This window comes from Quercus suber, unplaced genomic scaffold (assembly GCF_002906115.3).
Source record: "Quercus suber isolate HL8 unplaced genomic scaffold, Cork oak 2.0 scaffold_365, whole genome shotgun sequence".
Taxonomy (NCBI): domain Eukaryota; kingdom Viridiplantae; phylum Streptophyta; class Magnoliopsida; order Fagales; family Fagaceae; genus Quercus; species Quercus suber.
The window spans coordinates 540,632-612,720 of NW_027069817.1; the positions used below are offsets into that span (position 1 = coordinate 540,632).

The 72,089-nt window shown below is 34.3% G+C and overlaps 3 protein-coding genes and 1 long non-coding RNA gene across 4 annotated transcripts; 3 read left to right on the forward strand and 1 right to left on the reverse strand.

The window, feature by feature from the left end:
* Positions 1-16,626: 16,626 nt before the first annotated feature.
* Positions 16,627-20,337, forward strand: LOC136061943 (uncharacterized). The gene is made up of 3 exons (XR_010623788.1): positions 16,627-16,840; positions 19,781-19,815; positions 20,030-20,337. It is a non-coding gene; the product is annotated as an uncharacterized LOC136061943 (long non-coding RNA).
* Positions 20,338-27,495: 7,158 nt separating this feature from the next.
* LOC112000213 (probable O-methyltransferase 3) lies at positions 27,496-30,333 on the forward strand. The gene is made up of 2 exons (XM_065760411.1): positions 27,496-28,302; positions 29,904-30,333. Exons 1-2 carry the CDS (start codon positions 27,508-27,510, stop codon positions 30,204-30,206), a joined length of 1,098 nt encoding a protein of 365 aa, XP_065616483.1. The 5' UTR covers positions 27,496-27,507; the 3' UTR covers positions 30,207-30,333.
* A 17,868-nt stretch (positions 30,334-48,201) lies between these two features.
* On the forward strand, positions 48,202-51,079 carry LOC112015373 (trans-resveratrol di-O-methyltransferase). The gene is made up of 2 exons (XM_024047776.2): positions 48,202-49,037; positions 50,554-51,079. Exons 1-2 carry the CDS (start codon positions 48,267-48,269, stop codon positions 50,854-50,856), a joined length of 1,074 nt encoding a protein of 357 aa, XP_023903544.1. The 5' UTR covers positions 48,202-48,266; the 3' UTR covers positions 50,857-51,079.
* Positions 51,080-53,125: 2,046 nt separating this feature from the next.
* LOC112015377 (proline-rich receptor-like protein kinase PERK8) lies at positions 53,126-57,680 on the reverse strand. Its single transcript, XM_024047781.2, has 2 exons — positions 56,786-57,680; positions 53,126-53,635 (listed from the first exon to the last, which is right to left on the reverse strand). Coding segments are annotated over exons 1-2 (684 nt in total). The 5' UTR covers positions 57,469-57,680; the 3' UTR covers positions 53,126-53,634.
* Between the last annotated feature and the right edge of the window lie 14,409 nt (positions 57,681-72,089).

Genomic DNA, 72,089 nt, shown 5'->3' on the forward strand with positions numbered 1-72,089 from the left:
AAAATTATTTAACTTACCTTCACCATAGTTGATGATTTGTGGTTGTGCTCCTCTTAAATAGGTCAGCAGGTGGTGAGATCTAGGCTGTGTAGCCTGTAGATGGCGAGAGATAGAGAACTAAGAGAAGTGAGAAAGCAGAGCAGTGAAGAAGGGCAGAGGCGCAAGCTTTGAATGCTTTGTGTGAAACTAAAAAAGTGTGGAATGTGTGAAGAAGGGCAAAGGCCGGAGGTGCAAGAAAAGAGTAGAAGAACTGAACTGAGGAAGCTTTAGGGCCCTTTGTGGTTTGGTTTGTCACGTTTCAACTTTCAAGTTTGTGCGTTGTTTGTGCCTTTGGCTTTAGACAATGGACTATAGCTAGTATTGATTTTTTTTTTTTTTTTTTTAATGGTTGTCTTGATAGCCTTGTGTAACGTGTTGTCTTGTCTTATGTCAAGCACTAAAACTGAGCTCTTATTGGTTGTGACGAAGCTCAAATAGTCATTCTCTCATGTCATGTCTTGACAACAGTTTTAATTGTTTATAACTTTATATCTATAATATATTCACTACAAAAAACTGGACCTATAGTGGCGTTTGTGAAACGCCACTATAGGTACTAAAAACGCCACTATAGGCCCATTTTGGCTATAGTGGCGTTTTCGATAGTGGCGTTTACAAACGCCACTATTGTATCGCCATTATAGACCTATAATGGCGTTTTTGTAAAACGCCACTATAGGTCGGCCTATAGTGGCGTTTGCAAACGCCACTATAGACCCTAGTTTAAACGCCACTATAGCATTTTTAAAAAAAAAATAAAAAATTGGTCTATAGTGGCGTTTGCAAACGCCACTATAGGTCTGTAGTGACGGTACAATAGTGGCATTTGTAAAACGCCACTATAGACTCTACAAACGCCACTATAGCCAAAAAACCACCAAAAAAAAATTTTGATTACCAAAAATTAATTTTTGGTTATCAAAAGATTTTTTTTTTTTTTAACGTGAAAAAGTTTTTTTTGGTTGAATTAAGATTGTAATTAAATTAATATTACAATTTTAATTAAATAAAAGATACAAAACAAAATACATAAAACAAAATACAAATCCTATAGCAATCCTAGCAAATTCAAAATGAGACACAAACCCACCTAAAAAAAATTCAAAATCAAACCCAACGTGCTCACATCCAAAATTTTTTTTAAAAAAAAATAGCAACTCCAAATACAAACACTAAACCTATCCCAGCAAATTCAAAATGAGACACAAACCCACCTAAAAAAATTCAAAATCAAACACAACATGCTCACATCCAAACAAAAAAAAAAAATAGCAAATCCACCCCACGAAGCAAAGTTGACAGCAAACAAAGAATAGACCAAAACTATTACCAGAAAATAAATAGACCAAAATAATCATAAATTTTTTTTTAATAAAAAAAGCTTACCTGCAACTATACAACCAATGGCTTCAAACACCATCTACAAATTTGAACAAAATCAGTAAGCTACAACACCATCTGCAAATCCAAAACCACAAACATTAACACCACCACAAATAAAACAAAAGAAATAAAATAAAAATGGAGAGAAACAAAAAAGAATCAATTCAAGTGTGAATTGAAAGAAGAGTGAAAGAAAAAGTAAAGAAGAAAGATGGAGGAGTGGAGATAAGGGAGAAGAAGAAGGAAAAAAAAAAAAAAAAACAAAAAAACAAAAGAGAAAGGAAGTCTGCTGAGACTTGGCGTGGAGAGTTAAGGGAGAAAAAGAGAGAAATGAAAAAAACAAAAAAAGCAAAAGAGAAAGGAATTAGTCTGAGGCTTGGCGTAGAGATAAGGGAGGGATATGTGAGAGTGGGGGTTGGTGGGGTAGTTGAGGGGCTTTAATGTTTTTTTAAAATTTTATATATATATATATATAGTGTATAAAAAGAGAAATGATAAGTATGTATGTGTGTATATATATATAAATGATATATTCATAATATTTTCACAATATTTTTATAACAAATTTTAAGTGGTAGGTTGTTACTGATTGTTATTGTTGGGGCAAAAAAATAATCTTAGTGTTAGGTTCAAATTTAAACCAATAACAATTAACTACCTATAATTTGTTGTGAAAATATTGTAAAAATGTTGTGGATGTAACATCTCTCATACATAAAAAAATAAAATATGTATATATATATAAAGAGAAATGATATATCAATAATATTTTTACAAGAAATTTTAAGTGGTAGTTGTTACTGATTGTTATTATTGGGGCAAAAAAGTAATCTTAGTGTTAGGTTCAAATTTAAACCAATAACAACTAACTACCTATGATTTGTTGTGAAAATATTGTGAAAATGTTGTGTATGTAGCATTTTTCATACATAAAAAAAATAAAATATGTATATATATAAAGAGAAATGATATGTCAACAACATTTTCACAACATTTTTATAACAAATTTTAAGTGGTAGGCTGTTACTGATTGTTATTGCTGGAGTAAAAAAGTAATCTTAGTGTTAAATTCAAATTTAAACAAATAACAACTAACCACTTATGATTTTTTGTCAAAATGCTGTAAAATTATTGTGAATCTAACATCTCTCACTTAAATATAAATATATAATAATATATACATTTAAATATAATATATAATATATAATAATATATAAATATAATAATATATACATTTAAATAAATATATATATATAATATATTCAAATATTTTGAAATATGCCATAGAATATTCTAGGCATATTCCATTTCTTTATGTACGCTGGAATTCATTCAGTGTTTTTGTTTTTTGTTTTTTTTTTTTTTTAATATTGTAGATATATATGCATTTTTTGACCTATTGTGGCGTTTAGTAAACGCCACTAGAGGTCCACTCTTTTAAATTTTTTTTTTTTTTTGGGTGCTGGATTCTTTTTCTTAATTTTTTTTTTTATTCTAGGCTATAGTGGCATTTGACAAACGCTACTNCTATAGTGGCGTTTGACAAACGCCACTATAAGCATTTGTGAGACCAGAACCTATAGTGGCGTTTGACAAACGCCACTATAGGTTTTGGTCTCACAAATGCCTATAGTGGCGTTTGACAAACGCCACTATAGGCATTTGTAAGACCAAAATCTATAGTGGCGTTTTGAAAACGCCACTATAGGTCGTGAAAAACGTTGCTATAGACCTATTTTTCCAAACGCCGCTATAGGACCCTCCAAACGCCACTATAGATATGGCTATAGCAGCATTTATAGAAAACGCCACTATAGGTCAAGTTTTTTGTAGTGATTGATTATTAGTTTTAGTACTTTGTGCTTTATGCACCTAGTATCATGACGTAATTTAAATATTTTTTTAACGAATATTTTTTAACGGGTCGGGTCACGGGTCAACCTGTTTTTGCTTCGGGTCAAAAAAATTAGGTTTGGGTCAGGTATTTTTTGGGTTGAGTAGGATCGGGTCAGAAATTTCTGACCCGTATTTCCATGTCTACTCCTTTGTCTCTTGCCCCAGCCTTCTTATCTATCTTGCCCAGCCATATTCTTAAGCATGAAACTGTGAAACCACCAAACCAAAGTCTTTCTCTTCTGACATCTCTCACATAATTCCTACCCATTTCTCTAGTCTCTTCTCTCTCTCACTCCCTCCATCTTTTGCTCTTTCTCTTCTCTAATCTCATCTCAAAACTAAAATTTCAAGGGAGGGGATTTATTAGCTTACTTTTGGGTCAAATTGAAACTCCATGGATGCTTGAAATTTTCATGGTTTTGTTTGATCATTTGTGGAATTGATGGCTGATTTGTGTGTGATTTGGGCGTATTTTTCCTGGGTTTTGGTTGGATTTTTCTAAGATTAGTTTTGGATTATTGGGTTTTATTTTTCAGTTGGATGACTTTGCTTCTTGGTTTTCACTTTAAAGAGGTAATGAGAGAGGGGAAATGTTAAGGGTATGTTTGGTTGGGGTAAAAACAGGGAGGATGGAAAATAGGAAGAGGAAAATAAGGTAGAAAATGACATTTTCTCTTATTTGGTTCAGGAGTGAAAACAAAAGAGACAAAAAATGGGGAGGAAAATAATCCCTCTAGGCCCACATTTTTTTTGTCCTCCCAATTTATGAGGAAAACTAAAGAGAAAAGATGCTGAATGATATAATTTACACAAATACCCTTACAAACTAAGGAGACAAGATGTTGAATGGTGTTTTGCTGCTAGGTGAAGGATGTGTTAAAAAGTAGTTGAATTGCTGCCAAGTGAATTGTTTTGCTGCCAGGTGAAGGATGTTTTGCCAAGTTTGCCCAGTTGCCCAATTTGCCTAGTCGCTCGCCCATGTGAATAAAGTTTTGTTTTTTTTTGTTTTTTGGCAAATATCTTCCCAATCTACGAATGGTCATGTGGATAATTTTTTTTTTTTTATTATACAAATGTTGATTATAAATCTGTGTATTCATATGAAAAGCAATATATTCGAAACCAAAATTTTAACAGCCAAGTCTATGTGTCAAGTAAAGGAAAGGGTTTGAGGGTTGAGAAGAAGCAGCCTATTTCTAAAGAAAATTTTGAAGTGGTTAAAAAAGATCAAGATTTGCTACCAGTTATTGAATTGAAGATTGAAAATACCACTTGTCAAAAATTTGAAGAAGAGGTCAAAGAAACGAAGGTTGAGTTGATTGTGAATAATGACAGGAATGAAGAGATGGTAATTATTGAGAACGTTGTGGAAGATTCAATTGAGTTCAAAGGTGAGGACGAGTCCATTACCCACAACCCCCAGGTTCCGATTGATTTATTGAAGACAACTACACAATATGTTGATTTTCTTGGGGTAGAAAATTTTAATTTCTTTATCAACCCATTTTTGATTGATGTTGCAAATAAATTGAAAGTAGATGAGAAGAAATTTTATGCAACATTTTATGAAGAATTCAAGTTTCAGAGCCTAATCAAGTTATTAAAGCATTCGAAGTATTTGTTTATTTGGAGCGGAAGATTTCAGATTTCAAAGATGAACTCGAGGACGAGTTTGTTTCAAGTGGAGGGTCTGATGTAGGACAAAATATTCTAATTAATTTCTGTAATCTTTTATATTTTGTATTTTTATGTAATTTTCGTTATTTTAGGTTTATGGCATTTATTTCCTTATTTTTATGTGCATTTAATGCTTTTTAGGTCAAATTTGATTCCTATTATGGTTAGGTATCAATTAGGAGTTAATTTAGATTATATTTTCTTGTCAATCAAGTTTTAAGGAGCCCTTAAATAGGCCCAAAGTCTGTAAACGTTTTTTGATAGACTATTATCAATAAATACAGACTTTTGTCAAATTTTCTTCTGGTGGATTCCAGTTTTATCTCCTTGTGGATTCAGGGAAACCCTCGTGGATTCGAGGTTTACTACCAGAAACTAACAGTTTAGTTTCTGTCCATCAAAGAGAGCATCGTGTGTGCTTCTCTTCAGGCTTCCGCGACATCATTCTCCTCCATTTCCAAATTCAGAATCTCCTTTAACACAAGTCACCCTCTAGATAAGATAAAAATCATCGTAGAAATCGGATTAAGATTTAGTGCAATAGTCCCAAACAATAGAAAATCAAAGGTTGAGATTAAAATTTCAAAGTTACTTGTAATCTCATCCATGGATATATAAAAATATGTTTAACTTTCTACTTTTTACTATTTTACTTTTATACTTTATTTTTTAACTTCTCTATTTTGCATTAGATCTCAATTCTTAGAAATCTAAAGCTTAGAAAAACATTTAAAAAAAATTATCTTTGTGATATTATAAGATTGGGTATTACCACAGCTTTAATAAATAAAAAAATAAAGAAAATTTTCCCGAAAATATTCTAAGAACTTTAAAAAAAATTTCTCTAATAAAAACAGAGTGCAAATGAATGTCTACCTTACACCCATTCCAATCACTCTCTATCTTCAAGGAATTTTTTTTTTTTTGTTAGAAAAAAAAAAATGTCAATAAGGCGTTTGGAAAAGTGTTAGTGCAGCCACAAATTTAAAAAAAAAAAATAATATATATATATATATTAAAAATGTAAGTACTTGCCCAAAATCACATTAGCCTAATATGGAGGAGGTCAATTATTAAACTATACTGTAGGTGTAAATAAAACATCACATTACATCTATATCTATCTATATTTATATATATATATATATATATAAGTTGAAGAGTAATATTTATTGATATTACATTTCTGTTGAGCCACATTAACGGCCATATCATTCACTTATTTTCTACCTTTTATTTTTTATTTCTAAACTTTTATTCTCCCTATTCTAAAAAAAGAAAAGAAAAATTCTTATTCACCCTATTAGTCCACATTTACTATTATACTTCCTTTAGAGTCTATTTAGTTGGAGGAGTGGAAAAGTGGGAGGATGAAAAATTAGTGGGAGGATGGAAAAGTGAGAAAAAAGAAAAGATTTGGTTTTCTCTCATGTGTGTTTGGTTGGAGGGGTGAAAAAGTGGGAGGGTGAAAAACTTTTTTGTTTGGTTGAAAAAAAAAGCGGAGGATGAAAAATGTAGTTTAATTTACACTCATTAAATAATATAAAAATCAACACAAATACATATACATTTATATTACTTTTCTTTATTATTATTCATAATTTTAAATTTATGGGCAACAAAAATTGATTATGCGTTAACTGGAAATACATTTTCAAAAAAAAAAAAAAAATTATCCACATGACCNGATGTAGGACAAAATATTCTAATTAATTTCTGTAATCTTTTATATTTTGTATTTTTATGTAATTTTCGTTATTTTAGGTTTATGGCATTTATTTCCTTATTTTTATGTGCATTTAATGCTTTTTAGGTCAAATTTGATTCCTATTATGGTTAGGTATCAATTAGGAGTTAATTTAGATTATATTTTCTTGTCAATCAAGTTTTAAGGAGCCCTTAAATAGGCCCCAAAGTCTGTAAACGTTTTTTGATAGACTATTATCAATAAATACAGACTTTTGTCAAATTTTTCTTCTGGTGGATTCCAGTTTTATCTCCTTGTGGATTCAGGGAAACCCCTCGTGGATTCGAGGTTTACTACCAGAAACTAACAGTTTAGTTTCTGTCCATCAAAGAGAGCATCGTGTGTGCTTCTCTTCAGGCTTCCGCGACATCAGTTGGTATCAGAGCCTTGACTTACCCTGGCCTGATGGCTAACCGGCGAGACGGTGACCACCACAACAATGACGGCGGTGACGACGTCAACAACTCAGTCCTCACTAGGGTTGAGTTTCTCAAGTTTCGTGAAGAGGCTCGTGATGAGCAACGATTTCATGAAAAGAGTCAGAAAATTATGGGTGAAATCCAGTAAAAGATTGCTATTCTTCTTGCTAGGAAATCATCTCACAACAACAATGTTCAATATATTCAAAGACGCACTCCTAACTACAAGAAAATTTCATTCTTTGACGGAGATATGTGTAAGATGGATTTTATTGACTGGCTTCTTGATTTAGAAGAATATTTTAATTTTTGGAAGATTTGTGATGAAGAAAAGGGCGGCTTGCATCTAATAAATTAGACAATGAAGCAGAAGAATGGTGGGAAGACATTCAAATTGATAGAAAGCGACGAGGTAAGCATCCAATCTGCTCTTGGCAAAGAATGAAAAAGGTATTAATTGATTTATGGTTTCCTAATGACTATTATGATATACTAGATTATACAAATGTTGATTATAAATCTGTGTATTCATATGAAAAGCAATATATTCGAAACCAAAATTTAACAGCCAAGTCTATGTGTCAAGTAAAGGAAAGGGTTTGAGGGTTGAGAAGAAGCAGCCTATTTCTAAAGAAAATTTTGAAGTGGTTAAAAAAGATCAAGATTTGCTACCAGTTATTGAATTGAAGATTGAAAATACCACTTGTCAAAAATTTGAAGAAGAGGTCAAAGAAACGAAGGTTGAGTTGATTGTGAATAATGACAGGAATGAAGAGATGGTAATTATTGAGAACGTTGTGGAAGATTCAATTGAGTTCAAAGGTGAGGACGAGTCCATTACCCACAACCCCCAGGTTCCGATTGATTTATTGAAGACAACTACACAATATGTTGATTTTCTTGGGGTAGAAAATTTTAATTTCTTTATCAACCCATTTTTGATTGATGTTGCAAATAAATTGAAAGTAGATGAGAAGAAATTTTATGCAACATTTTATGAAGAATTCAAGTTTCAGAGCCTAATCAAGTTATTAAAGCATTCGAAGTATTTGTTTATTTGGAGCGGAAGATTTCAGATTTCAAAGATGAACTCGAGGACGAGTTTGTTTCAAGTGGAGGGTCTGATGTAGGACAAAATATTCTAATTAATTTCTGTAATCTTTTATATTTTGTATTTTATTTAATTTTCGTTATTTTAGGTTTATGGCATTTATTTCCTTATTTTTATGTGCATTTAATGCTTTTTAGGTCAAATTTGATTCCTATTATGGTTAGGTATCAATTAGGAGAGAAAGACTGGGTTTGAGTTAAGTGATTCGAAAAAAGAAGAAGAAGAACCAGATTCAAATGTGTTGAAGACAGAGGAAGAAGAGACAGCTGTAGCAACGGCGTCTAGTAACCAACAGTTATCTATATCAAAACGATGACGTTTGGTTTAGTGGCAAATGGTGTCATTTTGCACAAGCTTAATTCAGAATTATTACACTAGCCAGAAACGGTGTGGTTTTAAGCATAGTGTTTGAAATGGATTCGTCTCTCTTCGAAATGCCTTATTCTAAATTCACTCTGCTCTGGCAGTTCCACGAAGCTCAGGTCCTTCAACAGTTTCTTGAATACGGTTATTGAGTAGTGCTTAGCTAGATAGAATTTTATGAGTTTGTTATGATTCTGTCAGAGTAGGAGTTTCTAGAACTTTTCCTAATGTATGCTCTATAAATAGAGCTTAATCTATTTATAACGATTCAGAGTTTGGAAATATAGTTTTTCAGTATTACTCAGAAATATCTTTCTCTCTCTCTCTCTAGCTTTCCGCCATTGTTATACACATTCCAAGCTCAAATTCTCACAACTTGGGTAGTGAGTGTGAGGATCCATGATTGCCTTGTAAATAAAAAGTTTGCAACCACACTTTTTTATTAGCCTTTTATTTTAAAGAATTGTGACAAAACTTAAGCTTTTTTTTTTCCCCCTATAGAAGTAAATTTTGTAATAAATCTTTTAGTATTAGGAGAATGATTTTTTTCTTTTGAAAATTGCAGCAACATTTGGACTTTTTTTTTGGGCGGGGGGGGTGGTGTGGGGGTTATTCAACGTATATTTATTTTAAAGAATTGTGACTCCACCGTAACTTCTTTTAATTTTTTTAGAAGTCTTTTTGTAGTAGGGCAATGAGTATTTTTAAATGATTGAGACAAACATTTGGACATTTATGTTATTCAACATGGATATAAATATTTTTCAAAGAATTGTGACAGCACCTGATTTTCTTTTAATTTTTTTTAGATAAGAAAATTCCTTTATTTTTAAAAGTATTTTTAGTATTAGGAAAATGATTTTTTCAAAAATTTCCTGTCACTTGGCAAATTTATATCATTTTAGATATATCACTTGTCATTAAGAAGTTTACGAATTGTATAATTAGGGCTGTAAATGAACCAAACCGTTCATAAACAACCTGCGCTTGGCTCAATAAAAAGCTCGTTCATTTTTGTTTGTTTATGAATAAGCCAAGTTTAAACTTTAGTTTTAGACTTGTTTAATAAACGAGTCGAGCCCAAGTAATTAAAAAATATTGTTCATGAACAAGCTCATGAACACCAAGGCTCAATACAAAAGTAACAAAACAAGTTCAACCTAGGCTTATTTATGAGTCTGGTAATAAAGTTGATATGAGCTTGACAAGTAAACTCATATCTTTCTAAAACTTTAATTAATTATAAGTTGAGACCACTTATCCAAACCAAATAAGCTAGATAATAAACTTGATATAGGCTTGATATTATACTTATGTTGGATCTCAAGTTTAAAAGCATGATATCGAGCTTGAGTTTGGGCTTAATATTGAGCTCAAGCTTGGCTTGACTAATGAATCAAGCCAAGCTAAGCTGATCTCAAGTTTTTATACTTTATAACGAGCTCAAGCTTGAACATTATTTGTAGGCTTGTATCAAGCTCAAACCAAGTTTGAACATTCTATTTTTGCTATCAAGCCGAGCTTGAACATTCACTACTCGACAAAACTCGGCTCGTTTACAGCCATAATTGTATTACTATTATGAATAAACCTTTTTTTTTTCAATGTTCGATTAAATTTTGTGCAAAATTAGTTATGCTACTTTGGGGTAACCTAAGGTATTATAGGGTTTCAAAATTAATTGAACTTTCTCTTGATTTCGGTTTTAATATATTTTGTACGTAGATGATGACAAGTTAATTTAGTTTTTTAGTTTAACAAAATTATCTGGACTGTAAAAACATTAGAGGAAAATGTAATAGTTCTCTGTAGAAATAGTCATTTGATAGTTTTTTGGTTGATAGAATACATATAATGAGAGCTCGTAAGAGAAGTTGAGCGTTATAATCCGTATTGAGTATAATGGATTCAATCTCTTTCCCTGGAGGTACGTACATTGTATATTGAACCCCATAAATTCGTGTATCCTCTATGTGGTGCTTCTTGATTTATGTTCCTTTACTATTGTTCAAATCCATGAGTGATATTGCACAAGTGGTCTCATATTTTCCACTAGTGCACAACAAATTTCAAATGCAAATCAAAGCTTCAACAATCTTTGGTAGAATACAAGATTGATACTAATTTTACCTCCAATGCTAAAAGTTGATGTAACAACAGTTATAGGGATACTTGAGATCACATGCCATTTGAAGATAGCTCAAAAAGAGATTGTAATGCTATTTTCGCCATAAGAACATTCAACTTTGCAAAATTTAGTCTAGGATTTCCAAACCAATTCTAATTTTGTGTGTGTGCGGACTTTCTTAAAAGTTAAATTCCTAATATTTAAAAAATATAAATAAAATAACAGTTCCATAGAGTCAAATTAAAAAATTATTAGAAAAAATAGGGTCCATCCATGTGACTCACAAGTCAACCTAACTCAATTGTTCTTTTTCAAGTTGACCCTTTTTTGTTTATGAGTCCAAAAAACCCTAGGCATACATTTCTTTTGGGTTCAGGAAAATTAATGGTTTTGGGTCTAATCTTGCAATTTCTAATCCTAAAAGAAGACATAATGTGTTAGAAGGAATACCTTTGTTATGGTGGAATCACCCATCTCATGAATGCTTACCCATGGTTCTCGGTCAGCTCATCAAGGATGAGCTAGATTGAACAAAACCATGGCATTAATCATGTTAAATTTGCGCCTGGTCCCAAATAGTCATGCAGGCCGGGAGCCAATGCATAACCATTCCAAGAGCAAGAGTTTGTTTGCGGAGTTAAGGATATTGATTGCTGTTCAGGAGGCAAACATATTGTAGCCTTACCAATGCCAATGTGTTCCCCATGAATTACTTCACTACATTTGATCCAGAAATGATACGTAACAATGGATAAGTACTCCCACTCTCTTGTATGGCGAACATATTTCTTGCAGTTCCTGCAAATGAAATCTCTCTTAAGGTGTATTCTAGTGACTTTTGAATTAGTCAAAATAATTTTGGGTTGATTGATTTCAAACTTAGAAGAAAGAAAGGTTAAGGGAGAGCATTTCGTTAAGTTCCAAATTGAAAAGAAATAGATGGATCATGGATACTTGATACCAAAAATAGGAGAACAATTAAATATCTTTTCAATTATTAAACAAAGGGCGAAAATTAGAAAGATATTCTCTTTTATGCATGGCGAACCAAAAACCTCTCGGTTTTTCTTCTTTTTTTTTTTTTCTTTTTTTTTTTTTTAATCAAAATTAGAAAGTCTGACTATTTACACCATCACCAAGACTTTGTCTTTCTCATTCTGTTCACTCCACTTTCTCTATATTATTAAAAAATTAACGAAGCCAAATGAAATATGAACCACATCGCCGTCGGTAAAGATTACCTTTAAAGTATTGTGACGAAGATGAATGGTTCATGAGAAAAAACTAATGTTAATTTTTTGGTCTAAGATTTCAGAATCTTTTGCTTTATATCTACTTTTAGCGACAAATTATAATGATCAATAAATTATGAAAAGAATCCTACTAATGATTTTTCCGTGCAAGAGTTAAAAGCTCTTTTATATATTGTTCCCATGCGCACGCCTTCAAGAGAACAGTAATGAGTAAACTACCAAACCATGCAAATTCATTGGTCTAGTTATGAAGAATTCCTATCCATAGATGAACTAATATATGCACAATGTGAATGAAAGAACACTGCCATAAGGAAACATGGTGCACTTCTCAATAGGCGTTTACTTGGAATAACACCAATGTGAATAAAATACGTTTTCTAACGTATTGTTCTTGACAATCATGCTTCTCAGCACACCAAGGATAATCCCTCAGTGTAACTCAACACTCCTCTTTATAATGCTATATTGAATTTTAACGAAGTCATGGCATTAATCCTGTCAACAACGGGTTCCGATTGCTCTTGCAGGCCGGGAGCCAATGCATAAACATTTCATGACCAACTCAGCAAGGGTGTGTTTGTGGAGCTAAGGACATTAATTGATGTTTCAAGAGGCACACGTATTGTAGCCAAGGTTATTACCAATGCCAATGTGCTCCCCCCTCTCAGTTACTTTACTATATTTGATCCTAAAATGACAGGTAACAAGGTATAAGTGCTGCCACACTCTCTTATATAGCGGACATATTTCATGCAAATGCAGTTCCTTTAGATGCAATCTCCCTTAATTAAGGTGTATACCGGTGACTTTTGAATGAGTCAAAATAATTAGGGGTTGATTATTGATTTCAAACTTAGAAGAAAGAACAGTTAAGAGAGAGCATTTAGTTAAGTTCCATATTCAAAAAGAAATAGTTGGATACTTGATACCAAGAATAGGCCTAAGACAATTAAATAGTTTTTCAACGAGTAATGTTTATTACACAAATTGTTTTAGAAATTTTTTACGTGCATCTCCAAAAACAACTTCTAAGTGAGGAAGAGAAGGTGATTTTGAGGTGACTAAAACAGTATAAAATAATTTGTGCAATAAATATAACCCCTTTTGAATTACCATACACGTAAACATCAAAAGGATATTGATAGAAAAAGACACAATGAAATTCTACACTTTGAAAGAAAGATTTACATAAGAAAATTAAAAGGTGGATTTTGATAGAGCTTCTCTAGTTCCTAGCCTTTTCTTCACCTCTTTCCAAAGGTTAAGCTTGAGGATCTTTATAAATTTTAGAATGGAAAATTTTTGCCGATGCTAATAATTGTACAAGAAATGGCATTAATTTTAACTAATGTGAAGTTGTGAACTGCCAATCTGAAATAGATTGGGGTTTTTATGAGACAATATATGATTACCTAGATGATATCGAGGGCAGTGGTAGAGTTCCGGATAACTGAAGGGAAACCATGCACTGCACTAGTATTAAAAGATTGATATCTAATATAATATAAAATGAGTTCTTTTTTATGTTGAATAAAATACATTTAAAATCAGTTCTATTATAGTATTTTCTCATTAACTATCACGTGATCGAATTCCATAATCTATCTGGCTTCAATTATCCTGATGAGGAAAGCAAATCTACCAAATCTTTTTTTTTTCTTTATTATTATTATTATTATTATTATTTGTTTTTTTGAGAATCACAGACCTAGCAAATCTAATTGACAAAATTGAAATAAGCATTTAAAACGTGCGGTGGGTCCGGGGGGGGAGGTGGGGGGGTGTGAACGCGATGTGAATCATGTGATTTGGGGCAAATAAGAAATAAATATATTCAAAAACATCAATATTTAACATAATTCGCCTAATTCCAAACCTACATCTACGTGAAATTATAGACAAAATCCTCTATCAACAATATAGGTATATTACAACAACATTTAACCCAACTTTACATACTCATAAACACAATCTCATAAACCTTACGCACATGAAACAAACAAACTCTTAACACACAATTATGGATATCCTTCAATCTCAAAAAAATCAAAAAAACAAAAACAAATCTACTAAATTATTCTTCAAAATATCCCACTCGCTTGAGTTCTTTTGAGAGTTTTCTCATCTCCCTATGTGGGAGGACTCTTTCTTAAGCAAAAGCCATCAAAATGTTTACAATAATACCTATTTATAAGATTTCAATTATCTTCTTTGATGGACAAAAAATATTCAATTAATTCTTAAACGATGAAAACTAAAACTCCTTTACTTCCCCCTTGAAGAAAACCCATTAATGAAACTTAATCCAAATAAGAATTTGAGAACAATTCTAACAAGACGACATTACCTATAATTCTTTCAACAAAATAAATCATATGACATATTATGCAAAGATGAAATGGTTTAATTATTTCCTATATCTTTTGCTAAATGGAACTTTATCTCTCATTAAACAAAATCAATCATGCAAGAATCATGCGCCACAGAATTTTACTTTTTTTTTTTTTTTATGAATATAATGCGCCACAGAATTACAAACCACCACATGCCAGAATGAAACAAAATAGCGTAGGGTCCATTTTCCTAAAGTGCATGCTGCCATTTCACAATCCCTCTTGATTAATTCCTATTGGGGATGCATATCTTTTTCACTCTTTGTCTTTTCTGTATCAATCTATAACGAAACCTTTTTCTGTTGTCCAAATACTATTGGCTGTGGATAGGATATGAGATAATCAATCAATTCTCGATGTAATATATATAAGCTCAATGTTCTAAAGAGTTGGTATGTAAAAAAACAAAATGAGTGGCACTAAACAGCTTAGTTTCAAATTGGTTCCAGGTGAAAATGCTACCGAGCAACTTGATGCTCAAGCCCACATATGGAACCACATTTTCAACTTCGTAAACTCTATGTCCCTTAAATGTGAAATTGAACTAGGTACCAGATATCATCCACAACCATGGCAAACCCATTACTCTCTCTGAGCTCATCACTGCACTACCAATCCATCCTACAAAAGTTCCCCATGAGCATTGTGGTTGACAAGTAATTCAAAAATAATTCAACAGTTAGATTTTTAAACTATGTAGTAATGTTTGAAAATCAATAATTCAACAGTTAGATTTTTAAACTATATAGTAATATTTATTTTTATTTAGTAAGGTTATGGAAAAACCCGACCCAAACCCGACCTGTTGTCATTCCTATATTTGATCCTAAAATGATAGGTATCATGGTATAAGTGGTGCCACACTCTCTTATAAAGCGGACATATTTCATGCAGATGCAGTTCCTTTAGATATGCAATCTCCCTTGAGATGTATACCGGTGACTTTTGTATGAGTCAAAATAATTTAGGGGTTGATTATAGATTTCAAACTTAGAAGAAAGAACAGTTAAGAGAGAGCATTTAGTTAAGTTCCATATTCAAAAAGAAATAGATGGATACTTGATACCAAGAATAGGCCTAAGACATTTAAATATTTTTTTTCAATGAGTAATGTTTATTACACAAACTGTTTTAGAAATTTTTTACGTTCATCTCCAAAAACAACTTCTAAGTGAGGAAGGGAAGGTGATTTTGAGGTGTGTCTAAAACAGTATAAAATAATTTGTGCAATAAATTTAACCCCTTTTGAATTATCATACACGTAAACATCAAAAGGATATTTATAGAACAAGACACAATGAAATTCTACACTTTGAAAGAAAGATTTACATAAGAAAATTAAAAGGTGGATTTTGATAAAGCTTCTCTAGTTCCTAGCCTTTTCTTCACCTCTTTCCAAAGGTTATAGGTGATTCGTGGGCGTTCTAGTCTTCTAGAGCCTTATAGCAATCCATTTTTATTTTTGAAGCTTGAGGATCTTTATAAATTTTAGAATGGAAAATTTTCGCCGATGCTAATAATTGTACAAGAAATGGCATTAATTTTAACTAATGTGAAGTTGTTAACTGCCAATCTGAAATAGATTGGAGTTTTTATGAGACAATATATGATTACCTAGATGATATCGAGGGCAGTGGCACTGTGGTAGAGTTCCGGATAACTGAAGGGAATAACTGAAGGGAAACCATGCACTGCACTAGTATTAAAAGATTGATATCTAATCTATATATATATATATATCTATATATTACTAAAAGCTGAAGCGTAGCAATTAATGTTGCTATGCTCACATTGAGCCACGTCAGCAGCCATGTCATCCCCAACCACTTTTCTGAATTTTTCATTCAATTTTAAAATAGTTTTTACCAATTTTAAAATACTAATAAAACTAAAATTATTTCCAGCCTTATCTCCACTTTAAAAAACACTTCTTATACATTTAATTCCATTATAAAGCCCAAGCTCAAGCGCAAAGCCTTTTCAACTAAATCCCTTTGTCAGACCTAATTTTTTTCACGGTTACAACATAAACCCAAGCCTGACTTTTGTGTTTCACGGTTTCAAATTTAATCGGCAAAGATTTCTGTCTCCACACGTTTTGGTCTACCGTGTTCCATGGTTTGAGAAAAACAACCCTTCATCAGCCTGTAATGGCAGTCTCTCTGTCTTCCCTCCCTCTTTTCCTCTCCTAAGAGTATATTAATACTGGGATGATTTAGTTTAGTTATCTCTAAATCCCAGATTCTCTTGTAGCAACTAAGTTGTTAATTGAGCATTTATGATGTAGTTGGAGCATGAAAAAGAAGAAGCTGAGTCTGAATACGAAGAAAGAGAAAGTGAATGAGGAGAGGGAGATGAAGCTGAAGCTAACAATGGAGATGAGGAGATGGAACTATTAGAAGAAGAGTATAAGCATCTTCAGCACTAGGTATGACTCTTTTATTGTTTACCACATTGGTTATGCACTTGTGTAAAAACATAGAAACATTGATTTTAGTTGCTGGTTGTGTTTTATATGATTTTGATATCTTGGTGAATGTGTCCCCAGTAAATTTTGTTAGCAATGGGAAGCAGTGTATCCCTTGATTATGGTTGAGCATGTACGAAATTTTGTTTATACAAACCTGTGTGTTTGTACAAAGACATAAAAATATTGCATTGAACACATTCATGACAATTGCAAAAGAACTGTTGGCTGAGTTCATCAGGTACAAAGCCAGCTGCATATTACACGAACTAACTCTATTGTTTTCATTGTTGCATGTGTGAGGGTAGAGTCCCTGTAATACTTGCTGCATCTCTCTATAATCTTGATTTGATTTGATTGAGTTTTGGATAGATTTTTCATTCTTTGATGATGGACTTTTATTTGTTTAAGTCTATCTACTTCTCTAATTAAAGGATGAACTGATGATGGACTTTTATTTGTAAGCATATTCTCATAGAGTATCATTGACATTGGAAAAAACTTATGGCCGAATAGTTTATGTAACCAAAAGAATATTTGGCTCAATAGTTTTGAAAAGCTAAATTTAACCAAAAGAATATAGGCGTATAATCCCTTTATATGGAAAGCTAAATTTAATAAACTCTTGATTATAAATTTCTGCTTCAGCATACTCTAACAATCTCGGCTTCCAAAGAATGGCCAAGTGCTACCTGTCAAGTATAAATTTTAAAATATTGTTTAATGATGAAATGATATATTTTCTAGCTTAAGATTATTGGGAGAATTTATGTGAAACAATCTTGGACAATATTAAGGTTCTACTTAGATCCATAGGAAATTTTAGGAAACATATGCATAATTTTTCAGATTTGTAAAATTTTCATTTGCCCAAACTCAAACACCAAAAAGACCTCATACAAGCTAAGTTTCATAGACTACAAAAATTATTTTTTTACAAATTCTTGATGCAATGAGCTATTCTTGGTATAAAGTATACATAATAAAAGAACACCAAAATCTGCTTAAAATTCTGCAAGTCGAGGATTCTGTTAATATAAAGAAAACAAAATTTTCCCTATCCTAGCTGCCTTGACTAAGTTAGTAGGAAGTATCATATTCTTTTTTCTTTTCCTGTCTTGGATTTGTTCATTTTGGATTAGAGTGTCTATTTTTTAATATAAAATTTTACTGAATTACATCCCCACGATACAAATTATATAGAACCCAGAAAAGCTTCTCAAAATTTGAACCCTAAGTGAAGAATAGTCCATTCAAGCCTTCACAAGATGAGGGAAATTGTATACCAAAAAAAAAAAAAAAAAGGAGGTTGGTCTAAAGCCAATCTTCTAGCACTGGGACACTCTTGCTCCTTCCATATCCCTTCCAAAGTGAACAGTAAAAAAATCGCGCTTTGAGTCTATTTGATTGTTTTCTTAGCCATCTCATGGATATAAATTGAAACAAATGGTCAACCACTCTAGAAAACTTCAACTTAGCTTTCCATATAAAGGGATTACACGCCTATTGCTTTGCTAGGAAATTCCATTGTTGGCCGAACAGTTTATATAACTGAAATAATATTTGGCTCCAAAGTGGATGATATGTAGGGTATCCTTGACATTGGAAAAGAATTGTTTGCTGAAGCAAAAACTACAAGTGGCTAGCTCACAAGAATGGCCAAGTGCTACCTGTCGATTATAAATTTGAAGATATTGTCTAATGATGAAATGATATAACCACTTATAAATTACATATATCAGAGTGTGAAGATTAAAAAGGTGCAATGATATGTAAGCTTAAAAAATCTACTTAAAATTTTACAAGTCAAGGATCCTGTTATTATAAAGAAACAAACTTATCCCTATCCTAACTGCCTTGACTAAGTTCAGCAAGAAGTATCATATTCTTTATTTCTTTTCCCATCTTGGATTTGATCAAGGAGGATGAACATGTTGTGGCCATTTTGGATGTAGAGTGTCTAATTTTCAATATGAAATGTTAGTAAATTACATCCCACGGTACGAGAGAATATAGAACCAAAACGATTTTCTCAGAATTGAAACCCTAAGTGAAGAACAGTCCATTCAAGCCTTCACAAGATGGAAAAAAAATGGGGAAACACATGGTCAATTGTAAATAGTAAAAACAGAGGGAGATAAAAAAAAAAAAAATGAGGTTGGTGATGACTTGGCAAGTTAGATTGTTAATTTTTTTTTAATTAGTAGACAAGGTTTTTATTTTTTTTAGGGAGTTTCAATCTATGGCATCTGCTCCTGATGATAGCTCTTTATCATCAGTTTCGGATGCCAATTGGTTTTTCATGTAATTAGTTGGCAAGTTAGATTTTTAAATGAATTGCATTATATAAAAAAGTGACATTTACTTCAAGTTTTATATATATATATTTTTTTAAGATTTGTACAAGCATTAATCTTTATCTTTTTTCTCTGCAAATATATTATACTATTATTTTTTGTATGTTTGATTAATATTTTTTTAATCACGGTTAGTTAGGCTAAGATACTTATATGTGGGGTGGAATTAGCTAGGTTGTGGGGTTTACTTAAAAGGCAACCTGCTAGAGTGAGAGTAAACTGTGAAGAATACCAAGCGTTGATAGTTAAAGGGTTCAAATTGTTTATGGGTTTTTTATTTTATGTATGGTTTTCAATGCAACTAACATCAATTTAATACACAAACATGAAGGTGGAAATGAGAGTTCTCAATGCATTTTTTTAAAGCTTTCTTTGATTTATTAATTTTTAGTGCTTACTATTTCAATGTTAAGGACTCAGTGACAAACTTATTTTGTATTTGTACTGTTGTTTTAGTTTTGGGAAAATTTGATGAGTTTTCTATGTTTGTTTTTTGCAATTCGTATTGATTTGCTGGATGTGAATGGTGATGTGGGGGACTTAGACGAAGATGATGAGCTACCTGTCTTCTATCTCAAGGTTTTTTTTTCCTTTATATATATTAAGCTATAAATGCATAATAGTTTCTTTGAAATCTTATATAGATTCTATTTATAGTCATAGTGTCAACATAATATATTCAATTAGACTCCTATTAATTATTATTTTTCCTAAGTTATTGAATCAAACATGCATCTAAATTCTGTTTTAAATGGAAATAATTCAATTGAAGCTTATTTACCTTTTTTCATAGACAAGAGATGAATGTTTACATTGAATTGTGTACCTGATGGTGCAATCCCCCACATAGATAGTGTGGAAGAAAACCATAAACTGGAGTTCTATGGAGTTCTTGAAATCTTGCCTCAAGTTATGGTTAGGAGTTCTATGATGATTGTATGTACGTAACTTATTATAGAACATGGTGGAAATATTGAATCTAAAGGAAAGAGGAAACATTTTGGTCGAGAGCAAATGTCACAAATGTCTCAAAGGCTATTAGCGCATGTTGACAAGTTTGGGGTTTGATGGTGCCATAGAAGTTTCAGCGGAAGCATTCTCTCAATTGCTAAGCTGTAATATATGTAAATTAGGCTACCTATTGAAAAAAATTAGGCTAGATATTGAAAGTTCTTGCTAATGCTAATACAATTTTTATTCAACTTTGATGTTGGTTTTTATTCCCTTTTAGTTTTTACATAGAAGTAAGAACATAGAATTTGTATTTTAATTTTTTGTGTTTTGTGTATGCATATCCACATTCTTGCATACGATATATACATGATCAACTTATATAGTTGCATGGCTAGATAGTTTAGCAAATACCTGTTAGTAACATTCAACATTTTTTTTATGAATTAGTTTATGTAACATGCCTCATTAAATAGATCAATCATCAAATATTTAGAAAGAAATTATAAGTAGCATGTAACTTTGCAATATGAACGTTAGACTTGCATATCTCTTTTCCAACTACAAAATGTACCAATAATGAGAAACACTATTTGAAAGGCAATTTAATTGGAAAATAATTGTGCTTGCTGAAGGAGGAATAAAGATTCATAAATTTGCTTTTGCAAGTTTGGAATGGAGTATTTTTAAAGGCTATGATTATGGATTCATCAAACTTGCAACATTTAACCATTTAAACTTGCTGTTTAAGTACATGAATATTAGGAATTAATCTTACAGTTTTCATCAATCTAGAGGAAGATGAATTTAAAAAAATGAAGTTCTTGAACATTTTTCTGAATTTTCCCGTGCATCGCACGGGTTAGCAACTAATATATATATAAAACTGAAGCTTTTGAAGCTTCCACAATTTTCCATGTCAGCAATATTAAGATAAATAAATATAAATATTATAATTTATAAATATTATATAACCAATATCATCCTTTTAAAAATAATAATAATAATAATAATAATAATAACAAATAGTTTCAGCCTTCTTAATTCCTTTGATTTGCTACCTGACTTTTTTTGTGAAATAGTTCTTCTCCTTGCTTCCCAGCTTCTCACCCAATTCATAAAATTGTCTTAGACAACCCCTTTAGAGAAGGAGAAAGATGAGAGGTATGTTACCCCCAAACTGAAAACCTAATAAAAAGCCACCGTATATGGTGAAAACATTACGAAATCTCTGCAAGCTCGATCACAAAGTAATCCACTTTGAGTGTGAAATGTGAAGCCTCTGTGAACAACAAAATCTCCTCTAGCGAGCCATGAAGCCTCCTCATATACAAAGCTTAATTCGAGACCGTAATCCCAAAAAGTTTGACCTCTTGAGCCAACAAAAATTGGTTCGAGCTCGCACCATGAAATCTCATCGCATGCAAGCTATGAAGTCTCCTCACACATGAAGCTTAATTCGAGACCGTAGACCTAGAAAGTTTGACCTCAATGATTCGAACTCAATAGCCATTCGAACTTATCAGCCGATCAAAGCAATATTAGACAAACTATTGCAATGGTGGTATGATCAGTAAAGTGTATGCCATGGTTAGTTTCAAAAGTGAGTTAATAAGGCCCGTGTAAAGGAAAGAGGAAGGGCCAGATTAAGAGATAAGGAACTAAAGAAGTGAATGGTCTTTAACCACGTGGATGGACTGAAAAAAGAGTCATGTTGATGTGGAATTCTTGCTCATCTTTCAGACCCACTACAAGTGAAGGCACTGCAATTGGCAAAGCCACATATAAAAATGTTTATTCGGATAAGATTTATGTAGGCTTCATCAAAGTGCATCAGTTTTCCTCTAATTATGCAGAAAATGTAATGCAGAACTCACACCACTATCTGCAATTATGCAGACTTAAAAAATATGGTGTTTTTCAATTAAGTAAACCTTCGGTTTGGATGTGGCGTAAATGAATTAATTTACGCCACCAATAAGACACTAAAACACTGCCACATTACTAGCACGCACAATCACATCTCAATTAAACTCAAAATCCTCCTTATATAATTTAGACCTGAAGAACAACTCCTCCAACGCCTATACCCAGGGGCCAATTCAAGTCTGAATCAAATGGGGGAGGATTTTGAGTTTAATTGAGATGTGATTGTGTGTGCTTGTGTGTATTACTCTTTCAATACAGGATTGACGTGGCAATGTTTTATTGGTGGCGTAAATGAACTCATTTACGCCATATCAAGACTGAAGGTTTATTATTTTCAATTTATTACATATTGTTCATTTAAAGTTGCAATGTCTATTGGATAGTATAGTACGTTGTTATTCATTTTATTGCTATTTTTTATGATTGAATAGTTTCTTGAATAATTGCTACATGTAGTAAACAACGTAAATATATATATATATATATAGATCAGCTATCCGCAGATGAGCAATGGCATTAGCATATGGTCTGGGATCAAAAATAGAAATCATGTTTGTACTCCCAATGAAGTGATAATCTTTCCACAAATTCTGAGCAATGTCAATAATTTGGTTATTAAAATAATTTCTCTAGCATTCTGCAAGAGCATAAGGATCATCAAAGGACAATTGAGTATTTCTTTCAAACCAGGGTCCTTGGTGAGTATGACCATTAATGAGAATGAGATGTTTTGAGGGCTGGACATTCATCCAGTTATCTCTTTCCCATTTCGGTAGAGTGCTCCAGCATCTGATGGTAACAAAAGGACTTTTTAATCCTTTAATAGCATCTTGAATGATCTGTGGAAACTGGCTAACTTGAAAATGACTTGTTAATTTTATGAACATGATAAATCCATATTCAAACATTTAGGAAAGCCAACTGGGGTCACTGTCAGCATCATCTGATTTATCAGCAATACATAAACCATCATCATAATTAATCAAGAGACTAGGAAATGAATGTTTCTTTTCATACACTCTGAGGGAACTCCCAAAGTGTTCTTCCCAATCAAGCTGGATAAATACATTATCACCTTCATCAATTTCATCAGGATCAGGAATAGTGGCAGTAACAAGTTTCTTGAAATATTTGAACCATAGGTCTAAAGACCCAAACATAGCCTTGCTATTCAGAATACTGGATTGTATATCTGATGGCAAGTTGGCAATAGCACTTCTTAACAAAGATTGGGTCTTAAGACTCAATCTAGCATAATCAGTGCCCATTATAGTCGTTTTACCCTTTGAATGGATATCCTTTTTGCCAAAGAGTTGACTAATGTAGGCTTCAAGACGAATCCTAAGAGCCTTATTATCTAAAACAAGATTATTTTCTGAAACAAGGTCATTTTTTGAATCAAGGTCATTTTCTGAATCAAGGTTATTTTTGGAAATAAGGTTGGCAATGTAGCTCATATAGGCCTTATTTTGAGCAGTAAGGTTAACAAGGTGAATTTCAAGAGCTTGGAGGGTTCTTTCAAACAGGAAACGATGGTTTCTAGTAAAGGCAGCATATAGGTTATCAAGAATAAATTTAATGGAGTCTGGCAATTCACTATAGATTCCATTATGAAATTGTAAGGACCTGGATAAAACTTCTTGTAAAGCAATCATTATATCACCACTGGAATATGTCATCGTTGCCGAGACATATTCTTGAAGGGATGTTGATCCACTGGGTTTTGGCCTAGAAGATGCACTTTCATGCATTTTAAAAGGTTGTCCCGCTGGGAGCCTTTTACTTTGAGAATAGTCCTGTACAGGAGTTTTTCCCTTGTTTTTCCTCTTGAAGGAGGAGGGAGCCATAATAATCCACTTACTAGTGGTATAAAAATCAATATTATTAATCTCCCACTTATAAGTGGTATTTATCCACACATCATTGTCGGATTCCTACAAAGAATCATTGAGAATATTAGGGCGATTAGTAATAGTTGACAATTTAGTACTACTGGTATTACCTTAAAAATTGTCTGTGGAATATAAACTCATCCATGGATCATGAACAGATACATTAGTAGGAAAATCATAAGACAGATTCAAAGCATCATTGATATCAATTTCAAGTTTGGAAGCAAATTTGAATTTTACTTTCTGTCCAAAAGGATCAGTAGTAATTCCATCATGTTCACCAAGAAAAGGATACAAAGCATTTATAAAAGGCAAACCAATAATCACTTTATCAGTCATATTTTTGACCAGAACAGGGGGAATCTTGAAACAGACATTATCATGGCAAACATGAACATTATTTAATTCATATTTAATTCTCATTTGAGAACCATTAGCAGAAACTAATCTTTCAGTTGATTTTTCAAAATATTTTGAAGGGATCAATCCTTCCTGGATACAATTCTTATCAGCACCAGAATCAATCATGGTAATAATAGTGAAATGATAATCATGGGAAACAACAATTTTAACTTTTGTGAACCATTTTGGGGAAAGTATTTTATTAATATTAACAAGACTAGGTTGAGAATCACCAACATTACCTTTATCAGAAAGAAGAGCTTGTTGACAGGATTCATCTCCATCCGTATGCTCATCTTGTTCATATCAGATTTATTTTGATCAATATTTTTATCAAGTTTTAACATTAAGATTTCTTGTTTAAGATTATGATTATCACTTTTAATATTTTTAAATTCATGTTTTAATTCTCTTATCTCTTGTTTAACAGTATTAATTTCATGTTGAAGATCATTAACAATTAAATCTTTGGATTTCTTTTATTAAATCTTTCCAAAATTTCTTCAAAACTTATTGTTGATTTAGGATTTTTCCTAGTTTCATCTTTTAACAGGTTTTTCTTGAAACAGTATAATATATGTTGAAAGTAATGTAAGCAAAGTAAATGTAAGCAATAATAAAGCGGTAGAACCAGCCAAGCAGTATATAACAAAATAATTCAAAGTAAATGAAGGCAATTTAGGACCGTTCTGTATGGCGGTAATTCGTCCAATATGGCGGTAGCAACAAGTAGTATAATGAACATAAAACTGAAAATACTTCTTATTGAAAGTAGTACAAAACACTTACAGTAGTAGTAGTGAATACAAAATCTCAACAGTAGAGGTTAATAGTTACAAAGCTTGAACTAATCCTAATTACAAGGTTTGTAGGGAAGTAGTAGTAAGAACAAGGTAGTAGTAGATAACAAGGAACTTCTCTCAAAGAAGGCTTCTAAGGAGGAAAACTCTCTCTAGAAGAAAATCCTAAGAAAAGTTCTGATTTTCACTTAAGGGACAGCCCCCCTTAAATAGGCAAAATTCGGAGTGAACAGTGTCATGAATAGTAACAGGTGAACAGTGTTGGATGAACAGTAACAGGTGAATAGTGACAGATGAATAGTGAAAAAGTGAGTCTCTCATTCTTTTTTACTCCAATTTTTGGGGAAACATGAGGGAATGCGTAGAGTCCAGAGACCTTCCACTCAAGGGTCTAGGCCTAGGCATCATCATTGTCCTTAAAGGAGACCAAACATGCACCATAATGAGAATCTTCATTAGCATGCATTAGAATAGTGGTGTAGAAGCTTTTGGCAAGGGCCAAATCTCTAACATAGCATCTTTTGAATTTTGTAACATTTTTGGCCGTTGTGCAGGCCAGACAAACAGAGAAATCACTCATCAGTCACTCAGCAAGATTAGGAGTATCTTCACCAAACAGTTCCTGATTGTAGGAGTAGTATGGGAGGGTAACTTCATCAGTGAAAACAAGAATTTCAAAACAGAATTTAATCAGTAGAAGGAGCATTAGATGAGTATCCATCAAATGGATCGAAAGGACCTTGTGGAGAGTCACAATCATGGTCATGGTAAGTAGCATATTTATTATAAAATCCACAATATAAAATTGGCTTAAACACTGGAGTTCTCCCTGAGATGAGAAAGCTTCTTGGATTACAATGATCAGCTATCCGCAGATGAGCAATGACATTATATATATATATATATACACAATGATCAGCTATCCGCAGATGAGCAATGACATTATATATATATATATATATATATATATATACGGGGATTGTAGAGTCTAGTGACAATGGTTTTGTACTAGATTTGAAACTTCTCTTCACTATAGTGGATTACTTTTCGGGAAAGTTTCCCTCCATGCTTTTTACTGTGAAACTAGTTTGTTTCATTAGTTTTCCTAAGTCATCATATCTTATCTTATTTTTTTTCCGCTGCATTATATTGACATGATATTGATGTTTGTTTGTTTTAACAAGTTTATTCATAACAAATCTAATTAACAACTTGGGTTTAAAACTTGTTAATTCTATCAACTGAGGTCTAAATTTCCCAACAATAAGCATTTAAAACGTGCAGTGGGGGGGTGTTGTGATTCGGGCAAATAAGAAATAAATATCTTTAAAAACATCAAAATTTAACATAATTCGCCTAATTCCAAACCTACATCTATGTGAAATTATAGACAAAATCCTCTATCAACAATATAGGCATATTACAACAACATTTAACCCAACTTTACGTACTCACAAACACAATCTCATAAACCTTACGCACATGAAACAAACAAATTTTAACACACAATTATGGGTATACTTCAACCTCAAAAAAAAAAAAAAATCAAAAAAAAAAAAAAAAAAAAAAAAACTACTAAATTATTCTTCAAAGTATCCCACTCGCTGAGTTCTTTTGGGAGTTTCTCATCTCCCTATGTGGCAGGACTCTTTCTTAAGCAAAAGCCATCAAATTGTTTACAATAATACCTATTTATAAGATTTCAATTATTTTCTTTGATGGACAAAAAATATTCAATTAATTCTTAAACAATGAAAACTAAAAATCCTTTACTTCCCTACGAAGAAAACCCATTAATGAAACTTAATCCAAATAAGAATTTGAGAACAATTCTAACAAGACAACATTACCTATAATTCTTTCAACAAAATAAATCATATGACATATTATGCAAAGATGAAATGGTTTAATTATTTCCTATATCTTTTGGTAAATGGAACTTTATCTCTCATTAAACAAAATCAATCATGCAAGAATCATGGGCCACAGAATTTTACCTTTTTCTTATGAATATAATGCGCCACAGAATTACAAACCACCACATGCCAGAATGAAACAAAATAGCGTAGGGTCCATTTTCCTAAAGCGCATGCTGCCATTTCACAATCCCTCTTGATTAATTCCTAATGAGGATACATATCTTTTTCATTCTTTGCCTTTTCTGTATTAATCTATAACTTTTTCTATTGTCCAAATGCTACTGGCTGTCGATAGGATATGAGATAATCAATCAATTCACGATATAATATATATATATAAGCTCAATGTTCTAAAGAGTTGGTATGTAAAAAAACAAAATGAGTGGCACTAAACAGCTTAGTTTCAAATTGGTTCCAGGTGAAAATGCTACCGAGCTACTTGATGCTCAAGCCCACATATGGAACCGCATTTTCAACTTCGTAAACTCTATGTCCCTTAAATGTGCAATTGAACTAGGTATACCAGATATCATCCACAACCATGGCAAACCCATGACTCTCTATGAGCTCATCACTGCACTACCAATCCATCCTACAAAAGCTCCCCATGTCTACCGCCTCATGCGCATTTTGATCCACTCTGGCTTCTTTGCTTCAAAAAATACTAACGAAATTGACCGAGAAGAAGCGTATGTGCTGACTGAATCTTCCAGGCTCCTCCTTAAGGACAATCCCTTGAGTGTGACACCTTTCTTACTAGCCATGGTTGATCCAATGTTGACAACGCCATGGAATTATTTGACCACTTGGTTCCGAAATGAGGATCTTACACCATTTGACACGGCTCACGGGAAGACATTTTGGGATTATGGGGGGGATGAACCAAAATTTGCTAATATTTTCAATGATGCTATGGCTAGCGATGCACGCTTAGTCATAAGCATTGTGGTTGACAAGTGTAAGGGGGTGTTTGAGGGACTGAAGTCATTTGTTGACGTTGGAGTTGGCACAGGAACGGTGACCAAGGCCATTGCCGATACATTCCCAGATATAGAGTGCACTGTATTTGATCTCCCACACGTAGTTGCTGACTTTCAAGGGAGTAAGAACTTGAAATATGTTGGAGGGGACATGTTTGAGGCAGTTCCTCCTGCTGATGCTGTTTTTATGAAGGTAAAATATATATTTTAGTGCTATTTCCACCCGGTACATGAATGGTCGTACATGTCATATGGTTTACATTAGGTGATTAGAGGCATTTTCAATGACAAAATTTAACTACAAAATTAGTTGTAACTTTAGACTACAAACTCACTCAATAAAATAAATATTACTGCATATTTTGAAAATCTAACCGTTGAATTATATTTTCTTTACACTCTTAATGCGCATGTCAATTTTTGTGTCAATCGGATATCATTTACTATATAATATATAATCTTATATTTTATGCATAATTTTAAATTATAAAAACTTCCAATTTAAAAATTTATTGATCACATAGCTATTGATCTTTAATTTTCTTGAAATTTTACAAACATTGAGAATATAAGAAGAAGATGCAATCCAATGGCGGATTTGTCAAAATTCACCTCCAATAAAAAGATATTAAGTGAGTTTGTAGTCTAATCCTACAATCGATTTTGTAACTAAACTTTGTCTTTTTCTCAATTTATTTCCAAAAATCTATATTGTGGATCAACTTTATTCATGTAGTGGCAAACCCACATGGGAGAACGGCGCTATAGCTCCTAAAGTCTTCAAAATTTTCTTTTATCCTTATAAAAATTCTATGGACAAAGTTTAATTATAAAATTTGTTGTAGTCTTAGGCTACAACCATACTCAATATCTTTTCATTAAAGATGAATTTTGACAAATCCACCATTAGATTACATCTTCATCTTATATCCTCCATGCTTGCAAATTTTCTATAAAATTAAAGATTAATAGGCATCTCATCAATAAATTGTTTAAATTATAAGTTTTTGTAGTTTAAAATTATGAATAAAATATTAACTTATAGATCATATGATAAATAACATCTAATTGATACAAAATATGTCATGTGTATTAAGAATGCAAAGAACATACAATTTAAAGGTTAGATTCTTAAAATATATAATAATATTTATTTTATTGGGCAAGATTGTTGTCTTAAATTATAACCAATTTTGTATCTAAACCTTATCCAAATTATATTCAATAAAAATTATCATGTCCCTCCAACACACACACACACACACATATATATATATATATATATAATTTGCTTCAAGTTACACCTGGTTTACAGTGTAACTTTGGATGTTTTTCTATGAAAAATCCATCATTCTAAAAATTGACTTGTTATGCGCTATATGTATTCAAAACATCAATACTATTAGAGGCTAATAATTACTCATCTATAAAATAATTTAAATTTCAAATTTTTTATTTTAAAATTTTGTATGAAACATGATTTTATTAATATGAAGTAATTAACATTCAATAGATACAAAATATGACATATATATCAAGAATATAATGAACATGTAATCCACTCTTAGAATTTTCAAAATATTAAGCTTGTTTCATGTAATTAGGTATGTTTCATTTCATGCATTTCTTTTTTCAATTTTGGTCAATTAGTTTGTTTCTTTGCCTAACCATGCTTATTTTAATAGCACGGACTAAATAAAATAATTATAAAAGAATATAAAATTTCATTATGTCTAAGGGTTTAACCTCATACAGTTCTAGTGTTTTTGATTGATCTTGCAAATGAGGAAACAGTGGATATTGCATGATTGGAATGAAGAGGACCGTGTGAAACTGCTTAAGCGATGCAAGGAGGCAATCACTACCAATGATAAGAAGGTAAAAGTGATTATCATAGAGTTGATGATGGAGAATCAAAAGGAAGATAAAAAGTCAACTGAGACACAACTCTTTTTTGACATGTTGATGATGGTATTAGTGAAAGGAAGAGAGAGAAATGAGAAAGAATGGGCTAAGCTATTTATGGATGCTGGTTTTAGTAACTATAAGATAACCCCCATACTAGGTTTAAGGGCTCTTATTGAAGTGTATCCTTAATAAGTTCTTGCAAGTTTGATGGATTTTCATGTATGCATTATATTATTAAATTTTGGTTTCTTATGTGCTCATGTGTGTTATCAGTAATATGTTGACTCTAACTACAATAATGTATTAATGTTCTATCTTGTATTGAAGGTGTGTGCAATTTTTTTTTTTTTTTTTATGGAAAATACTTAACTTTCATTCAGAATGAAGAAACACTAATACATCATGTGAACACGCACATGCCACTTGACTGGGACAGTCCTCCAGCCAAACCACCATATTCTCAACATGAAAGGCATGTTGAGCTAGCAACTGGGCAGGGGCATTCCCCTGCCTTTTAATATGTAAAAAATCGAAAGTTCTAAAACACTGGGCTTTCTGCAGTACTCCAAGAATGATATTCTGAACCGAAGCTTCAGCCTCTCCGATACCATGGATGGCGTTGATAATCAGCTGCGAGTCACTTTCGGACACCACGTCTCTGAGTCCCACTTCCTCGGCAAAAGTCACACCGATCTCCAGGGCCTTCGCCTCCGTCGCTAACGCACTAAGAGGTAGGTCCAGCTTCCTAGCCATGGCTGCTATCATCGTACCTACCTCGTCGCGCACCATGACTCCCACGCCTGCCTGCTTCGATTTCGAGAACAGGGCACCATCAACGTTAACTTTGAAAGAACCCGATAGAGGTAGTTTCCATGCAACGTCGGACTGATTTTCTAATCTCGGTCTACATGGCTTCTCCATAGCTGTTAGAAAATCATCCAACACTTTCAAAGAGTTCCTCACAATTACCGAACCTGGTCGTCTCTTTCCACCGTGTCTTACCTCATTTCTGCTTTTCCATATACCCCAACAGATCGAAACCCACCTCTCCAGCAACCCCAGCTGGGCTTCCCAGCATGCCCGAAGTAGGCTAAAGGTGTCGACGAAGTCCCATGACTCTTGGACAGTGCAAGGCAATGAAAGCTTGCTTTCTTTCCAAACCTCTGTTCCCCGGCTACAAAAACAAAGCACATGCATGATGGTTTCAACTTGCCTACCACAAGCCTCACAAGTATTAGAGTCCGTGATCTATCTACGAAAGAGGGAGTCCTTAGTGGGCAAGATACCATTACATGCTTTCCAAACAAAATGCTTGATTTTGTTTGGCAAGTTCATACTCCACACCCCTCTCCATACTCCACACATCTTTGACGGGTCCGAGCAGCCTACGCTACCTCCCTCAGCCATGATGTCGCGGGCCAGCCTATATGCGCTCCTAACAGTGAACTTACCTTTCTTGTCTTCAGCCCATACCATTCTATCTTTTGCAGCCGACTCGCTAATGGGAATACTAAGGATTGCCTCCGCATCTTGTGTTAGAAAAAGGCCCCTCACCAATTCTGTGTCCCATTCCAATCCTTCCTCTCTCAGCAATTCCCTCACCATTTTAATTTGGTTTCCAGGCCTCTCTAGAGTGACTACCCGATATGTACTTCTGGTAGAAAGCCACTGGTCCTGCCATACCTTTATACTACAACCATCACCTACTTGCCATTTTAATCCCCTTTTGATTAGATGTTGGGCAGCCATAATGCTCCTCCATGCAAAGGAAGCTTTCTTCCCTATCACAGCATTCACAAAATCCCCATTAGGGAAGTATTTAGCCTTATAAACCCGTGAGAAAAGGGAGGAGGAATTAGTTTGAAGTCGCCATCCCTGTTTAGCTAATAAGGCAAGGTTAAAAGATTTCAAATCTCTAAAACTCATGCCCCCTTTTTCTTTCAGAAGGCACATTCGGAAGGTGTGTGCAATTATTTACCACTAGTTGATGTACCGCACAATATACTGTCAGTTTATTTTTTTTAATTTTAATAAGAAATAATCTTTATGATGTATAATTAATACTCATTATGTGTTATGATAATTAGAAAATTAATTTGGTTATATTACTCCACTATATTTAGAAATTATATATTATATCTCACTAAAATAAGTTAAAAATATAAATTATTGGTTAGATATTACATTACCTCTTTATATTATCTCTATATTTGCAAAATATTGAGATGATAAGAGATTAATAACTATTTTATTTGTAAAATAATTAATCAAATAATAAATAATATCTAATTAACACAAAATTTGATATACATATTAAGGGCAATGAAAATGTGTAATCCAATTGTAAGATTTTAAATATATCAACCAATAAAAAAAATATTAAGTTGTGTAACTTTAATAAATATCTACCCAATAACCTTTGCACAACATCAAACCTTTGAATTTATGTCAAAATATTAATTTATACATCATTAACATATGATAATGGATTAGAATTTTGACAAAAATGTAAGGGCTTGATGAAGTGGAAGGCTAAATGAAGAAAATTGCTAAGGAACATGCCCCTTGACAAAACCTTAGACTACTATAGTACTAAGGCTAAGGACAAACGATTAACTTTCAGTATTATGCAAACTAGAAAATATGCAATGCGCAAATACAACTCTTTATTACTATTCAACTTTAAATACATTTTCAACAAAATATGTAAAATAAGATTTTTTATTTTTTTTATTTTTTTATTTTTTAAGAAACAAACTCACACATACAAGAAAGAGAGAAAAATGTTCGAATACAAAGACACACCATAAACACAAACTTCACTCAAATTATACCACCACAACACACTCCTCTAAGCAGAATGGGACAGTTATCCATTCTTCTTCTTTTTTTTTCTTTTTTTTTTCTTTTTATGAGATTCCTTTGGCTAATAGCTAAAATTAATCCCTTGCCGGTGACTTGTTCGGTTAGCCAGTGCATGGATCCATCATTGCCTTATATATATAAGCTCGTCAGCTTCAGTCAATGAGCACATGGTTTTTTAAAAACGACATTATATTGGGCATGGGATTGCTTAAGTTTGCAACCAAACTTTTTCATTAGCCTTTTCTTTTTAAAAAAAATTCTGGCAAAACTTAATCTTCTTATCATTTTCTTTATAGAAGTAATTTTTTAACAAATCGTAGGAGAATGGTTTTTAAATATTTTTTTAGAATTGTGGCAACATTTTTACTTTTTTTTTGTATATTTCTTTTAAAGAATGTGGCAACAATTGAACTTCTGAACTTTTATTAGAGAAGTAGTAAATTTTTTAAGAAGCCTTTTAATAATAGGATAATATTATTTTTTTAAAATTGTTATAGCACTTGCACTTTTTTTTGGGGTTATTCAACACACACACACATATATATATATATAAACACCACTTTAACTTCTTTTAATTCTTCTAGAGAAGTAAACTTTCTTAAGAAGTCTTTCAGTAGTAGGACAATGAATATTTGGAAATAATTGTGACAATCACTTGGGCTTTTTTTCTTTTTCTTTTTTCTTTTTTTCCTTTTTTCTTATTCAACATTGATATATATTGTTTAAAGAATTGTGGCAGCACTTGAATTTCTCTTAATTGTTTTTAGATAAGTAAATTTTTTTTAGAAGTCTTTTAGTTGAATTTTTTTTTTCTCTTAATTTTTTTTTAGTTTAACAAAATTATCTTGACTGCAAAAACATTAGAAGAAAAGATATTAGTTCTCTATAGAAAAAGGAAATTTAATAGTTTTTTGGGGTTGATAGAATGCATATAATGAGAGTTACATGAGAGAGGTTAAGCATTTTAATCTACATTGGGAATAGTGGATTTAGTGTCTACTTAAGAACAGCTTATTTAGCTGAAACTGAAAATTTTTTGCTGAAAGTATTATAAATAAAATGAAAAAGTAGCTAAAATAATACAGTAAAACCCATAAACAGTACCAAAAAGTGCAATGGAGTCTATGAATAGTAGCAAAAATAAACTGAATAGTTAAAAAAAAACTGGTTTTTTAAGCCAATGCCAAATGCACACTCAATCTCTCTCTATGGTGAGCTTGGTGAGAGAGTGTAATTAAAGTATGTGTGTGTGAGTTTAGCAATTAGTTTGTTTGTCAAAAAAAAAAATCTCTTTCTATGGAGATATGTTATATGACAAACCTCATAAATTATTGTATTCTCTATGTGGTGCTTGTAGACTTATTTGCCCTTATTTTAATTTGTTCAAATCAATGAGTGCTATTGAAAGTTCAAAATATGTGTAAAACACCTTTGAACGTTCAAACCCCAAATTATAAAATATCAATTCAAGCTTATTATCAAACAATTAATGTGCAGAACATGAACATAAGCTAAATACAAAATTGATAAACAATCTAAGCCAAATATAATCACATCCACAATAGAAAATAAAAGGCAAAGATAAAGGAAGAGAGATGCAAACACAAGGACAACACGCTTTGTGCTATTAAAGAGGAAACCGAAGCTCTCGACGTAAAACCTCTCCGCCGCCCTCCAAGCGGTAAATAATCCACTAAAGAATGTAGGTAGGATACATGAACAGCAGAAAACCCTCCAAATCTAATCTACTCAGTGTACATAAGCCCTCCAAGCTTCTTACTCCAACGAGGTTGCGCCAAACCTATTTCTTCTTTAGCTTACCGAATTTCGCTACTAGACCATAGCATCAACCAATAGACATTGGTTCCTTCCAAACTGCTTCCCTTAGCACCAAATGTACCTTTTCACTGACGTGGGTGTGGTGAAGTAAGGATTTGGTCAATGTCCTCTCAAGGGTTTATCAATGGAGAGGAAGAGAGTAGAGGAATTTGATGAGTTTCTTAGGTAAAGACTGTGGCTGAGGCAATCTTGTTTTCTTTAGGGTTTCTCTCTCAAAATTCTCTCTAGAACCTCTCTTGATTTCGTGGGTATAAGGGTCTATATATAGTGGTGTGTGTTTGGAATACGAAGAGTCAGTTTTTTCCAAACAGGATAACTTAGCGGCTTGGCCTTGCGGCTTGTCCAAGTCGCGAGTTCAAGTCGCGAGGTAACAGCCTGGCTAGCCTGGGACTTTTGTCCTGTAGTGCGACAGCTGGCATGACCCTTCAGCTCCCCTGTGTGCTTCTCACGTGCTTGCAGTTGGCGGCTTGCCAGTCGCAAGTCAGCCGCGAGTCCTAACCACGAAACACTACTTCTTTACACAAACTTGAGCTTTTCTTCACACTCTCTTCACACACTACCCTTACATGAATCCCACCTAAATACAGGGTTACTAAGTGCTAAATTACAAGCAAATTGGCACGGAATAAAGCCAACAAGATGGTTGATAAATTTCAACCTTACAATCTCCCCCTTTGGCTATTCCATGACAAAACCCTAAAACAAACTCTAGACTTAATGTGTGAGTTGGGAACAGTTGGAAAACTCACTCACACCTAACTCTAGAATCTGTGAAACTCTTAAACCATAAGAACAAGAACTCCTGAAACACAACAACACAATAAGTTCATTGTATGCAAAAAACTTGTAAAACATATGGAGCAAGCACAATGCAATCAAGCACAATGGAATAAAAGCAATAGACCATGGCAAAACCAAAACAAGCAATCACTACATACAAGTGATCACAATACTCATTCACACTTGGAATGAACATCCGGACATTCAAGTTGACAAACACAAGGCAAATCACTTGAATAACCAACACTCAACCAATGCACAGTACAAGAAGTATGTGCATCTAGGAAAAATCCTACAAGGGCACAAGAGTGACAGTACTTAAAAAGAAATGCATAACATTAAGTTAGAAGTACTGATTTAGCAAAACACATAGGCTGCATAAAGCATGGTACAAACCACAAAGGCCTACAAGTGTGCATACACAACCCTAAAAGCTTACAAAAGCAACATAGGGACAAACCATAAACATAAACCTTAAAACCTACAAAGGTAGCAGGTACACACACAGAAACTCATAAAGAAAATGCTAAATAAACAACATAATATATACTATGTAACTTCTGAAATAAAATTATCCAAGAGTTAAGAGTTTTAGCCAAACCAAAAACTAAAAACAATATTAAAGCTATAAACAAAACATCATAAAAATGAAAGCTCCCCCTCAAATAAGAGCTCCCCCTCAAGAACAGCCCCAAAAATTATCCCCCTTTTTGACCGGAATAGCCAAAGGTTCACTACTCCTAGTTGGTGTGAAAGTTTTCAATCTTAGTTGAAAGAACATCAAGTTGATCCTGCATTGCTGTTATCCTCTCAGTATGTTGATTTTGAACCTCTCTGAGTGTATCAAGCCTCTCCAGGATGATCTGAAATGCATCAGGAGGTACAGCTAATGAAGTTGAGGCTCTACTCCTCTTTCTTCTGCTCCTGGGTGTGACTAATTGTTCTGCAGCTTCTATTTCAGTCTCCATTTGATCCCCTTCTTCTTGGACATCCTTCTCTTCTTCACCTAGAAGAAGACTTTGTATCCTTGTGAGGGTAAACTTGTTAATGGCTGACAGAGGAGCCATGGGACTGATATCTTGAAGGATAGCAACACCCTTTGCTCTAAAAATCGTCATGAGAAGACTAGGAAATATCAGCTTGGGTCTTGAGGTGGTTCTAGTCTCATCCACTATAGTATCAAAAATGTGAAAACTGATGTCAATGAAGGTTTTCTTCTTAAGTTCCATGAGAAAGATAGCTCTGGCATTTGTCAATGTAATCATCTTCCTTATAGGATACAGTTTGTACATCATTATGGTGGTTAAACACCTCATGTCTTTAGGAAAATCAGAAGTGTTGAGACATCTCTTTTTTATAACCCCGTCAATCCTAGTCTGGACAGTGTCTAGAGAAAGCATTCTGTCCTTGTAATTTGTGAATTCGTAACCCTCCAAACCCTCAAGTCCTAGAACCTTATCAATGTCATGAGCATCTAAGGTAAATTCCTTTCTTCTCAGCCAACAACTCAACTCATCCTCCCTTATCACAGTATTTGCATAGAATTCTCTGATTAGAGGCTCACAAATAAGAGGTAGGTCACTCAGCAATTTTTCCCAACCTCTACCCTTAAAACAACTTGGAATGAAGGTGTCCTTCAATTCCCTGAAATCAACAAATCTCTCCTAAATGATGGTTCCTCTTGAGAAAGAATCCCTATATCTCTCAAAGTGTTGAATTGACCTAAATAGGTTAGGGTCCATTTTTAGTCTTTTGTCAGATTTCTTAGCAATAGTCTTCTTCTTTGTTGGAGATGCAGTCATCTGTAGACAAGCAGAAAAGGTCACAACAAGACATAGCACAGAATGGGGAAATGCACACACATTAGTAACAAGTTAGTTACACAGAGAGAAACAGCGTGACCGACAAAACACAAAATAAGCACAGTTAATAACCAACAATTGGATAGAACAAGACAAACAAGTTTAAACTGTATATATGCAAACATATTTAGATAGATTTGAGCAAATGTCAATGAGACATGACCTAATAAGAATGATATGACGAGTATGAAATGAGCATGAAAACCCTAATGTATCAGCACACACTATATATGGTGAATGAAAATCAATACAATACTAGCCACACATATCACAAACTCATGTAAGTTGATATACCCAATGACCACATTCAGAGAGAAACACTGAAAACCTAAACCCATATGTCTAAAAGAAAATCTATCAAATATCAATGTTCAAACCAAATATTAGCAACCTGATGAACACATAAAACTCTAAAACACCTCTACAACAAGAGAAAATAACTTCACACAATCAATCTCAACATTTTAGGCAAACCCATGTTTGAACACATTATATCACAGAACACAAATGCAACATTCAAATCAAGAAACTAAAGACCAAAACAGTAAGAATGAAGTAAGGGAAAGAAAACCCATACCTTTTTCTTGGTGTTTGATGAAGACATGATACAAAAATGAGAGCTTTTTCAAAGAAACACGAAGTGTTTGAAAGAGTGATTTGGGAAAGACAATGAACAGTCATAAATTTTCAAGGGAAAAAACTGAAAAACAATTTTAAAAACTTTCTTTAAAATGCAAAACACGCATTTTTCGCGACTTAATTAAGTTGCCAGTCAGTCTCCAGGGTAAGCCATGAAATACTGTAAGGCCAAGATTTTCAAAAAATCTTTTAAGTGTTTTTCACAACTAGAAGGTCTACCCGCGAGATAGTCGCCAGAGGAGCCGCGAAAATCTCTGTGTACCCCTCGCGACTGGACCTTCCACCCGCGAACAAGTCACCACACTAAGCCGCGAAAACCACAAAAACTTAAATTTTTGAAAAAATTTCTATGTTTTTTTCGCGACTGCAGCCTTAACTTGCCAGTTATCCACGAAACATCTCGGAGTAAGCTCGCAGCTTGGGCATGCGACTGGACCTACTCGCGACTGAGTCGCCAAAACAGGGCAACACTGTTTTTGAAATTTTTAACAATTTTGTGAAAACAAAATACTTTCCAAAAACAAACTAAAACACTCAAAAATCTTTTTGTGTTTGATCAACAGAAATTGAGCTTGTGAAAACACATTTAAACAAGTACAATCACACAAATGAATATAGCATTCATTGAATCATAGACTTGTGTGTTGTGTGTGAATATCAAAAGTGAGATAGTCCTTAGTCTAATGTGAAGTTTCAATGATCAATTCAATCAAGGCATACACAACTAGTACTAGATAATGCGACCTATCTCAATTATAGAAATGTGCATATATGACCTCCCACATAAACTTGAGTACAATTCTTTGAAACTTTTCATTTGGCTCCATTTTCAACAATTCATTTGATCTTTTTGAATAAATAAATCTCATTGTGAGATCGATGCCTGAAATTTATAATATTTCACTTCTGATGAGCTAGCCTTTGGCTTTTTGGGCATCATACATTTTATTTTGGTCACTTTCCCTTTTTCCTAGTCAAATACTAGTATGTGCAACAGGCTTTTGCAGCTCAATATCTCTTTTCATTTAGAGATTTACATTTGATGAACTCTTTAATTAAAAACAATAAAAATAAAAGTGGGAAGATATATAGACACAAGTCTATGCATGTCTCAAGATCAACAAAACCATTCACTAATCATTCATGATAAGGTTGAAGATCTATTTACAACAGTCACATAGATATCAGAATTTCTTCCACATTGATATGAGTGCATAAGAGACAAGCTAAGCTCGTTAAATGCACAAAGCCATTAGTACAAAGGTACAAGGCAAAACATGCTTTGAGACAATACTCAACAAAGTTGATCAAACTCTTGGATTTTCTACTTTTTATGTGTTTTTGAATTTTTTTACATAAAAGTAATAAAAGATTGATCAAAGACAATGTAAAAACATTTTAAAGTGAAACAAATAAACACGCAACAACTTAAAACACACAGAAGCATAAGGCAAACAACTAAACAAATTCACAAAGCATAGGAAGAATTGATGCATGGACATGTTATGATGCTTATGCATGAGTACCCTTTGTCACCCACACATCACGTGCGTTTAGGGTGATATCCTTTACGGATTGGGTACGAGAGTTTGGACTATCAAACCTTCATGTGAAGCTTTCCAAGCAATTTGTGAAGGCACCAATCATGTTCATCATGTCCATCATTCCGGGATCACGATTTTGACTTCTTGGTCACTCACCACCCCAAGACCTATTGTCGTTTCTTCTTCCTCGTGACCGAAGAGCACTTGCATTGTTCAATGCTCTCAGCTTATGACAGTTGGATCTTGTATGTCCTTACACTCCACAAAAGTGGCAAACATGATTCAATCTCGGACCCCATTGTGATCCCGGAAGAGATCTTCCTCTAGCTTCAAATCTGGCTTCTGATTGATTACGGGACTTATTAAACACCCGTTGATCAGCCACATTCTTCATCTTCTCAGTCTTAATTTTCTCAAGAATGGACCTGTTCACAGTCATCTCTTTAGCCTTCACAAACTTCACTTCTTTGATGACCTTGGCTGATGAACTACTCCCTCCGGTGTAACCCAACCCGAACTTATCTGAAGAAGGTTTTTGAAATGAAATAACGTCTTCTAACTTCTTTGAAGACTCTCTCTATCTTGGCATGAGTTTGCACTACCTCTTGCTCAAGAAATCTCACTTTTGTGAAAGCTTCTGATAGCTCACCATTTAGTGTTTCAATCTCACACTTTGCCTCCTTGTATTGTGCCAGAAGACTTTTGTAATCTTCCTCAACCCTCTTCATCTTCTTAATGGCTGCATTAGCCACCTTAGCATATTCACCAGTCTTCTCAAGGAGAGAGTTGTAAGTCTCTTGCAATCCCACTATTTCTCCAACTTCCTCATCTTCAGACTCCTTAACTATTCCCATAGACTCCAAATCAGAATGCTCACCAAGTTCCTTCACGAGTGTACTCAAATCATCTGAGGACTTCACATGTGCAATGGTCATGAATGCGGAGTAGTTTCCTTCTCCGTCACAACTCTCTTCAGAATCAAAACTCGAAGAGTCTGTATCACTCAGTGTTGTGGCATATGTCTTACCTTTCCCTTTCAAGAAATTGGGACACTCCTTCTTGAGATGTCCATGGCCATTGCATTCATAACACACAATGTCCGAAGGAGAATGAAAATCCTTCCCTTCTTTCCTTGTAAACTCTTTCCTATCACCTCTTGAAGATGAAAATTTTCCTTCATTGAATGGTTTCCCACTGTTCTTCATCTTCAGAAACTTGCAGAAGCTTTTTGCAAGATATGCTACTTCCTTCTCCACTCCATCTTCTTCGGAGGGATCATCCATTCTTTCGGTGATGGTTTTGAGAGCAAGTGATTTACTCGTCTTATGGGAAGGTAGTCCCAGTTCATATGTTTGGAGAGACCCAATCAGCTCCTGAATTTTGATCTCATCCAAGTCTTTACTCTCTTCTATGGCTATGACTTTTGCTCTAAAGCTTTCAGACAAGGACCTCAAGATTTTTCTCACCACCTTAGTACCTTCAATCTTCTTACCAAGATTGAGCTTAGCAATGACAATTTCATTGAGCTTTCCATAGAATGAATCAAACGATTCATCTTCACCCATCTTGAGCTCTTCAAATTTGGTGGTAAGCATTTGGAGCTTTGTGTCCTTCACCTTCTTAGTCCCCTCATAAGTTCTCTCCAAAATCTCCCAAGCTTCCTTGGCAACAGTCATGTGAGATATCCTGTGGAATTCATCTGGAGACACACCACAGAAAATAGCATTTAAAGCCTTACTGTTAGCATTGGCTGCTGCAAGGGCTACCTTATCCCAAGTAGACTTAGCAGCCTCTGGCCTAGTCCAACCTATTTCAACCGCATCCCACATGGTGTCATCAATAGATCATAGAAATGCCCTCATTCTAACTTTCCAGAAGGCATAATTGTTACCATAAAAAAATGGTGGAACATTTAAGGATTGAGACCTATCCATCTCAAAAAGGGTCAAGGATCACACTCAGGTATTCAAACCACAGCGAGTGTACCCACTCTGATACCAATTGAAAGTTCAAAATGCGTGCAAAACACCTTTGAATGTTTAAACCCCAATTACAAAATATCAATTCAAGCTAATAATCAAACAATTAATGTGCGGAACATGAACATAAGCCAATGACAAAATTGATAAACAATCTAAACCAATTTAAAATCATATTCACAGCAGATAATAAACGGTAAAGATTAAGGAAATAGAGATGCAAACACAAAGATAACACGCGATGTGTTATCGAAGAGGAAACCGAAACCCTCGGCATAAAACCTCTCTGCCGCCCTCTAAGCCTTAAATAATCAACTAAAGAATGTAGTTGGGATACATGAACAGCAAAAGACCCTCCAAGCCCAATCTACCCAGTGTACCTAAGCCCTCCAAGCTTCTTACTCCAACGAGGTTGTGATGAACATATTTCTTTTTTAACTTACCGGATTCCGCTACTAGACCATAGCATCAACCAATAGACATTGGTTCCTTCCAAACTGCTTTCCTTAGCACCAAATGTACCTTCTCACTGACGTGAGTGTGGTAAGGTAAGGATTTGGTCAATGTCCTCTCAAGGGTTTATCAATGGAGAGGAAGAGAGTAGAGGAATTTAATGAGTCTCTTAGGTAAAGATTTTGGATGAGACAATCTTATTTTCTCTAGGGTTTCTCTCTCAAAATTCTCTCTAGAACCTCTCTTGATTTCATGGGTATAAGGATCTATATATAATGGTGTGTGTTTAGAATACGAAGAGTCAGTTTTTACCAAACAAGATAACTTGGCAGCTTGGCCTCGCGGCTTGTCCAAGTCGCGAGGTAACGGCCTGGCCAGCCTGGAACTTTTGTCTTGTAGTACGATAGCTGGCGCGACCCTTCAGCTCCCCTATGTACTTCTCACATGCCTGCAGTTGGCGGTTTGCCAGTCGCGAGTCAGCCGCGAGTCCTAGCCGCGAAACTCTGCTTCTTTGCACAAACTTGAGCTTTTCTTCACACTCTCTTCACACACTACCCTTACATGAATCCCACCTAAATACAGGGTTACTAAGTGCTAAATTACAAGCAAATTGGCACGCAATAAAGCCAACAAAATAGTTGATAAATTTCAACCTTACAGCTATTATACAAGAAATGGCATCAGAGCTTCCGCTATCGCACAACAAATTCCAAGTGCAAATTAAAGCTTCAACAATCTTTGGCAAAATACAAGATTGTTAACTTTACATTCTGTGCCAAAAGTTTATGTAACCATAGTTATAGGAATACTCAAAAGATCATATGCCATTAAAGGTAGCTCAAAAAACTGATTGCAGTGCTCTTTTCGCCATGAGAACATTCATCTTTGCATATTGCTTTCAATCTAGTCTAGGATTTTCTAATCAAGTCTAATTGATGGTGTGTGTTTGTGTGTGTGTGAACTTCCATAATAGGACAATTCCTAATCATTTAAAAATAAAATTATTGTAATCAAATTTTTAACACAGTTCCATAGAGTCAAATAAATAAATAAATTCCCTTAGAAAAAAAAAATGGTCAATTTGTGTGACTCGCGACCCGACCTGACTTGACTAGTCTTTTTCAACATGTCGAGTACAAGTTCACCCATTTTGGTTTATGAATCCAAAAATCCCTACCCATACATTTCTTTTGGGTTCAAGCAGATTAACGGCTTTTAGTCTAATTTTCCAGTATTTAATCCTATAAGAAGACATCAATTAATGTGTGAGAGGGTGTACCGCATTGTCGTGGACCATGCATGGTGTGATCACCGATCACATGTCCACAATGCTTACCCATGCTTCTTGTCTCATATTCTCATCAAGAATAATCAGTCAGTGTAACACAACACTCCTCTTTGTTATGCTAGATTGATGTCTAACGAAGACGTTGACATGACATTAATCATGTCAACGTCTGGTCCCATATGGTCATGCAGGCCAAGAACCAATGCATAACCATTTCAGGAGAAAAGGTGTGTTAGCGTAATTAATAACATTGGTTGATGTTTCAGGAGGCACACATATCGTAGCCGAGGCCATTGCCAATGCCAATGCCTTCCCCCTCAATTACTTGACAATATTTGATCCAAAAATGATAGGTAATAATATGGATGCCCAAGAGACCTGTTAACCCAACCCACTTGAGGGGTCCGATTAGGCCCAAACTGAATCCAATCCAATATGGTGGCTGTAGCAGTTGGTGGTGGTTATTCACCTTCAAAACCTAAATCTAGTGGGTTGAGTCTTAGGTTCTCTCCTCCAAAATCTAAGAAACTTGGTTTGACCGATGACCTAAGGCAATTTTGGCAAAATCCACTAAATTTAGTGAAATCTTAGCTAAATTTAATGAGAACTCACTAAATTTGGTAAGATTTCCATCAAATCTAGCGAGATCTCACATTGTGAGTTTTCCACTAGATTTGGAGAGATCTCATCAAATCTTCATCATTTTTGTTGACATCTTGATCACCGCAGTCTCTCTTGGTTTCGACCAAAATTGATGCAATCTGACCCATTGGTGCTCACGTTTGGCGGCAAATCCATGTTCAACCACCTAGTGGGATTGAGTTGAATCCTAGTAAAGCCCTAACCCAGCCCAGACTGACCTTTGAACAACACTAACTAACAAGGTATAAGTACTTCCACTCTCTTATATAACAACCATATTTCATGCAACCTCTCAGCAAATGCAATCTCTATTAAGGTGTATACATGTGACTTTGAAAAAATCTACAACAACAACCTTTTGTGCCACAACTTTTTCATAACTCTAATGTGATAGGATGTAAGTGATGAAAAACAAATGGTGAGACCATGTTAAAAGGGTAGGCAATCAATTAAAGTAATAGTTGTAAAAAAAAAAAAAGTGTGATAAAGGTTGTGATCTTGGAATTACTCGATGACTTTTTTATTATTGATTTCAACTTAGAAGAAAGAAAGATTAAGAGAGAGGATTTTGTTCAGTTCCATATCTAAAAAGAAATACATGGATTATGGAATTACTTAGGTGATTTTTTTTTTTTTTTTTTTTTATGGGTGACTTTTTTTTTTTTTTTTAGATTTTTTTTTTTTTTTTTTTTTTATGGGTGACTTTTTTTTTTTTTTTTAAATGGGATACTCAGGGAATTTTTTATTATTGATTTCAACTTAGAAGAAAGAAAGGTTAAGAGGGATCATTTCATTAAGTTCCATATCTAAAAAGAAATACATGGATTATTAAATTACTTGATCGGTGACTTTTTAATTATTGATGAACAAAGTTTAGCTACAAAATTGATTGTAGCCTTAGACTACAAAATTGGTTATAGCCTCAACCTTACTCAATAAAATGAACATTACTATATATTTTGAAAACCTAACCGTTGAATTGCATATTCTTTACACTCTGAATACACATGTCAAATTTTGTGTCAATCATATATTATTTACTATATAATCTATAAGTTTATATTTTATGTATAATTTTAAATTACAAAAACTTGCAATTCAAACAATTTATTGATGACATAGCTATTTAACTTTAATTTTTTTAGAAATTTTACAAACATGAAGGATATAAGAAGAAAATGTAATCTAATGATAGATTTGTCAAAATTCACCTCTAATAAAAAGATATTAAGTAAAGTTGTAACCAAGTCTACAACTAATTTTGTAACTAAACTTTATTCATTATTGATTTCAACTTAGAAGAAAGAAAATTTAAGAGAGAATTTCGTTAAGTTCCATATCTAAAAAGAAATACATTGATCATGGATACTTGATACCAAAAATATGAAAACAATTAAATATCTTTTCAATTATCTAACAAGAGGTGGATATCAGAAGGATGTTCTCTTTTAAGCACGGCGCCAACCAGACACTGTAATGTCGGTTGCTCTCATTCGTTTTCTCTAAATCAAAATTAGAAAATCTGACCATTTACACTATCACAAAGATCTTCTCATTATTTTCACTCCACTTTCTCTAAATAATTAAAAAAAAAAAAAAATTAACGAAACCGATTGAAATATAATGTTTGTATATGAACCATATCGGCAAAGATTAGCTTGAAAGTATCGTGACGATGATGAATGGTCCATGAGAAGAAAAAAAAAAAACTAAAGTTAATTTTTCTGTCTAAGATTTCAGAATCTTTAGCTGTGTATCTACTTTTAGCGACAAATTATAATGATCAATAAATTATGAAAAGAATCCTACTAATAATTTTTCTGTGCAAGAGTTAAAAACTCTTTTGCTATTCCCATGTGAGCCTTCAAGAGAACAGTAAACCACCAAACCATGCAAATCATTGGTCTAGTTAATTAAGAAGAATTCCTATCCATAAACGAACACATGCACAACGTGAATGAAAATTGAAAGCGCACTGCTACAGGGAAAATTGGTGCACTTCTCAATTGGCGTTTACAGATGCTAAAGATATTGTTCTGTGCTGAAATTGGGTTACAGAGGTCTTCATGATAGAGAATTTGGAGTTGCTTGTGGATTTGGAAGATCTGGTATTGAAAGCAGAGGCAAGGAGGATTCAAATTAAGGTGCTCCAAATTTCCAGAGGAAGACAACTAGGGGAAAGATCACTCGTCAGACGAATAGAAAATGAGGAGTTTAATGTGATCACTGCTCTTAGTCCTCAAACTAAAAATTGACACATCACCATTCTATTAGATACGCTAAGGATTAAAGGCGTAATCATTTTAAGTTTGAAAGGGACTAAAATCAGTTACTTAAAACTTGAAAAACTAAAACCCATCATTTTTAGGATTAAAAGCAGTCATTTTAAACTTGGAGGACTAAAATTGCTAATGGTTTAAAACCAACCAAATAGTTTGACCTAGAATTAACAATTGAGGAGTAAATGACTCTAGTCTGTCTTGAATACACCGCCTGTGGACATTCTCTTAATTAAACCTGGTCGAGAATCAACCATTGTTATATCAAAATTAAAACAAGGAAAATATAAACCAGTTGTCCTCTCTTTTTCTTATTTCAATTAAGAGAGAGTTTTAAATTCATAACATTTTTTTAACAAATTTTAGGTTGTAACTTGTTGCTAATTCTAATTTGAACTCACCATTAAAATTACTTTTTTTTAACCAATAACAGCCAAGTAACAACCTATTACCTAAAATTTATTGTGAAAATATCGTGCATATATCATTTTTCTCTTAAATCGATTCGTATATAGTTGATAGATCCAAGGGAACCATCAAAAAAAAAATTAAATAAAAAAGTAAAGCAAGAAAGACTTGTATTGTCAACCCTGGTATTGAATTAAAATGTGAAAAGCATGCAAAACAGAATGTGTGAGAAACTTTTAAATCACACATATTTATGGCCTGTTTGGATGTTTAAAAAAGGAAGAGGAGTAGAGTAGAGGGAGGGAGAGTAATTCAATTACCTTGTTTGAAAGTTTTTTAAGGAATGAGGGGAAAGAGTTTGGAGGGATTACAACTACCTTTAACCCCTCATTTTTAATTCTCCCAAATTGGAAAGATTTGGAGGGAGAAGAGAGTAGATAAATTATTGATCAAATGAATTTTCCAATTTACCCTTTCTAAATTAACAAAATTACAAACCAGTTATATAAATAATCTTTGTTTGTTTCCTGAGAAAATTTAAGGTGAATGAAAAAAAAAAATTGAATCTCACTATTTCACTGACACATCCGATTTGAACCACTCCACAATCAGACAACAATGAATATCACTCCACAATTAGACATATTACAATGAAAATCACACACACACACACACACACACAAAAAAATACAAAAACATGTTAGCAGCTCAGATCTGAAAAAGACAACAAATCTAGGTTGGTCAAGTGAGAGAGAGTGAAGGGAAAAATAGGTAGAGGGGTTAGAGTGTTGGGTTGAGCAACAACGATGGCGATGGAGGCAGCATCAATTCAAACCCAAACCCCACGCAAGCAAGCAAAAACAGGCCTTCATTGAAGCATTGATCTAAACCCAAAACCCACAAGGCAAAACCCAAAAAGGATTAATCTTCAACTGCCACTGCCGTCATTGCCTTCAAACTTCAAGGATCTGCCATCGCCTTCACAATTGCCATCGCCGTCGAGAGATGGGAGAGAGGAGAGTACTGAGAGATGAAAGAAACATTGGGCAAGAGGCAGAGAGAAGAGAGAGAAAGAGTGATTTTTTTTTAATTAAAGTAGAGAGAGAAAATTACTATAGAATAAAATATATTATTTAATTTTAACAACCGAGCTACAGTAAGTTGGAATAGTGAAACTCAGAAATTCCTGTGAATGAAAATGTTTATTAAATAATTATTTAATTTAACAAATTAATCATAAACTAATGTTGCAAATCCATTTTTAAATAGGAGTAAATTTGTCAATTTAAATTATTTTCTCTTCTTTCCATCCTAATTTTTAAAACATCCAAACAAGAGGAATGGCTAATTACTCACTTCCTCCTTACTAATTTTAAAAATATCCAAATAAGGTAGAGGATAACCATTCTTTTCTACTCTCCTTCTCACTACTCTCCTCCCCTCTACTCTTCTTTGCTCTCCTCTCTCTCTAAACTTCCAAATAGACCATTAGCTTAGAAAACGTGCTAATTATGTTTGCACCGTTAACTTTCCTTATTCAGCTGAAAAGCAAAAGCATGCTTCGTCAAATTCCTTCACTCCATCTATCTCTAGTAACAATTAGCTCCACTACTATATATAGAAATCAATGTCTCGTGAAATGAAGCAGACAGAAGCTTTGGACCATTTATAATGGATTTGAGCAATGAAGTAAGTGCTAGTGAGCTACTTCAAGCTCAAGCCCATATATGGAATCATGCATTCAATTTCATAAACTCAATGTCACTGAAATGTGCAATTCAATTGGGCATACCAGATATCATCCACAACCATGGCCAACCCATGTCTCTTTCCAAGCTTGTCTCTGCACTTCATGTCCACCCTACCAAATCTCACTGCGTCTACCGCCTTATGCGTATCCTAGTTCATTCTGGCTTCTTTGCTAAACAAAAATTTGATGAAAGTGAACAAGAAGAAGAGTATTCTCTTACTCTTGCTTCCCGCCTTCTCCTAAAAGATGAGCCCTTGAGTGCAGCACCGTTTTTTCTTGTCCAAGTCGATCCCATATTGACTAGCACATGGGATTTCTTAGGTACTTGGCTCAGAAACAATGATCCCACCCCATTTGAGATGACACATGGGATGACATTTTGGGATTGTGTGGCTCAAGAACCAAGGTTCACAAACATGTTTTATAATGCCATGCTTAGTGACTCTGAGTTGATCGCGAGGGTTCTGATCAAAGAGTGTAAATGGGTGTTCAAGGGATTAAAGTCCTTGGTGGATGTAGGGGGTGGCACAGGAAATATGGCTATTGCCATTTCAAACGAGTTCCCTGACATTCAGTGTACTGTGTTTGATCTTCCACATGTTGTATCTAACATGCAGGGGACCAACAACTTGGACTTTATTGGAGGGGACATGTTTGAGGCAATACCTCCAGCAAACGCAATTTTACTCAAGGTAGATACAGATGTTTTAAATTCTATCATCGTGATTATTATTAGCTTTTACTTTAGTTTTATGAAGCTTATAGAACTTTATCTCAGGATCCTCTCAATTTTAACTGAAATTAAAAGAGTTCTGTTAAGACAGAGATGCTAACCACACAAAAGCCTCGCGTCTGTACCTGTTGTGGGTAGGCATGAGGGGTTTCGCAATGTGTTGCACCCAGTGGTAGCTCCAGGAATTTTGTTCAAAGTGTTCCTTAAATAGCATAAATTACATAATCTTACTTTTTTTTAGCTTTTAAGTAATTAGATTTGATTCAATGTTATTAACTTTATTTCGTTCTAGCCGTAATGGTCGGAAAATACTGTGCCAGTAAACAAACCGGAATAGTAACCCACCCTATTCCACTTCGAAAAAAATTTCAAGTCATTCCGGTCTATTTCGGGTGTTTCGGGATGTAGCGGTAAATACCGGCCGAAATTCAAGATTCGGCCAGCATGAAGTTTGTGCTTAAAAAAAGATGTTCTTAAAACCAAAACAAATTTGCATTCTGTAAATCAAAAAACCTCAAAACAAAAAAAAATGAAAAGAAAAAAAATGAACAAAGGTACCTGTACAGCTAAAAAAAAATTGTATTGAGAAATTTGAGACTAAAAACTAGAGAAGATGCACTGCTACACTGGTACTGGCAGAAGACACAAAAGTTACGAACAAGGAGGAAGGCAAAACGTAGATGTAAAAGTGTAGATGAAGATATGATAAAATTTAAAAGTATAAAGTGTAAAAATCAATTAGACAGAAGACGTGTGTAGTTAAGAATAAACAAAAAATAATAATTAAAAATGAGAAGTAATATGTGTCTGGTGAGAAAAAATAATACTGTAATAAAAAAATAATAAAAGGTTAAAAGTTATGTTATATTGGGCAGTGTGCTTAGTCGAAAGAATCAAGCCACTATCCAGTCTGTAGTAGTTTTATTATAATTTTTTTTTTTTTTTCAGATTTTAGTTCAAAAAATTTTTTTTTTGAGTTTTTCCTTTTTGCTTAAAAAACCCCAATATATTGTTAAGTTGCTCAAATAATGGAAGAAAATTTAATTTTATTGGTATAAAAAAAATTCAAGGTAGTCCTAAAAAATTTTTTAAAGGTAAATAAATATAAAATTTTAAATTATTATATATATATATATATATATATTTTTTTTTATTTTTTTTTTTTTTTCAAGTCAGGGTGGTCCTAAGACCACCCTGGCCATAAGGTGATGCCGCCACTAGGTGCACCAGTAAGCTAGGCTATCAAGTACTAATGCCATGCTACAAGTGAGTCAATGAATATAGGGTGTTGACACCGTTAGCACCCTATAGGGTGATTTCCAACCATTAAAAAAAAGGGTACCACCAGCTCTAATTCTTGCCATTTCAACATTATACATACTTTATAGTATACGCGATCATGTTTTTATAGATAAAATTTTCTTTTTCTAATGTTATTACAAGCGTCTAAACTGTGGCTTAAACTTCACATTTAGTGGATTCTGCATGACTGGAGCGACGAAGAGTGTATGAAGATATTGAAGCAATGTAGAGAAGCAATTTTGAGCAAAAATAAGGAAGGGAAGGTGATAATCATAGACATGGTCCTTGAAATCCAGGAAATGGACAAGGAGTCAACCGAAACACAATTATGCTTTGATCTGGTGATGATGGTCTACCTAACAGGCAAAGAACGTAACGAAAAAGAATGGAAGAAGCTCTTCTTGGCTGCTGGCTTCAGCCACTATAAGATAACTCCTATTATGGGTCTAAGGTCCCTCATTGAGGTTTACCCTTGAGCCTTGTCAGCAACAGGGTAGTGGTAATGTATTTGCAATCACAATTACTATGTATTATGAATAAATGATGATGTTTCTCCTATCTCTATTTGCAAGTGTTTCCCTAAGTAAATTGTCTTTCGCCTCTCGTTAAGAAGTGATGATTTCATTTCATTTAAATTCTATGTACAACATCTCATTGTATCTAAACAAGAAATTCTCTAATGGGTGAGTGTAGTAGGTTGGTGACTCGCAGAGAGGAGAGGAGTGAGATATTTATCTAGTAATATTTTTAACAAGATTTTTAAAAAGAAATCCCACAAGATTTTTTATTTTACTTACACTTTCTAGATTGAAACTTTTCACAATTTTTAATTATACGTAATCAGAGCACTAACAAACCAAAACACATACGCCAAATTAAGACAAGTCATCTTCTTAATTTGTCTACATATGCCAATGTCACCTTCTGTATTCAATTTCCATTTCTTGTCAACTTAAAACACTTTTTTTAAGTTTTTTATCTTTAAGCAACATCATTGTAATAATTGCAAAACATCACATCAAATCTAAACATCACATGTCAGTGATGGAAAACAAAAAAGTTAAAATTAGGCTAGGCCAATGTTAAGCCCAAATTTAAAATAAAATTTTAACTTAAGGGATAATCTCTATATTTCAACTATTTATTAAATTAAAAATAAAAATAGAACTCCCTTTGTCTTATTATTAAAATATCTTCTTCTTTTTTAATTGTATTTGTATGTAATCAGAGCACTACAAATTAAATGTGTCGTCTAAATTGAGATAGATATTAATTTTTCCACATATGTCATTATCAACTTTTATATTCAATATTTATTTCTTATCACTTCAATTGACACGTGCCAAGCAACACTTACTCTCTTTTTTTTAAAAATCTTTTAGGAAGATCATTGTAATAATTGCAACACATCACATCCAATCTAAAAATATTAGTGATGGAGAAGAATTATTGAAAAAAAAATGTTTATATTAGGCTAGGCCAATTTTTAAATAAAATTTTAACTTAGGAAGATTATTTCTCTAATTTTAACTATTCATAGAAACAAAACAAAAAACAACCCATTTTTTTCTTTGTTTTATTAAAATATTTTTTCCTTTTTTTTTTATTCTTAATTTCTCCCTTTATCCACATACACCGCAACCCACACCACCATATATGCTACCACCCACGCTGAATGCAGCCACCATATTGCAAATTAAGATTATAACCCCATTGCAAGATCATTGGTTCGACACGGGATTTGAGATTGAAAATTGAGAGATTATCATTTGTGTTCTTGTTGAACAACAATAGGTGGATGAAGACCTTGGGCTGATGGAGGTTAGCTTGGAGTTTAAGTTTGCAGTAGAAGATGCAACGCGAGTAGTAGAAAGTGAGAACTGAGACCTTAAGGTGTACAATGAGAGTGGTAGATTGGTCAAATCCAAGACCTTAAGTTGTACAATGTTAAATGGTAAACACGGTAAATGATGGATATTGCACCACCTTAACTTAGACTTATAAAGTTCCGTTAAATATTTACATAGGGGTTTAAAGTTGATTTCTAGACTTAAACCAGATAGTGAAACCCAATTTTTTTGTGGCGTACTCACGGGCCCATGTGTAAAAAAGGCTTATACTGGGTGCCAATCAATCACAAATTATGACACACACTTACCTTTCGCTTAAATTCATGCATTTGTAGATGAGAAGCTCAACAATGTGACATTTCGTCATTTAAATCTTTTCCAAGTATAATAAATTTTAATCTATATCCTTATTTTATTTTTATTTTTATTTTGCCCTTATCATTTGAATATGTAAAAAGACTCTTATTAATTAATTTAACATCAAATATACATATGTGAATCTGAAGAAATCATCAATTAATGATTTAATGTAATAAGTATCTTTTCCCTCCGATTAATAGAACATGCATGAACATTCATAAAATTAAATAAATAAATAACCAGCAACCGCCTTAGGCAGATTGGTACCTCCCAAGCACACATTAAGTGCTTTCGGGTAATCGCATTAGGATTTCTATCCAATATCAATAAATAAGTAACTGCCAATTATGGGACAGTTCCAATGCAAGGTCTATAATAAACAGATAAAAAGGTCGTAGACATCTCATCTAGCTGAACACCAAAACATGCAATTACATGGTATTACTCTTAGCATTATCTTGGCTTATTGCATTTCTTGCTAATGCATAACACAGGTCAAGCTACAATTCCGCAACATAAGCAAATAACGATAAAATTAAATGCAAAAAGTAATGAGATAGATTCTTAGATTTTTAAAAGTATATGAGATAGGTAATGCCACGAAATAAATCTTTTTACACAAGTAGGATCATCAAAGAGTACCGTGAAGGCATATAACAAAGTAATTGGAAGCATCCCAACAAGATGCAAACCTAAAAACAGATAAAAAGAACCTTAAAACTGAAAATCAAACATGTTAATTCTGCATTTCACTGGAACCTGAATAACAGAACCAATGATCAAGCATTAAAAAGACTTAGATGCCTAAGCCTATCTTTTGCGATACAGCACTTCAAAATTTGGCAAAAATCCAGTCACTTGGGGTTCAAAAGGTGCCACCTGATTGGATACTATCTTCCAAAAAATTGAAATTCCATTCATTCTGAAAATCAAGGCCAGTTCCAGAGAGAAAAATGACAGAAGTTGGTCCCTATAGAGAATCCCTTTGTGGCATCAAGTACGTCCCATCCTTGTCCGCAGGAAAGAATCAATTCACCAAAATAATCTGAGCATTGTTCACAGTGAAAAATATAGTCAGTAAATAATCCAACAGGCAGAGCAATATTAAAAAAGAGTATCCTACATTTATTTGTGGCATTGTTCATTCCAAAAATCTGATCAGCTTACTAAATTTTTATTTTCTCTTGGCACACAATCATGAATGACTGCTTTCATTGTGATGAAATTTTATTTTATGCCAATCATACATAAGACCAGCTTGGTGAATCAAAGAGCCCATTTGCCTAATAAAAGCAGAAAGACTATTAATTTGGATAAAGGGATTAGTCCTAGTTTAGAGGAACTAGATCAATACTAATTTACCTCACAAACAGCATAGATCTTTTCTTAGGTTTCTGTAGTAAAACTGACCACTATCAAAGTATTTGTATTTGCACATTTCTAGCAATTACGCAATTTAAACTTAGGTCATTCAATATGTGCGATGAGACCAAGACACATTTTTCATAATGTTTCCCCTGGTTCAACTTATTTCCTTTTTCCTAATCCACGTTTTTAAATATGTATCAATTTTCACATGGGTCCCATCATTCACTGTGAGCTGAAAAAAAAAAAAAAAAAAAACACATTCACAATGTTTCCACAGGTTCATCCTATTAACTATTACCTGATTGGGAAAACAGTAGTGCCTTCCACCATAAAAATTGGAGAGTGGGTTGGGGGGTGGGGTTGCTGTTTTGGTAAGCTAATAAACACTAGTTAAAATACATAAACATTGAGAACCCCCATATATCGTATTATAGTGTGCATTGTGGCAGGCCTTTCCTATCACAGCACTCTCATCTCTCTAACCATTCTTTCTTACCTTATAGGCATGATAAAGGTCACATGCCTCAAAATCAACCTCAAATGTGCCATTCACAGCATCTCCATATTGTCCAATGCATTGGGCACAGCAATTTTATACTCCAATACACTGCATTGCTGCCCATTAATTTCATATATATAATATATCCCAAACCAAAGCCAGATCCCAGCATTACCAAAAACCCAGATATATATTTTCAACCCATAAACAGGGCAAAACCCAAGTGGGGGATTTCCGTTGAATTTGATTCAATTTGCAATGAGAGGAATAAGATGATGACATTAGAATTTAGAAGGCTAGATACATTACAGACCAGAAGTTGACAGAGGAACTACATATCAAACTAAGATTAGAAAAACTACTAAGGAATTGGGATCCAAGACTTTAATAAGTTAGCTGAGAAAATATTGGATGAAACCCCAACCCCTTAAAAAGTCTCATCTGTACCCAAAATCAACCTCAATTCAAGACGTCAATATACAAATTTTACATATAAACCACACATAATCAAAGCCATACTTCTAACAACAAAATATTCCAAAGAAGAAAATGTTACAAAAAATTAATTTATATCTATGAAAAGAAACACACTAAACTTGATTTAAAAAAGACAGAAAGAAGCGACTAAAGCTACATTATTGTACAAGATCTCAACATCCCAAATCAAGCGGCTGTAAAACGAAAAAAAACGAACGGAATAGGAGGAAATGGAAACAAAAACTAGGAATAAAGGCCTCTGATGCTTTTAGGGAATGTTCAGAGGGGGCTGGCTTCGCTACCTTCCTATTAGTGAACTCAAACAAGTCACATAATCAGTTTGTTATTTCATTCTCTCATTTGCATCAAGAGTTGCCAACCACATCTTTTTCATCATAGACATTTTTTTTCCTATAACAAATTTATCTATATTAAAAAACAATACATAAGCCCCTTCTTATCAAGGACACAATGAGACTAAATTTACAGAAGTCCGAAGGACTACTCCCATTCAAAGTAACCCAGATTAAAAGAGTCCCAACAAACTTGGATTTCACCCCTTCCACTCCCATCTCTAGACCTTCAAATATATTTCTATTCCATTCTCTCCCTACTTCCCATCAAAAACATTATCTCTGATCTCACCCTTTTCTGGAACCCCTCTATTCTCATTCTTTTCCTTTCAATACGTTGTCCTAGCAACCTTCGTCACTCAAAAACTGCATCATTGGTCCCACTAGAGTTCATCCCACACTAATTGTTTCAAATTCCAAATTCCACCTCATCTAATTCCATTATAAACATCAACCAAACCTGATTCAATATGAACCACTGCAGCTCATAACTTGAGCACATCCACTATTCTCTAAAAGACTAACCAAATACACACCATAACAAAGTACCCTGCCACCCGAGGTTATTATAGAGTTCACTCTTATCCTTATCTTATCATATGCTTACGTTAACTAATTATCTATTATATTTCATCACATTAAATTTCCCTTTCATGTCATTCAGGTCAGAGGAACCTGTTGAACATATGAATATGTACATTCTTTAACAAGTATGCATAGAGATAGAGAATTAAATTACAGACACAATGCATGACAATTCTAACTCTCTCATGTCTCAACATCATCCATACAGCATAATGGCCACTCATGTTTTGCTACTTAAAAAATAAATAAATAAATAAATAAAAATTGCAACCTTAAGTAGCATCTAGACCTTTTCTCAATGATTCATCATAAGAAAAATGCCAACAAAGAATAACCCACTATTCTAGATCCTTATGTATTGTTGTTCAATCAAGTAGCAATACCACTCCTATAAAAAATAAATAAATAAAGAGTAGCAATACCACTTGCCAAGAGCTTTGTAGCTCAGTGGCATAGCCTGCTCTCTTTTATTAGGAGAACCAGGTTTCAAATTCCTCTCCCTGATTGTAGAAAAGTGGCAATACCAACAGGTAACACTCCAAAAAACAAATTAAGGCCACTGAAAATATTTCTAAACACAAATCTTTCTTGCCCATGCTCTCTAGTCTCCTCAACTCCTTCCACCAATTAAAATTGCACACTGATTACCCCCCTTCCAAAAAAAAAAAAAATAACAAACAATATCTCTTTTCAAACCATATTCCTGTCCTATTCAAAACCATGCTGCATAACATGTTCTACATTAAATATCCAATAAAGGATCAAGTGGTGAACCTTATTTATGCCAAAAAAGAACATTTCTTTAAAAAGTCAATGCAACAAGTACCAAAAAAAAAAATTCAATCAAAAAATTTACAGAAATAAGAAGACAAAAATTGAATAAACATCGACAAAAATGAGCAAAGAACCATACCATCCACTCGAACCAGGCCGGCTTCTACTCGATCTTGGTCGATTCGCCATTCCCAGCTCCGATTCATCACCCCTCATCATCCTCTCATACCCACCACCCGATTTGGGCCGCCCATCCTCTCCGAACCTACCCGGAGACCCGAAATTGTTCCGCCCCGATTCCCTGACCCGGACCACATCCGGTCCAATCCGCTCCTCCCTCCCTGAAAAACCAGGCCTAAGATGCGGAGGCACAAATTTGTCCGGCTTCGGAGACGTGACCACACCCACCACCTCCTTGTCCCTCTCAAAGCTCGGAACCGATGACAGAGCAGGAGAACCGGAACCGGTACTACCCAACGGACGAAGAGAAATCTGGTCCGAACCGGGTTCAGACCGGGTCCGATCAGGGATCAGCTGGCTTTGCTGGGGCTGTGGGGAAAGAGGTTGCGGTGGTGGTGGTGGTGGTGATGGAGTGGTGATGGGTTTGGGCTTGGATGTGGGTGTGGGTGTGGGTCGGGTCAGGACCAACATGCGGCCATGGGTCTTGGGAGAAGAGATTGCAGAGTAAGAGGGTGAAGAAGAAGAAGAAGAAGAAGAAGATGGGTTTTTGATGGGTTTGGAGTTCGGATTGGAATTGGAAGGAAGGGTTTTCTCGTAGATCTGATTGAAGTTAATGGAGGTATACTTGTTGGTTTTTGCCATCCACCACTACTTTTTTGCTTTTTTTTCCTTTGTTTTTGGGATCTTGAACTTGACAATGATCTGAACAGAACAGAATGGAATGAAGGTTGGGGGTATATTGTTTCCTGTTTTGATTATAGTTTTTGTGTTTTCTACTTTTTACGTTTTCGTTTTGTTATTGTTTTTGTTTTGTGTTTTACTCCTACGTTTTCGTTTGTTTTTTTGTTTTTTTTGTTTTTTTTAATTTCAGTGGATGGCCTCTTGTTTTTATTAAGATGGGTGGAATCTCAAGTGGTTGCGTCACTGACGTGGCGAAGATCGGAATGAGCTACAACAAATTTGCTGTTTTTAGAACTCTATGTTCTAAAAACTATATATAGATTTAGTAATAATATTTAGGACTATCCATCAACCCATCGACCCGACACACCCGCCTGACCCAGTCCGATCTGAAGGCCATCAAGCGGATCCAATTGTCCATACGGATCGAATGCAGGTCAATTAATTTTAAATTTCAGTTTTATGGGTTGGTTTCAGGTTCCTTGACTTCTAACCTGTGTAAACTGACCCGTTCGACCCAGAATTTTTGGAAGAAAAAAAACATAGATTACACGCTTGTTTCAAAAAATTCTCACTGGTTCTAGGGTTCCAAAAAATTCTTTCTCACTTTCTCTAATCTCTCACTCTCCCTTTCTCTGAACTCTCTCTCAAATCCCTAACCCTAGCATCTCTGCTACCACCATCGCCAAGGTGAGCCTCATCGCCGCCCCTAATCCTAGCCTCCTTGCTGACGTCGTCCAGTTGGCCCTACTGCACCATCGTTGATTCAAAGTTTTCATTGCACTCACCACTCTTGGTTGAGTCTCAAACTCCACAAGCCTCCTCTGATCTACTTGAAATATTCTTTTGAGACTCTGATCTGTGCAATTTGATGGTGGGTTAGTTAAAATGTTTTCTTTAAAAAAAAAATTGTACTGATCTTGTGATGGATGTGTTGGTGGTGGGGGAGGGAGTGGCGGTGTTGGTGCTAGCTTAATCTTCTCTCTATTTTTTGTTTTAGTCTCATAGATATGGGTTTTTGGTTTGGATTTTGATTCCCTTTTTTTTTTTTAAGATTCTTCTGGTTTTTTATTCATTTTAGACTTTTAGTCATAGATCTGAGTTTTTGGTTTGGATTTTGATTTCTTTGTTCTAGGAAAAAAAAAAAAAAAAAAAACTTTTCTAAGTTCTGGGTTTTGATTTCATTTTAGTCTCATAGATTTGGGGTTTTCGGTTTTGTTGTTGATTTCTTTGTTCTGGGTTCTGAAATCTATGTTATGCCTAAGACCCAAAATCACCAATCGAATCCGACCTGCTCAACCGATGACTCGTGCCATCAAGCTCGACCCAAACGTTCGGTCGACCACAAGTCCATTTTTCGTTTACCCAACTTAATCAGGTCGGTTGCGAGTCAAACCCAACTCAACCCGACCCGTGGATAGCCCTAATAATATTTATTGAAAAGAAGAAATATATATATATATATATATATCCTAGCATCTGAGCACTCACTCAGAGGCTTTTCTATTTTTTGGGTAAATTTTAATAATTTGCATCCATTATAATTTAGGATTACACATTTTTCAATCACAAAAAATACCTAGAAGTGTGATGAGTATTATGCATTTGTGAGTGAAATAATTTTTTCATCACACCCTTAGAGCTTTAGAATGAAGCAACCAAGGAAAAGAATTTCACATATAAAACTGAAGCTAAAGGTTTACAACAAATAACAAAAGAAATATCGAATTTTTCATCTCCATGCTTCCCAAAAAGAAAAAAACTTTTGGGGCATCCAAAATGTTCTCTCCAACTCTCAATATACCTTCTTAGGACCAGCAAAACTTGACTTCCTTTGCAATATTTTACAAATCAAATTTCTCTTTCAAACAAGAAATAAACTGGCCCATGTGTACTCTCAGTCCCCATTTCAAGCCAAACTTCTCCCAAAAAAAAAAAAATCTTTTCCTTTTACCTTGATAGTTCTAAACACGAAATTTGATCCAAATCAAATATTTACAGCTATATCCACCCACGAATTATATACTTTCCAATTAAACCATGGGTCAATCACAACCAAAAAGAATATTTTATGTTTCCCCATTTTTGTAAGAGATTTAAGACTAAATGGAGAGAGAAATGAGTGTTTTTGCTGAGTTGAGCCAACCTGACCAAGGTATAGGGGGGGGGGGTGGACCGGCAAAGAGAAATGGTTGGAATTTTGTTTTGTTTTACTTGGGTTGGGGTTGGGGTTAAGTGAATTTGGTGACTTTGGCTGGTCATGTGACATGCACATGGTCTAGGACAGATGTTAGCTTCACATGCTGCCACGTAACACTGTCTGCAGTAACTCCTACAAACATGTTTGTAGGAAATCCTTGTCCTTTATAAAATGAGAGTCTTTTAACAATTTATCTGATACATGGTCGGTAGAGACTAAGATATTCTAGGGTTTCAACCCCCTTACCAATGAAACATATAATTTTAATTTTTTTAATTTCATTGGGAGTCTTTTAACAATTTATCTGATACATGGTCGCTAGAGACTAAGATATTCTAGGGTTTCAACCCCCTTACCAATGAAACATATAATTTTAATTTTTTTAATTTCATTGGGAAGTTTAGATAATCCATTTTACAGAGTGTTCTCTTCTGAATTAGAAGTAGAAAAAAAAAATGGAACAAGTAATTTGGGGCAATATTATGAGAAGGACTACTAACACATGGCTGCGTATCATAGTAAGTATGGTAGGTCTGTGTCTAAGAAAGATCCTAGCATCAAGTACATAAACATGTCCTATGTTTCCGAGGAGAATCAAAGCTATTTTATATATGCCGTTGTTCCCCATACAAATTTGCAAGATTTGTTTTGAATGTCACTTTGGAACTCATTCTCTTAGTATGGGATGGGGATTTATACCAATGGAACTCGGTTTGGAAGACAATTTGGAAGACACTTATGCAACTTTGTGATGTTGTGGGTATTTTCGGGGACAATGGCATTTGCAATGAGCAGAATGTTTCTCTTTGTGATTGCCTTGAAGGATTCAATCAAAGGATCCAAAAAGTTAGAACTTATCCTACTGCAGTAGTGGGTGTGAGAGAAGAAACCTTTTTCAATGCTCAAATGACAACTTTCTCATGATATCCATCATGCGCTTTACAAGAGCACAACAACATCCAGCTGTCAAAACCATTGAAGAATGCAGATTAAATTGTGTAAGCGACTGTTACTGTGGAGCTTCTCTTACAATAATGGATATTTAATTTACGAAGGAAAACTTGTGCATCTCTGGTCACCCTCATCTAATAATGAGTTAATTGGAGACATTCATCTAATAATGAGTTAATTGGAGATATTCATCTTCACATCTCAGCATTTGATGAAATGGGAAGTTGAAGTAAAACCAAAAATTCAAGAAAGGTTGCTTGGATTATTGGAGTTCTACTCTTTCTTCGCCTCATTTTCATTGTATTGGGAGTATTTTGGAGGAGACATTCCATTGGTGTACAAGTGGATTCTTCTTTGATCGTGTTTAAGTATAAGGATTTACACAAAGCAACAAAAAATTTATTGCACAAAAAATATTGTTGCTATAATTTATTACAACAAAATATTTGTTGTGAAACGTTACCGCAACAGTATGACCACTTGTTAGATTCTAAACATTTAGAACAATTAGCAAACTGTAAGCACAAACTTGTCTAGATATAGATCTTAGAGTCTATAGAGTTTATTAGACAATGCTCAAGGTACTACAAGTCAAAATACAAGAACATTCAAGCTACAGAAAAGAGAGTTCAAATTCAGTGAAAGCTGACCGATCGAAAATCACATACATGAAATTTCTACAAAACTCTATTTTAGCTCAGTCCAAACCCTGCTTAAACATTTTGGGTTTCAAGTGAAACACTTCTAGTATATAAAGGAAAACCCTAACTATGTTTTTAGACCTCTTAGGCTGTGTTTGGTTCTCGTAAAATATTTTCCAGAAAATAAATATTTTTCGGAAATACTATTTTCGGGAAAAGGAATATGTATTCAGGCTGTTTGGCTACCTCGGAATTCGTTTTATGAAAAATCAATTATGGTGTTTGGTTTGTTCAATCATTTTACAGAAAATACTTTCCGTTTTACAGAAAATCAATTCTCATGTTTGGTTCGGTCAAACATTTTACAAAAAATGGAATGCGTTTTTTACGGAAAATCAATTCCCATGTTTGGTTTGTGGATCATTTTACGGAAAATATGAAATGCCTTACAAATTCAAGCACTTGCATTACCTATACAAACCTATAACAGTACAAAACTAATCATCCACTTCAACATCAAAAATAATCATCCAAATTCAAACACCTGCATTGCCTAGACATATCTGTAACAGTACAAAAATAATCATCTACTTCAACATCAAAAATAATCATTTGAATATACCCATAAAATTTATATAAAAACAGCCACATCAATCGTTCACCATTGGCATTACACCTCCATGGTGTACAAAAATGATACCTACTCGTAGTATCTGAATAGTACAAATACATAATTTGGGCAATTGTATCGTCCCAATAATACAAAAGACTACATATATAATACAAATGGTAGGTCAATATTAGTACTACAACAAAAGTTAATTCCTAAAGCTACCGTTACAGTCAACATGAAATAGACAACTCAAAGTTGTAAGAACAAAAAACCATCCAACCACAGCTTTCTCAACCTAGCATTCTTGGCTAGAAATCCTCGTGCTGCCTTTTCATTTTCACAAAGATGGTCAAACGCAGTTGTGAGCATGTCTTCACTATACCCATCCGCCATCATAGCCATGACCTCATTGTAAAGAGCTGTGTAATCCACTGGGCCCCGATTGATTTCTTTCAAAGCCATAACTATTTCCTTCAGTTGATCAGACAGATCAGTCAGCACACTATCATCAGCATTAGAAGGTGCACGCCCTCTTTTGCGAGACTTGGAAATTCCCGACCCAGTGGTGGATGACTCGATTGCATTCTTCCCTTTCTTAACCACACATTCCTCTACATTGTATGCAACAAACTCAGCACTGTCCCCATTGTCTAGCTCATTCTCAATATCCACATAGGACTTAGAAAAGCCACCCATGGCTGTGTCCTTCCCCACAACAATAGCTAATTCATCATAGATCTCAATTTTTTTTGTTTAGATACTCCGCACGCTTTCGATGCGCCTGTAAGGGAAAAAAGAACGTATAATAACAATGCAATAATCACTTCACTCATAAATTCAATATTCAGTTCAATATAGATGCCATTAAATGATTTAGGTTAGTGATAAACAAAAAAATCTGTTAAGGAACAGGAGACATAACTCATGATTTTCAAGATAAGTACAACAGAAAATACAATGCACAAATGCTAAGACCAGATTTTACAATAGATCCACACATGAAACTTATATTTGAATAACCTTATAAAAGCAATGGAATCCTAAAAAGAATGACACTATAAATTTCATATAAAAGGAAAAAACATATATTATCATTTATATTAAGAAAATATAGTTGGAAGCCATACCATGACTTCTTCTTGGTATGTCTTCACGTCGCATGTTATCATTTTTAGGTTATCATCCAAGCCAAAACCACTCTTCTTTCTAAGAGTCTGAATAGTTGACCACTTAGTCCTTAGAGTCCGCATCCGATTGTCAACATAGGAGGGGTGGCACTCAACTGCAAATTAGGCAATTATCTCCTTTGCTACAAGAGCAAAGGAGCCTGCCTTGAAGGTGCTAGATGGCTTGTTGCCCTTTGCAGCCTCCTGCGCAAGTATCCTAAGTATCATTTCATGCATAGGCGACAGCCACTTGAACTGCTTGCTGCTGCTCACCTTCTCTTTGGCCTTTGACATTACTACATATGAAAATTGTATAGTGAGAGTAGCATTTAAAAATGAGAGTAGCATTTAGTAATTACGCTCGAAATATGAACAACAAATCAAACATACATACAACCACGCTTATAAATGTGCACAACAGAATGAAACATGCTAACACTAGAAATGACAATGTAATACCATCAAATAACAATGTAATGCTAAAAATACCTTTTTATTACACCACTAGAAGTCTATAGTAAATACATTGTCTTTACCAAAAAAAAAAACACATATTACAATCATAGAAATCTAAATAAAGTACTACTCTCCACTCCTGGTATAATCAGGCCACATAGCTTGGCATATCTCATCTCTCTTAGCATTCCACGATCTACTGTCTTCAACAAGCTCCCGACATGACTGTGTTTCTTGTTGGGGGTCACTAGACTCTACTCGGTTCATTACATCTTCCATAATATGGTCATTTGGTTCAACCCCCATAATGTGATTATGAACTACACAACATGTTAACACTAATTTCACTTAGGTTTCAAAAGACCAAAATGGTTCTGCATCCAACACTCGAAAACGTTTCTTCAACACTCTAAACCCTCGCTCAATGGTAGTTCTCAATGAAGAGTGTCAAAGGTTGAACAATTCTTGCTCATTTTCAGGAGGACGATCACTAAACTCTTTCAAGTGATATCGCACACTCCGATAAGATGACAATATTCCATTTTTATTACCATACCCAGCATCACCCTAAGATAATATTTACCTGCATATATTCAAAAATAAAACCAAATCACTACTATGCTTAGGAAAACGCACAATATTTATTAAACTAATAAACCAAAAAGGTGAAGTAATCGTATAATACCATCGGGAATTGAAAATCCCCCTGGCCTAGTAAATGCATCATTTAACACACGTGAATCATGTGCACTGTCTTCCCATCCAACCAATACATAAGTAAACTTTAAGTCAAAACTAATGGCAGCTAACACATTTTGCGTGGTTCCATCTTTGCGACCACAAAATCTTCCTTGTATTTCAGGTGGCACAGATGTACGAACATGTGTATCATCTATTGCTCCAACACAATCCTAATTTTCGACAGACATAATGGTTTAAAATTACACAAATCTTCACAATTTACAAAAATACGCAAGTCGCAATATTTACCTTAAAATATGGGTAGAACCTTCTGCTATTCCTTATCTCTAGGGGTGTATCTTTTCTATGCAATCTTATTAGAGTTCTATATAATTTCATGACCCGCCTAAGGATGACCTTGAAGTATCTATGAACAGTTTCAGTTGATCTATAGATCCAACTACCCATTACACTAAACCTCACATTATGACTAATAATGTGTAAGAAAATGAACACTTGCTCCGTAACAGACATATGAATAGTCAGGCGTACGTGCTCTCCCTCAGTGAGGATGTGACATAAGTGGTGGAAAGCTATAGGTTTCATCCTAATTTGATTCACACAATGTCTCTCACTTCCATGCAAAATACTATTTATGTATTCCTCTCTCTCAGCTGCATGATTAACATAAGGCGCCCTAGGCAGTTGTCTACGTCTACACCACAATTCCCTTAATAATGCAACCCCCACAAGGAGGATAGATGCAACTGAAGCAAGAATTGTAGCTTTGGTTTTTTTCTTCATCTAAAAAATCACAAACACTGTGGTCTAAGAGGTATGTAAACAAACATGCTATTGATTACACTATAAATAAAAGCAGCCATAAACAGAAAACATCCAAACCACATTGATAACAAGTACCAAAATTTTTATGCACATATATTTCTGTATAATTGTAACATCAACAACGTACACAATATAATACCGTCACAATCAATATTTACACCTATGAACAAATCACATTGCATTCTATTTCTGTATAACTGTAACATCAACAATGTAATATTTGCTTGATAGGCACTTCCCATTTTATTATGTTTGCCTTTGAGAAAAATGAAGGTTGCAAACTCAAGACAATTCGGAATTAGTTTTTGGAACACAAAGGGATTACTATAATTCAAGAAAACCAAGTTTATAATATATTGATATCGTTTAGATTTATATAGTTATATGGAATTTCTCAAGTATCTGTTATTATTGAGTGAAATTGTTAAAAAAACAGATATGTTAGGTGTCATTTAAGTTGAAATGACTAGAATTTATAAATTAGGGAACTCAAAATGGTGAATGAATTGCATTTTCTTGTTACCTTAGAAAACACTGAACAAGGGTTTCCAAAAAAAGAAAAAACACAAAACAATAACTAAGACAAAAGTTGAAGAAATAGATGTGTTTTAACCCATTTTCCACAACCAACATCAAATTTCACAACTTATAGAACAACAATAGCCACATCAAATTTGTACCGAATAACCAACTCTCACCACAACAACTATTTTTACATCAAATTTGTACCCAAACCCACGATACCCACATCAAATTTTTGCAACCCACTCAACATCAGCTACACCCAATACTCATTATCAACCAAATAAAAATGGTGAAATTTCAGTCATAGCCCAAAAAATATATATATAATAATAATAATAAAAAAGCTAAATAAGGGGAAAATAAAAAAGGACATGGTTGTCGGCGGTGGAAGGTTGGGTTTCAAAAAGAGATGAAGGAGGGATGAAGGTTGGGTTGTTTATGGGTTTGAGGGTGGGTCAGCTTTTTCATTCTCTATATTTTTGGTGTGTGGATCGTAGTTATATGGATCAGATTGAGAAATGAAGTGATGAGAGGGTGGATCGGACTGAGAATGAGGGTGGATCGGACTGAGAAAGGAGCTATATGGATCGGACTGAGAAATGGAAAAGGGAAACTCATCGTGCGTGGAGAGGATCGACTGCGTGAGGGAGATGGTGGAGCTCAGTGTATGGATCGAAGCTTAGAGCTTAGAGCTTGGAGCTTAGAGCTCGTCGGTGTGTGGATCGGAGCTTGGAGAGCACTTGCTAGTTCGAGTGCATGTGAGAGAGCTCAGACGGAAATTGTTTGAAGTGAAAATGAGAACTAAAATGGTTTTCCGCCTTGGTCCCTTTATTTTACGGTCAACATTGAAAATATTTTTAGTTTGACCCAATTTTCCGGACCAACCAAATAGCTTATTTTACAGAAAAGCATTTCTGAAATTAGTTTGAAGTCAAAACAAACACAGCCTAAGAGACTTTGGAGATGCTCTTGTGAGATCTAAAAGGTATGGTGTCTTCCTCTATCAAAGTCACTACCGTAAATACCATTAGAACCGGTAGATCTGAAGTTGCTGCAACAAAATCAAAAATAGCTAATGATTTAAACCTTCAAGAGTGGTCTTGGACTCACAAACTGGAGAGTTTGTGTTGCTAAACCTTTAAGTGTGATCTCAAAGTCACAAACGTGGGAGTTTGTGTGCTACAAATCCAAGAAGAGAAGGAGTCCGTGGATTCGAAACTTGCACATGGTCGTATCAGTAAATTACTACATGAGGTAACAATAGATTTTGGATTAAATCTGATTGTAAAAACTTCAATTCTCTTATAGTGAATTTACTTTACCTTGAGGATAGTTAGGTCAAATCCTCCCCAGATTTTTACTTTAAAATGGTTCGTTTCATCGGTTTTCCTAGGTTATCATATCGTGGTGTTATTTACTTTTTCGCTTTTATGCATGATATGATATATGCTTGTTTAACCTAAATCTAAATAATAAACCTAATAATCAACTTGGTTAATTAATTAGGTTAAACAGTCTGTTTTAAGGGGTCTAAATGAACAAACACCACCCAAGGCAATATTAAGGGAGAAAGCACACAACAATGAGGAAAATTTTGGAAATAAAAAATTATAGCGTGAAAAGTTGCAAGTTAACTACCTAATAAGAGAGGACGTATCCACCAAAAGCAAACTCTGCCTCCACCAAAAGAAAAACAATTCCAGTATCACTTGGAAGGTGTAAAATTACCTTATCAAAATCACATCAAAATCAAGACCTAAAGCATAAAAAGTTGCCAAAACAATACATTTTCTTTAGAAAATTTTAGCTCATAAAAACATTGCAAGTACACGCAGATTTGAGTTGTGTATTCTACAAAGTGTTAGATATCTATTGGAATTATCATAGACAAAACATTGAAAAATTTTCTAAATCATAAAATTTTACACACAAAAAACTAAGTTTAATCCTAAAATTTCAATAAGCAAATATAAAGAAATTAACAAAAACTCAATCTAAATCCACAATATCACTCAGTAAGCAAATCCAAAACCCTAAAGCTTCCATAATCCAATCACTCATCAACAATGTAAGGTTGAATGTAATCAACCATCTTGTTGGCTTTATTCCGTGCCAAATTTGCTTGTATTTTAGCATTTAGTAACCTTGTATTTATGTGAGAATCTTGTAAGGGTAGTGTATGAAAGAGTGTGAAGAAATGCTCAAGATTGTGCAAATAAACAAGGACTCATGACTAGATCTCGCGAGTGGCTTGTGGCTTGCAAGTCGCTAGAAGTTGTACACGTGTCAAGCATGCCAGAAGCTGAAGAGTCGTGCCAGCTATCGCACTACAGGACAAAAGTCCCAAGCTGGCTAGGCCGTTAGCTCGCGGCTTGAACTCGCGACTCAATCAAGTCACGAGGCCAAGTCACCAACTTGCCCTGTTTGGCAAAAACTAATGTTTCACATTTCATTCTCACCCTAGTATAAATACCCCTCATTCTCACGAAATTTAGAGAGTTTCCAGAGAGAATTTTGAGAGAGAAACCCTAGAGAAAACAATATTGCCTCATCCACAATCTTCACCTAAGAGACCCTTCAAATTCCTCTACTATCTTCCTCTCCATTGATACATCCTTGAGAGGTTCTTGACCAAATTCTTTTCCCACCACACCCACATCTGTGAGAAGGTTGTTTTGGTGCTAAGGGAAGCTGTTTAGAAAGGACTAATGACTATTGGTTGATGCTATAGGTTATAGCGGAATCCGGTAAGCTAGAAAAGAAAAAGGTTCGGCATAACCTCGTTGGAGCAGGAAGCTTAGAGAGCTTAGGTATTTGGGTAGATTAGGCTTGGAGGGTCTATTGCTGTTCATGTATCCCAACTACATTTTCTAGTGGATTATTTACCGCTTGGAGGCCGGCGAAGAGGTTTTATGCCGAGAGCTTCAGTTTCCTCTTCGATAACACATCGTGTGTTGTCCTTGTGTTTGCATCTCTCTTCCCTTTATCTTTATCATTTAATTACTGCTGTGATTGTGATTATTTATGGTCTAGATTGTTTATTAATTCTGTTATAAACTTGTTATCATTTTCCGCACATACATTGTTTGATATAAAACTTGAATTGGTAATTTGTTGTATGGGAGTCTAAACATTCATAGTGTTTTCAATGCTATTTGAACTTTCAATTGGTATCAGAACGGATGCACTTGTTGTGGTTTAATCACCCTAGTGCGATCCTTGACCCTACATTGAGATGGATAAGTCTCAATCTTTAAATGTGCCATCATTTTTGGATGGAAATAATTATGCTTTTTGGAAAGTCTGAATGAGGGCATTTTTATGTTCTATTGATGATGCTGTGTGAGATGCTGTTGAATTTGGTTAAACTAAGCCAGAGGCTGCCAAATCCACCTAGGATAAGGTAGCACTTGCGACGACTAATGCTAATAGTAAAACCTTGAATGCTATTTTTTGTGGTGTCTCTCCAGAAAAATTTCACAGAATTTCATATATCACCGTTGCTAAGAAAGCATGAGAGATTTTGGAAACTACCTATAAAGGAACAAAGAAGGTGAAAGACACAAAACTACAGATGTTGACCACTCGCTTTGAGGAGCTCAAGATGAGCGAGGATGAGTCCTTCGACTCTTTTTATAGTAAATTGAACGAGGTGGTTGTCATCAAATTCAATTTGGGAGAAAAGACGGAGGATTCTAAAATTGTAAGGAAGATCCTTCGATCACTACCGGAAAGTTTTCGTGCCAAAGTAACAGCTATTGAAGAGAGCAAAGATCTTGACGACATTAAAGTTCAAGAGCTAGTTAGTTCTTTGCAGACATATGAATTGTCTCTACCTATGCAAAAGAAGAGCAAATCTCTTGCTCTTAAAACAATTGATGAGAGAGTGGTATCTCATGACTCTTCAAAAGAGGATGCAGTAGATAAAGATGTGGCGTATCTTGTAAAGAAATTCCGAAAATTCTTGAAACTCAAGAACGGTGGGAAATTTGGTGACAAAGAAAAATTTCAGAGTTCTGGGAAGGAGAATAAAGAATTCCTAAGGAAAGATGGTAGAGATTCCTAATCTTCTCAAGAAACCACGTGTTTCGAGTGTAATAGACATGGACACTTCAAAAAGGAATGTCCCAACTATTTGAGGTCAAAGGGCAAGGTCTATGCCACTACTCTGAGTGACTCAGATTCGTCGAATTCTGATTCAGAGGAAAGTTGTGATGGAGAAGAAAACTACTTTGCAATCATGATCATTGCATATATGGAATCCTTAGATGATTTGGGTACACTTGTGAAGGAGCTTGGTGAGCACTCTGATTTGGAGTCTATTGGAATAGTTGAGGAGTCTGAAGATGAGGAAGTTGGAGAAACAGTGGGACTGCAAGAGACTTACAACTTACTCCTTGAGAAGACCGGTGAATATGCTAAGGTGGCTAATGCAACCATTAAGAAGATGAAGAAGGCCGAGAAAGATTACAAAACTCTTCTAGTGCAATACAAGGAGGCCAAATGTGAAGTGGAGAAAATGAATGGAGAGCTGCTAGAAGCTTATTCGATGATTTGATTTCTTGAGCATGAAGTGCTTCAAGCAAATGCTAAGGTTGATCGTGTCTCCTCCAAGAAACTCAATGAAATGCTTGCTCATCAAAAATCAGTCTCAGACAAGCCCAAAGTAGGATATGTCGGAGGGAGTAGCTCATTAGCCAATATCACCAAAGAAATGAAGTTTGTGAAGGCCAAAGAGCCAATTGTGGAAGAGTCTATTATTGATAAGGTTAAGACTCAAAAGAAGAAGAATATGGCTGATCAACGGATATTCAATACAGTCCGTAATCTATCAGAAGTCAGACATGAACCTAGAGGAAGATCACTCCTAAGATTACAAGGGGTCCTAGAACAAATCACATTTGTCACTATTGCAGATTGCAAGGACATACCAGACCCAACTGTCATAAGTTGAGAGCGTTGAACATGCAAGCTCTCCTCGATCACGAGGAAGAAGAAATGACAAGAGGTCTTAGGGAGGTAAGCAACCAAGAAGTCAAAACCGTGATCTTGGAATGATGGACATGATGAAGATGATTGGTGCCTTCACAAATTGTTTAGAAAGCTTCATAAAGAGGTTTGACAGTCCAAACTTTCGTATCCAATCCGTTAAAGATATCACCCCAAACACACATGACGTGTGGATGACAAAGGGTACTTATGCATAAGCATCATAACATGTCCATGCATCAATTCTTCCTATGCTTTGTGAATATGTTTGGTTGTATGCTTTTTGCTTCTGATTGTTTGATTTGTTGCTTGCTTATTTGTTTTGTTTTTAAATATTTTTACATTTTTTTTTATCAATCTTTTATTACTTTTATGTCAAAAATCCAAAAACACATAAAAAATAGAAAATTCAAAAAGTTTGATCAACTTTGTTGAGTTTTGTCTCAAAGCATGTTTTGCCTTGTACCTTTGTACTAATGGTTTTGTGCATCTACGAGCTTAGCTTATCTCATATGCACCTATATCTTTGTGGGAAAAATTTTGAAATCTATGTGATTGTTGTAAATAGATCTTCAACCTTGTCATGAATAATTAGTGAATGGTTTGGTTGATCTTGAGGCATGCATAGACTTGTGCCTATATATCTTTCCACTTTTATTTTTATTGCTTTTAACAAATGAGCTCACCAAATGTATATCTCCAAATGCAAAGAGATATTGAGCTGCAAAAGTCTGTCGCATATACTAGTATTTGACTAGGAAAAAGGGAAAGCGACCAAAAGAAGATGTTTGATGCCCAAAAAGCCAAAGGCTAACTCATAATTTTGAAATATTAAAAATTTTCAGGCATCTATCTCACAATGAGATGTATTGTTTCAATATGGTCAAATGTTATGATGTATATGCAGCCAAATGAAAAGTTTCAAAGAAATGTCCTCAAAGTTTATATGGGAGGTCATATATGCGTATTTCTATAATTGAGATGGATCACATTATCTAGTGCTAGTTGTGTATGCCTTGATTGAATTAATCATTGAAGCTTCCCATTAGACTAAGGACTATCTCACCTTTGATATTCACACACAACACACAAGTCTATGTTCAATGAATGTCATATTCATTTGTGTGATTGTACTTGTTTAAATATGTTTTCACAAGCTCAATCTTTGTTGATCAAACACAAAAATATTTTTGAGTGTGTTAGCTTGTTTTTGGAAAGAATTTTGTTTTACAAAAAAAAATGTCAAAAATTTCAAAAACAGTGTTGCCCTAGTTTGGCGACTTAGTCGTGGGTTGGTCCAGTCGCATGTCCTAGTCGCGAGCTCACTCCGAGATTTTTGTGGCTCACTGACGAGTCAAGGTTTTAGTTGTGAAAAATACTTAGAAAATTTTTCAAAATTTGAGTTTTTGTGATTTTTGTGGCTTAGTGTGGCAACTTGTTCGTGGGTGGAAGGTCCAATCGCGAGGGGTACACAGAGATTTTCACGGCTCTCCTGGCGACTATCTCGCAGGAAG

Coding starts and splice junctions, on each gene's coding strand:
- LOC112000213 (XM_065760411.1), top strand. CDS start 27,508: ATGAGTGGCACTAAACAGCTTAGTTTCAAATTGGTTCCAGGTGAAAAT. Junction 28,303..29,903: donor CTGATGCTGTTTTTATGAAG/GTAAAATATATA, acceptor ATGAGGAAACAG/TGGATATTGCATGATTGGAA.
- LOC112015373 (XM_024047776.2), top strand. CDS start 48,267: ATGGATTTGAGCAATGAAGTAAGTGCTAGTGAGCTACTTCAAGCTCAA. Junction 49,038..50,553: donor CAAACGCAATTTTACTCAAG/GTAGATACAGAT, acceptor CTTCACATTTAG/TGGATTCTGCATGACTGGAG.
- LOC112015377 (XM_024047781.2), bottom strand. CDS start 57,468: ATGGCAAAAACCAACAAGTATACCTCCATTAACTTCAATCAGATCTAC.